At 51.3% G+C, this 71,865-nt stretch overlaps 2 protein-coding genes across 6 annotated transcripts; one reads left to right on the top strand and one right to left on the bottom strand.

The window, feature by feature from the left end:
• Positions 1 to 18,066: 18,066 nt before the first annotated feature.
• On the top strand, positions 18,067 to 49,774 carry kifc1 (kinesin family member C1). Of its 5 annotated transcripts, none has more exons than XM_041213590.1 (18): positions 18,067 to 18,263; positions 20,140 to 20,263; positions 23,158 to 23,280; positions 23,967 to 24,066; positions 26,173 to 26,247; positions 26,758 to 26,814; positions 27,310 to 27,526; positions 28,907 to 29,105; positions 32,437 to 32,604; positions 32,937 to 33,065; positions 37,807 to 37,923; positions 39,139 to 39,312; positions 40,333 to 40,500; positions 41,049 to 41,187; positions 42,324 to 42,463; positions 43,399 to 43,472; positions 47,966 to 48,041; positions 48,805 to 49,774. In XM_041213590.1, the coding sequence occupies exons 2-18, from the start codon at positions 20,165 to 20,167 to the stop codon at positions 48,847 to 48,849; spliced, it is 2,100 nt and encodes a 699-aa protein (XP_041069524.1). In that variant the 5' UTR covers positions 18,067 to 18,263; positions 20,140 to 20,164; the 3' UTR covers positions 48,850 to 49,774. The 5 variants fall into 5 exon arrangements, with proteins under 5 accessions (XP_041069524.1, XP_041069523.1, XP_041069525.1 ...); XM_041213589.1 differs by having other exon boundaries at positions 23,143 to 23,280; positions 27,313 to 27,526; XM_041213591.1 differs by having other exon boundaries at positions 23,143 to 23,280; positions 28,907 to 28,991.
• A 3,493-nt stretch (positions 49,775 to 53,267) lies between these two features.
• On the bottom strand, positions 53,268 to 70,448 carry c19h11orf98 (chromosome 19 C11orf98 homolog). Its single transcript, XM_041213174.1, has 4 exons — positions 70,369 to 70,448; positions 57,602 to 57,726; positions 55,497 to 55,594; positions 53,268 to 53,637 (listed from the first exon to the last, which is right to left on the bottom strand). The coding sequence occupies exons 1-4, from the start codon at positions 70,402 to 70,404 to the stop codon at positions 53,504 to 53,506; spliced, it is 393 nt and encodes a 130-aa protein (XP_041069108.1). The 5' UTR covers positions 70,405 to 70,448; the 3' UTR covers positions 53,268 to 53,503.
• Between the last annotated feature and the right edge of the window lie 1,417 nt (positions 70,449 to 71,865).

Here is a 71,865-nt window from a genome sequence, read left to right as displayed (position 1 = left end):
TTTTAATGAAATCCATCCACTGGCGGGATAAGAGGGCTCAGTGGGGTTGTCAATCTGGTCTGTGAGTATTTAATGCAGAAATTGTTTTAAACTTGCCTGTGTGAGCTGTAGCAGTTCAGAACAAATTCCAGCAGCTTTCTCTGTACTATGAACCTTCAGCTCAGCTCTCTGCAGTCAGGAATCTGTATCGGGCCTGCAGCTTTCCAGAGGCCTCCCTTTAGCCTGGGGGTATGGGTTCTGACATGTCCACTGGAGGCAGCTCCTCTGAGGAGGAAGGGAGGGATAGAATAAGGAAGAGGCCAGGACTGGACAATCAGCCTCCAGGGGAGCCACCTTTGGGAGGCCAGGCGCAGACACAAGGGGCGCAGGGCCAAGAGGTTGTCCAAGGTGGAAGGGGCAGCAGAAGATGCCACTATCCTGCTGCCAGGGTTTACAGGCGGCAAAGCAGCTACCTCAATATGTCTGAGGTACAGTGCCAAAGGAGGCTCCAATTGTCAAGGGAGACAGTCAACTACTTCTGTCAGATGATTGGCCCTGAGATCTCCCCTAACTGTGTGGGTGGACACCCCATGCCAGCGGCTCTGAGGGTCACAGCTGCCCTCAACTTCTATGTTTCTGGCTCCTTCCAGGGCTCGCTGGATGATCTTTGCAGTGTCTCCCAATCAGCTGTCCACACTTGTGTCAAGCAGGTCACAGATGCTCTGTTCAGACAGGTATCCAGATTCATCCACTTCCACTGTGACCAGGCAAGCCACACACAGCGAGCCAGAGGCTTTGCGGCCATTGCTGGCTTCCCCCGTGTCCAGGGTGCTATAGACTGTACACATGTGGCCATCAAGGCACCAGCAGGTGAGCCCGGTGCCTTCGTCAACAGGAAGGGCTTCCACTCCATGAACGTGCAGATAGTGTGTGACCACAGGATGCTGATTCTGCAAGTCTGTGCAAGGTACCCAGGCAACTCCCACGACGCCTACATCCTCAGACACTCCCAGGTGCCGGGGCTCTTCAGTGCTCCAGCCCGGCTGGATGGATGGCTGCTGGGTGACAAGGGCTATCCCCTCAGAAGGTGGCTCATGACCCCTCTCCGCCATCCAAGAACTGAAGCTGAGCAGCGGTACAATAGGAGCCAGGGCCCCACAAGGGCTGTGGTGGAGAGAGCCATCGGTCTTCTCAAGATGCACTTCTGATGCCTGGACCACTTAGGTGTGCACTCCAGTACCCCCCAGATCGTGTCTTGGTGATAGTGGTTGCATGCTGCCCTCTCCACAATCTTGCGCTGGAAAGGGGGGACACAGTGGACGATGAAGACATTGACACTGGATGCGGCTGCACACGATGAGTCCAGCACTGAGTCTGAGGATGAGGAGGCACAGGGCAATGATGAGGGACTGAACCCTGACCCGGGACTACACCAAGGAGACAGGGCCACCCGGGAGACTTTAATCCAATGAACCTTCAGTTAGCTGCACACAAATGGGTCTGCAGGACCAGCCTTGCCTGGTGCTTCCATACGTGGCACATATCTTCCACTTCATCAGCTGCAACTAAGGGCTTTGGACATAAACTTCAATGTCCACTCAAACACTCATGACATGTCTGTAAAACATACAAATGCAGCACAAGGGAGACACCCCCAGTCATGGTAACACATCTGGATTTAATTTTATCCACCATATGGGCCCAACTAAATGAATCCCAAACGTTTTTGCAACTCTAAAAAATAATAATTCCTTAATCTCGGGCCAACACAAAGGCACCAGTGAGAAACCCGTGGTGTGCCTAAGGTGCATATATTTACGTTTCCTGATACTACGTCTTGGTGCCGCCCCATCGCTCGGAGTGGTATCTGAGCCAGCCTGCTGACCCTGCTGTCCTGTTGGCCTCGATGACCTTGGCGGTTGTCCTCTGGCTCGTGGAGCCAGTGCTGGCCCCATCTGGGAGGGAGCTGCCAGTTCCACAGCTGGCACCTCCCCAGTCATTGCAGCCTCACCCGGTGAAGCGGTCACTGGGAGAGGGGAGGAGGAGCTGGTGCCCTCACCCGGAGTGCCGGGAGAGGAACCTGCAGATACGACAGGCAGCTGCTCTGCTGACGTGAGGTCGCCCCAGACTTCCCTGCTCACCGCAGATGGATGGGCACCGAGCTGGGACACTTGGTGCCCAGACCATCTCCCACATTGGCAATGACCAGCTGTGGCCACTGGCGCTTTGAGGGCTTGCGGGTCCGAGCGTAACCCCAGGAGAAGCTACTTGTTCTCCTGGAGGCCCCTCTCCTCAAGAGTCGCCACTCGCTCCATGGAGGAAGCGTGACGCTCTGCTATGAGGCTCATGGCATCACTCATGCTCCGCGTGGACTCCTCCACCATGGACACCAAGCGAAGCACAGCCTCATGTATGACTCCCAGATATTCCCGCACACCCGGCCGCATTTCCTGCAGCTGCTGCGTCGCGGACAACTCCGGAGGGACATCATCACACCCTGACTCAGCATGTGCCTGGTCCCCTGCAGTCCTCCGACTGCTGGCACCATCGGCACTCTGTCTCTGCCAGCTCTTCCAGTGACTGTGAAGTGCCCTCACCGCTGTGCCCCGGGACACTAGCCGATGTTGCAATGCCCACCGAGGTGTTAGTATCTGCGCTGGTGCCTGCCTCACAGAAATGGTGTGACGCAGGTGAGATTTGAGGGCCCTCAGGTGTGAGAGGGGGCATCTGGCATTGATCCTGGCGGACAGGTTCTGGTGATGCTGAAAATAACAAGGACAGTGGATCAGTTAGTGTCCACACAGTGACACACTTCATCCCTTTCCCCCTGGCTCACAATGCGCTCAACCTTCCAGAACCTATGGAGACGAATATTGGTAGGATGACAAATAGTGAGGAGGATACCCTGACATTACAGGCGGATTCAGATGGGCTAGGCAGATGGGCTAAGGAATACCAAATGGAATGTTATGTGGATAAGTGGGATGTGATGCACCCGGGCAGGAGAAACAAGGTACGGGAATACACGAGGAATGGTAGGACCGTGGGAAGTAAAGAGGATCAGAGGGACCTTGCTGGGCATGTCAACAGGCCCATTAAGGTAGCGGGACAGGTACATAAGGTGTTTAAGAAGGTAAATGTCATACTTGCCTTAATTAGCCGAGGAATCAAATATAGGAACAGGGAGGACATGTTCCAAGTGCAGAAAACACTGCCTAGGTCACAGCTATAGTTCTGTGTGCAGTTGTGAAATGCGCTTCACGGGAGGGATGTGATTGGAATGGAGAGAGTGCAGAGGTCACTGACCAGGGTGCTGGCTGGCCTGGAGAGTTGACTTATGAGGAGACATAGCATAGACTGGGGTTATTTCCCCTGGAGCAGAGGAGATTGAGGGGGGACATTATTGAGGTTTATAACATTATGAGGGACATAGATAGGGTCAACAGAAAGGAACTTTTCCCCTTGGTGGAGGGATGAGTAACCAGGGGGCATAGATTTAAGGTAAGGGGCATGAGGTTGACAGGTGATGTGATGAACAACTTTTGCACACAGAAGGTGTTGGGAATGTGGAACACACTGCCTGGATGGGGTGGTGGACGCAGAAACCCTCCTAACATGTAATACATATTTGGATGTGCAGTTACTATGCCATGGCATACAATGCCTTGGGGATAATGCTGGGAAATGGGATAAGGTGACTTTGGAAGATGCTTGACATGCACATCTTGGAAGGGCTGAGGGCCCTTTGTCTATGACCCACACGTCTGACTCTATCAGTCTGTGAATGAGCAAAGTTGCAACAATAATGATTCAAACAATCATCAGTGCTTTGGATGGTGGGAAGACAGATCGGATGTCACTGTTGGCCTCAAATATCTGGCCGTCCACCTCAGCCTCACTGACACCAGGACATGGCGCCTCTCAAGATCCAGGGTCTCCTGCTCGAAGCAGCTTAACATCATGACCTGGGCCTGGCCGCCTCCAGTCCTCGCACGTTCAGATGCATTGTGAGCATTCTTCTCCTGAAAAAAAGAGAAGACCGTTCATTGCAGTAATTTGCACATGTACTCTGCACGCGTTCACCGCACCCCAACCACTGTGGCGTGCAGTGCCTCCTCACCCTGCTACTGCTGATCAGTCACACAAAGATAGTACACCTGCTCCCAACCACCCCCAACGGCTGCCTTGGACACATCCTGCATCCATCACTTTCAGAAACACACGGTCTTAACTCCCATGGCAAGGAGGCGTAACTAGGTGTGGTGCCAAGGGCACCAGATGGCTCTTGGCCACGAGACCTTGAGGCTCCCCTTCCACAATCTCATCACTGTGAATAGGACTTGTGTTGGAGTTCTGAGTATGCACCGAGCTGCATCTCCTGCAGGTTGCCCCCAGACTAGTCATGTGCGACTAAGACCAATGCATGGTGTGGGGGAGAACTCATCTCCTCATGACCCACTCAGGCTGATCTAAGCATGGGCACTATCTGCTTGCCCACCCAGCATATGAGAAATGCCCAACATGATTCAATTTAGTCAGGACAGTAAGAATTGGTGGATGGTGCCCTCAAAGGCTAAGGCTACCTGCTGGGTTAAATGCCCAATGCCAACATGGTACTCACCCTTCCAGAACGCAACAGGTTGTTGAAGCGCTTATGACACTGGAACCAGGTGCACCGCACCACATCGCAAGAGCTCACTACCTCCGCCACCTCCTCCCAGGCACATTTGGGCAGGTGAGGGGACCTCCTTCTCCCATCCTGGGGGACCAACACCTCCCGCCGTGTGGCCAGCTCTTCGAGGAGGGCAGCAAGGCAGTCATCAGAAAAGTGAGGGGCTTATTGGCCCCCTGTTGGCCTACCCTGCAGCCTGGCCCTGTCCCTGTGACAGAGCCTGCAGCCTAGCCCTGTCCCTGGGGGAGACCCTGCAGCCTGGCCCTGCTCCTGTGACAGACCCTGCAACCTGGCCCTGCTCCTGTGACAGACCCTGCAGCCTGGCCCTGTCCCTGGGACAGACCCTGCAGCCTGGCCCTGCTCCTGTGACAGAACCTGCAGCCTGGCCCTGTCCCTGGGACAGACCCTTCAGCCTGGCCCTGTCCCTGGGACAGACCCTGCAGCCTGGCCCTGTCCCTGGGACAGACCCTGCAGCCTGGCCCTGTCCCTGGGACAGACCCTGCAGCCTGGCCCTGCTCCCTCCAGTGTGCCCAGCTCAGCCGACCCCCCTGTGGTGTGACCTGGACCGGGCAGCCTGCATACTTCCGCTATTCATGGGAGTCGGGAAATGCGCTGGGCGGCCTTCATTGGCCCACCCGCACAAAATGGCGGCGCGGCCCCGATCAGGTCCGACCCTGCTCACCCCTGCTCCACCCGCCCGCCAGGCGGCAAATTCTGGCCTTAATTCCCTTACTGATTAAAAATCCCACCACAACCTCCCCATTACCCCTCCCCCCACCCGACCCCCGTTACCCCTCCCCCCACCCGACCCCCGTTACCCCTCCCCCCACCCGACCCCATCCCCCCACCCGACCCCCATTACCCCTCCCCCCACCCGACCCCCGTTACCCCTCCCCCCACCCGACCCCCGTTACCCCTCCCCCCACCCGACCCCATCCCCCCACCCGACCCCCGTTACCCCTCCCCCCACCCGACCCCATCCCCCCACCCGACCCCCGTTACCCCTCCCCCCACCCGACTGCATCCCCCCACCCGACCCCCGTTACCCCTCCCCCCACCCGACCCCCGTTACCCCTCCCCCCACCCGACCCCATCCCCCCACCCGACCCCCGTTACCCCTCCCCCACCCGACCCCCGTTACCCCTCCCCCCACCCGACTCCATCCCCCCACCCGACCCCCGTTACCCCTCCCCCCACCCGACCCCATCCCCCCACCCGACCCCCGTTACCCCTCCCCCCACCCGACCCCATCCCACCACCCGACCCCCGTTACCCCTCCCCCACCTGACCCCGTTACCCCTCCCCCCACCCGACTCCATCCCCCCACCCGACCCCCGTTACCCCTCCCCCCCCCCACACACCCCCATCCTCCCTCCCCCACACACACCCCCCCATCCTCCCCCCCCCCACACACCCCCCCATCCTCCCCCCACACACACACCCCCCCATCCTCCCTCCCCCACACACACCCCCCCATCCTCCCCCCCCCCCACACACACACCCCCATCCTCCCTCCCCCACACACACCCCCCATCCTCCCCCCACACACACACCCCCCCATCCTCCCTCCCCCACACACACCCCCCCATCCTCCCCCCCCCCACACACACCCCCCCATCCTCCCCCCACACACACACCCCCCCATCCTCCTCCCCCACACACACCCCCCCATCCTCCCCCCCCCCCACACACACACCCCCATCCTCCCTCCCCCACACACACCCCCCATCCTCCCCCCCCCACACACACCCCCCCATCCTCCCCCCACACACACACCCCCCCATCCTCCCTCCCCCACACACACCCCCCCATCCTCCCTCCCCCACACACACCCCCATCCTCCCCCCACACACCCCCCCATCCTCCCTCCCCCCCCACACACCCCCATCCTCCCTCCCCCACACACCCCCCCCCATCCTCCCTCCCCCACACACACCCCCCCATCCTCCCTCCCCCCACACACACCCCCATCCTCCCTCCCCCCACACACCCCCCCATCCTCCCCCCCCACACACACCCCCCCATCCTCCCCCCCCCCCACACACACCCCCCCATCCTCCCTCCCCCCACACACCCCCCCATCCTCCCCCCACACACACCCCCCCATCCTCCCCCCCCCACACACACACCCCCCCATCCTCCCCCCCCACACACACACCCCCCCATCCTCCCCACACACACACACCCCCCCATCCTCCCTCCCCCCACACACACCCCCCCATCCTCCCCCCCACACACACCCCCCCATCCTCCCCCCACACACACCCCCCCATCCTCCCCCCCCACACACACACCCCCCCATCCTCCCTCCCCCCACACACACCCCCCATCCTCCCTCCCCCACACACACCCCCCATCCTCCCTCCCCCCCACACACACCCCCCCATCCTCCCTCCCCCCACACACCCCCCCCATCCTCCCTCCCCCCCACACACCCCCCCATCCTCCCCCCCCACACACCCCCCCATCCTCCCCCCCCACACACACACACCCCCCCATCCTCCCCCCCCACACACACACCCCCCCATCCTCCCTCCCCCCCACACACCCCCCCATCCTCCCCCCACACACACACCCCCCATCCTCCCCCCACACACACACACCCCCCCATCCTCCCTCCCCCCCACACACACACCCCCATCCTCCCTCCCCCCACACACACACCCCCATCCTCCCCCCACACACACACACACCCCCATCCTCCCCCCCCCCACACACACACCCCCATCCTCCCCCCCCACACACACACCCATCCTCCCTCCCCCCACACACACACCCCCCCATCCTCCCCCACACACACCCCCCCATCCTCCCCCACACACACCCCCCCATCCTCCCCCCACACACCCCCCCATCCTCCCCCCCCACACACCCCCCCATCCTCCCTCCCCCCCCACACACCCCCCCATCCTCCCCCCCCCCCCACACACCCCCCCATCCTCCCCCCACACACACCCCCATCCTCCCTCCCCCCACACACACCCCCCCCATCCTCCCCCCACACACACACACACCCCCATCCTCCCTCCCCCCCCCACACACCCCCCCATCCTCCCCCCCCCCACACACACACCCCCCCATTCCTCCCCCCACACACCCCCCCATCCTCCCCCCCACACACACCCCCCCATCCTCCCCCCCCCACACACACCCCCCCATCCTCCCTCCCCCCACACACACCCCCCCATCCTCCCTCCCCCCCACACACACCCCCCCATCCTCCCTCCCCCCACACACCCCCCCATCCTCCCCCCCCCACACACCCCCCCATCCTCCCCCCACACACACCCCCCATCCTCCCCCCCCCACACACACCCCCCCATCCTCCCTCCCCCCACACACACCCCCCCATCCTCCCTCCCCCCCACACACACCCCCCCATCCTCCCTCCCCCACACACCCCCCCATCCTCCCTCCCCCCACACACACCCCCCCATCCTCCCTCCCCCCCCACACACCCCCCCATCCTCCCTCCCCCACACACACCCCCCCATCCTCCCTCCCCCACACACACCCCCCCATCCTCCCCCCCCCCACACACACCCCCCCATCCTCCCCCCACACACACCCCCCCATCCTCCCTCCCCCCCCACACACACACCCCCCCATCCTCCCCCACCACACACACCCCCCCATCCTCCCTCCCCCCACACACACCCCCCATCCTCCCTCCCACCCACACACACCCCCCCATCCTCCCCCCCACACACCCCCCCATCCTCCCCCCCACACACACCCCCCCATCCTCCCTCCCACCCACACACACCCCCCCATCCTCCCTCCCCCCCCACACACACCCCCCCATCCTCCCTCCCCCCACACACCCCCCCATCCTCCCTCCACACACACACCCCCCCATCCTCCCCCACACACACCCCCCCATCCTCCCTCCCCCCACACACCCCCATCCTCCCTCCCCCCCCACACACACCCCCATCCTCCCTCCCCCCACACACCCCCCCCCCATCCTCCCCCCACCCACACACCCCCCCATCCTCCCCCCCCCCCACACACACCCCCCATCCTCCCTCCCCCCCACACACACCCCCCATCCTCCCCCCCCCACACACACCCCCCCATCCTCCCCCCCCACACACACCCCCATCCTCCCTCCCCCCCCACACACACCCCCCATCCTCCCTTCCCCCCACACACACCCCCCATCCTCCCTCCCCCCCACACACACCCCCCATCCTCCCTCCCCCCACACACACACCCCCATCCTCCCTCCCCCCACACACACCCCCCCATCCTCCCCCCCCCACACACACCCCCCATCCTCCCCCCACACACACCCCCATCCTCCCCCCCACACACCCCCCCATCCTCCCTCCCACCCACACACACCCCCCCATCCTCCCTCCCCCCCACACACACCCCCCCATCCTCCCCCCACACACCCCCCCATCCTCCCTCCCCCCACACACACACCCCCCCATCCTCCCTCCCCCCACACACACCCCCATCCTCCCTCCCCCCACACACACCCCCCCATCCTCCCCCCCCCCACACACACCCCCCCATCCTCCCTCCCCACACACACCCCCCATCCTCCCCCCACACACCCCCCCATCCTCCCCCCCCCCACACACACCCCCCCATCCTCCCTCCCCACACACACCCCCCCATCCTCCCCCACACACACCCCCCCATCCTCCCTCCCTCCCCACACACACACCCCCCCATCCTCCCTCCCCCCCCACACACACACCCCCCCATCCTCCCTCCCCCCCCACACACCCCCCATCCTCCTCCCCCCCCCACACCCCCCCCATCCTCCCTCCCCCACACACACACCCCCCCATCCTCCCCCCCCACACACACACACCCCATCCTCCCTCCCCCCCACACACACCCCCCATCCTCCCTCCCCCACACACCCCCCCATCCTCCCCCCACACACACCCCCCCATCCTCCCCCCACACACACACCCCCCATCCTCCCTCCCCCCACACACACCCCCCCATCCTCCCCCCACACACACACCCCCCATCCTCCCTCCCCCCACACACACCCCCCCATCCTCCCCCCACACACACACCCCCCATCCTCCCTCCCCCCCCACACACACCCCCCATCCTCCCTCCCCCCCCACACACACCCCCATCCTCCCCCCCCCCCCACACACCCCCCCCATCCTCCCCCCCACACACACCCCCCCATCCTCCCCCCCACACACACCCCCCCATCCTCCCTCCCCCCACACACCCGCCCATCCTCCCTCCCCCCCACACACACCCCCCCATCCTCCCCCCACACACCCCCCCATCCTCCCTCCCCCCACACACCCCCCCATCCTCCCTCCCCCCACACACACACCCCCATCCTCCCTCCCCCCACACACCCCCCCATCCTCCCTCCCCCCACACACACACACCCCCCCATCCTCCCTCCACACACACCCCCCCATCCTCCCCCCCCCCACACACACACCCCCCCATCCTCCCCCCACACACACACCCCCCCATCCTCCCCCCCCCCACACACACCCCCCCATCCTCCCTCCACACACACCCCCCCATCCTCCCCCCCACACACACCCCCCCATCCTCCCCCCCACACACACCCCCCCCATCCTCCCTCCCCCACACACACCCCCCCATCCTCCCTCCCCCCACACACACACCCCCCATCCTCCCTCCCCCACACACACCCCCCCATCCTCCCTCCCCCCCCACACACCCCCCGATCCTCCCCCCCCCACACACCCCCCCATCCTCCCTCCCCCCCACACACACACCCCCCCATCCTCCCCCCCCACACACACCCCCCCATCCTCCCCCCACACACACCCCCCCATCCTCCCCCCCCACACACACACCCCCCCATCCTCCCTCCCCCCCCACACACCCCCCCATCCTCCCTCCCCCACACACACCCCCCCATCCTCCCTCCCCCCCCACACACCCCCCCATCCTCCCCCCCCACACACCCCCCCATCCTCCCTCCCCCCCACACACACACCCCCCCATCCTCCCCCCCCACACACACCCCCCCATCCTCCCCCCACACACACACCCCCATCCTCCCTCCCCCCACAGCCCTCAATTCCCGCTCCCCACACCCCCCAATTCCCCCTCCCTCACACACCCCCAATTCCCCCTCCCTCACACCCCCCCAATTCCCCCTCCCTCACACCCCCCAATTCCCCCTCCCTCACACACCCCCAATTCCCCCTCCCTCACACCCCCCCAATTCCCCCTCCCTCACACCCCCCCAATTCCCCCTCCCCCCAATTCTCCCACACCCCAAATTCTCCTCCCCCTACACCCCCCCTTCCCCCTACACACCCATTCTGCCTCCCCATACCCCCATTTTTTCTCCCTCCAATGCCCTCTAGCCCCACATCACCCCAATTTTCTTCCCCACCCATTTTCTCTCCCCTCCCAATTTTCTCTACCCCCACACACCCTCAATTTTCTCTCCCATCTACACCCCTCAATTTCTCTCCCCAACACCCCCTTTTTCTCTCCACCCACCCCTTTTTCTTTCTCCCATGCACCCCCAATTTTCTCTCCCCCTAAATCTTCTCTCCCCCTCCCCCATTTTCTCCCTCCCCTGCCCTAATTTCCACACTCCCCTCCCCACCCCACCCCCATTTTCCCCCACCTCTCCCCTCCTCCGTTTTCTCCCTCCCCAATTTTCCTCTCCCCTCCTCAATTTTCCCCATCCCCCATTTTTTTCCCTCTCCCCATCCCTGGTTTTCTCTCTCCCCCACATCTCCCTAATTTTCTCCCCCACCCACAACCCTCCAAATTTCTCCCTCACTCATACCCACCCACACCCCCACCCCCAATTTTCACTCCCCCAACAAGCCCCCATTTTCACTCCTTCCCAATTTACTGTCCCTGTAAATTTTCTCCCCCAGCCCAATTTTCTTTCCCACCCACTGTCCCCCAATTCCCCCTCTCCCCTATTTCCCCGCTCTCCCCCTCCCCTCCCCGATTTCACACCCTTTGCCCCTCCCCCAATGTCCACCACCCCCATTCCCCCCCACCCCAGCCCATTCCCCCCACTTCCCTCGTCCCCCACTTCCCCCTCCCACATTTTCTCCCCTCTCCTCCCCCATTTCCCCCCACCCCACTTTCCCTCCATCCCCTACTTTCCCCCTCCTCTCCTTCATTCCCCCTCCCCCATTTCCCCCTCCTCTAGCCCATTTCCCCCCTTCCGCCTACCACATTTCCCCCTTCCCCCATCCCGCCCCCTCCCACTCCCCCATTCCCCCCCTCCCGCTCCCCCAATCCCCCCTCCTGCTCCCCCATTCCCCGATTCCCCCCCCCACTCCCCCATTTCCCCCCCCTTCCGCTCCCCCATTCCACCCCCCCCTTCCGCTACCCCCTTGGGGGTGAGGGGATGGGGTGAGGTTGGGGGTGAGGGTGGGGTAGGGGGATGGTGGGCTGGGGGTTGGGTTGAGGGTGGGGTGAGAGTGGGGGGGGTGGGGGGATGAGAGTGGGGGTGGGGTGGGGATGAGGGTGGGGTGTGGGTGTGGTGTAGGGGTTGGGAGTGAGGGTGAGGTTGGGTGGGTGGGATGGGGGTGTGGTATGGGGAGTGGCAGGGCTGGGGGTGTTGTGGGTGGGGGTGAGGGGGGGGATGGGGGGGGTGAGGGAAGGGGGTGGGGCTTGGGGATGGGGGGATTGGGGTGGGGAGATGGGGTAGTGGTGGAGGGTTGGGTTGGGGGTAGGGATGGTTAAGGTGAGGGTGAGGTAGGGCAGATAGTCTCACCTCTTGACTCCCTTCACTCTCCCCTTCAGTCCCTTCCCACCTACATCCGTGATTCCTCTCACACCTTACGTCACATCGGCAATTTCCAGTTCCCTGGCCCGACACGCCTCCTCTTCACCATGGACGTCCGATCCCTCTACACCTCCATCCCCCACCAGGATGATCTGAGGGCCCTTAGCTTCTTCCTCGAACAGAGGCCCGAACAATCCCCATCCACACCACTCTCCTCCGTCTGGCTAAACTTGTTCTCACGCTGAACAATTTCTCCTTCAACTCCTCTCACTTCCTCCAAATAAAAGGTGTGGCTATGGGTACCCGCATGGGCCCCAGCTATGCCTGTCTCTTTATGGGGTATGTGGAACATTCCTTGTTCCAGTCCTACTCCGGCCCCCTCCCACAACTCTTTCTCCGGTACATCGATGATTACTTCGGTGCCGCTTCATGCTCTCGTCAGGACTTGGAAAAATTTATTAATTTTGCTTCCAATCTCCACCCCTCCATCATTTTCACGTGGTCCATCTCTGACACTTCCCTTCCCTTCCTTGACCTCTCTGTCTCAATCTCTGGTGATAGACTGTCCACCAATATCCATTACAAACCCACCGACTCCCACAGCTACCTCGACTACAGCTCCTCACACCCCGCTTCCTGTAAGGACTCCATCCCATTCTCTCAGTTCCTTCGCCTCCGTCGCATCTGTTCCGATGATGCTACCTTCAAAAACAGTTCTCTGACATGTCCTCCTTCTTCCTTAACCGAGGTTTTCCACCCACGGTCGTTGACAGGGCCCTCAACCGTGTCCGGCCCATCTCCTGCGCATCCGCCCTCACGCCTTCTCCTCCCTCCCAGAAACATGATAGGGTCCCCCTTGTCCTCACTTATCACCCCACCAGCCTCCGCATTCAAAGGATCATCCTCCACCATTTCCGCCAACTCCAGCATGATGCCACCACCAAACACATCTCCCCTTCACCCCCCCACCACCCCCCCCCCCCCGCCCCCAGCGGCATTCCGTAGGGATTGTTCCCTCCATGACACCCTGGTCCACTCCTCCATCACCCCCTACTCCTCAACCCCTTCCTACGGCACCTTCCCATGCAAACACAGAATATGCAACACCTGCCCCTTCACTTCCTCTCTCCTCACTGACCAAGGGCCCAAACACTCCTTTCAAGTGAAGCAACATTTCACTTGCATTTCCCCCAACTTAGTCTACTGCATTCGTTGCTCCCAATGTGGTCTCCTCTACATTGGAGAGACCAAACGTAAACTGGGCGACCGCTTTGCAGAACACCTGCGGTCTGTCCGCAAGAATGACCCAAGCCTCCCTGTCGCTTGCCATTTTAACACTCCACCCTGCTCTCTTGCCCACATGTCTATCCTTGGCTTGCTGCATTGTTCCAGTGAAGCCCAACGCAAACTGGAGGAACAACACCTCATCTTCCGACTAGGCACTTTACAGCCTTCCGGACTGAATATTGAATTCAACAACTTGAGATCATGAACTCTCTCCTCCATCCCCACCCCCTTTCCGTTTCTTTGCTCTCCTTTTTGTTTTTTCCAATAATTTATATAGATTTTTCTTTTCCCACCTATTTCCATTATTTTTAAATGTATTCCACCCATGGTTTATTTCACCCCACCCCCACTAGAGCTATTTGTACCTCACTTGTCCTGCTCTCCACTCTTAATTAGCACATTCCTTTAGGTAATATCCCTACCAATGGGGGTGTTGGGGTGAGTGTGGTGGGGAATGATGGAGGTGAGGGTGATGGGTTTGGGATGGGTGGGGGGGAATGGGGGTGTTGGGGTGAGGTGGGGTGGGGGGAATGGGGGGGTGAATGTGATGGGTTTGGGGGTTGGGGGGGAAGGGGGTGTTGGGGTGAGGTGGGGTTGGGGTATGGGGGGGGTGAGGGTGATGGGGGGTTGGGTTTGGGATGGGGGTGTTGGGGTGAGGGTGGGGCAATGGGGGTGGGGTGGGGGTGTTAGGGGTGAGGGTGATGGGGGATTGGGGGGGTGAGAGTGATGTGGGGTGGGTTTTGGGCGTTGGGATGGGTGGGGGGAATGGGGGTGTTAGGGGTGAGGGTGGTGGGAGATTGGGGGAGTGAGAGTGATGTGGGGTGGGTTGGGATGGGTGGGGGGGATGGGGGTGTTAGGGGTGAGGGTGGTGGGGGATTAGGGGGGTGAGAGTGATGTGGGGTGGGTTGGGATGGGTGGGGGGAATGGGGGTGTTAGGGGTGAGGGTGGTGGGGGATTGGGGGGGTGAGAGTGATGTGGGGTGGGTTTGGGAGTTGGGATGGGTGGGGGGGATGGGGGTGTTAGGGGTGAGGGTGGTGGGGGATTAGGGGGGTGAGAGTGATGTGGGGTGGGTTTGGGATGGGTGGGGGGGATGGGGGTGTTAGGGGTGAGGGTGGTGGGGGATTAGGGGGGTGAGAGTGATGTGGGGTGGGTTGGGATGGGTGGGGGGGATGGGGGTGTTAGGGGTGAGGGTGGTGGGGGATTAGGGGGGTGAGAGTGATGTGGGGTGGGTTGGGATGGGTGGGGGGAATGGGGGTGTTAGGGGTGAGGGTGGTGGGGGATTAGGGGGGTGAGAGTGATGTGGGGTGGGTTTGGGATGGGTGGGGGGGATGGGGGTGTTAGGGGTGAGGGTGGTGGGAGATTGGGGGAGTGAGAGTGATGTGGGGTGGGTTTGGGATGGGTGGGGGGAATGGGGGTGTTAGGGGTGAGGGTGGTGGGGGATTAGGGGGGTGAGAGTGATGTGGGGTGGGTTGGGATGGGTGGGGGGGGATGGGGGTGTTAGGGGTGAGGGTGGTGGGGGATTAGGGGGGTGAGAGTGATGTGGGGTGGGTTGGGATGGGTGGGGGGAATGGGGGTGTTAGGGGTGAGGGTGGTGGGGGATTAGGGGAGTGAGAGTGATGTGGGGTGGGTTGGGATGGGTGGGGGGAATGGGGGTGTTAGGGGTGAGGGTGGTGGGGGATTAGGGGGGTGAGAGTGATGTGGGGTGGGTTGGGATGGGTGGGGGGGATGGGGGTGTTAGGGGTGAGGGTGGTGGGGGATTGGGGGGGTGAGAGTGATGTGGGGTGGGTTTTGGGCGTTGGGATGGGTGGGGGGGATGGGGGTGTTAGGGGTGAGGGTGGTGGGGGATTGGGGGGGTGAGAGTGATGTGGGGTGGGTTTTGGGCGTTGGGATGGGTGGGGGGGATGGGGGTGTTAGGGGTGAGGGTGGTGGGGGATTGGGGGAGTGAGAGTGATGTGGGGTGGGTTTGGGATGGGTGGGGGGAATGGGGGTGTTAGGGGTGAGGGTGGTGGGGGATTGGGGGGGTGAGAGTGATGTGGGGTGGGTTGGGATGGGTGGGGGTGTTGGGGTGAGGGTGGGGGGGGAATGGGGGGGTGAGGGTTTGGGGGTTGTGATGGGTAGGGGGGGTGGAGGTGGGGTGGGGGGGTCCCGGTCATGGTCCAGGGGATGGGGGGCCCTGGTCCCGGTCTGGGGGGGTTGGGTCCCGGTCTCGGTCCGGGGATTGGGGGGGGGTCCCGGTCCAGGGGATAGGGGGTCCTGGTCTCAGTGACGGGGGATGGTGGGGGGGGGCGGTCCCGGGGGTATGGGGGATGGGTCCTGGGAGGGGGGGGGGGGGGGGCGCCCCGGTCCTGGGGGGATGGGGGTCCCAGTGATGGGGGATGGGGGGGTGTGTCCCGGAGTGGGGGGGGCGGTCCCGGTGGGGGGGGGGGGGGGGGGGGCGGTCCCGGGTGTGGGCATGGGTGGGGCGTCCCGGGTGGGTGGGGGGAGGTCCCCGTCTGGGGGGGTGGCGGTCCTGGGTCGGGGGGTGTGTCCCGGTGTGGGGGGGGCGGTTTGCGGACCTGGTGGGGGGGGGGGGCGGTCCCGGTGTGTGGTTGGGGGGGGGGGGTGCAGTCCCGGTGGGGGGGGGGGGGGGGCGCGCGGTGGGGGGTCTCGGTGGGGGCCCGGGGGGGCTGGGGGGTCCAGGGGTGGGGTCGGTCCCGGGGGGTTGGGGGGGGTTCTCGGTGGGCGTTCCCGGGGGTGGTGTGTCTCGGGGGGGGGGGGGGGGTGTCTCGGGTGGCGGGGCGGTCCCGGGGGGGGTGGTGTCTCGGGGGGCGGAGCGGTCCCGGGGGGGGGGGGTGGTGTCTCGGGGGGCGGGGCGGTCCCGGGGTTGGTGTGTCTCGGGGGGGGGGGGGGGGGGGGTGTCTCGGGGGGCGGGGCGGTCCCGGGGGTGGGGTGGTGTCTCGGGGGGCGGGGCGGTCCCGGGGGGGGGTGGTGTCTCGGGGGGGGGGGGGGTGGTGTCTCGGGGGGCGGGGCGGTCCCGGGGGTGGTGTGTCTCGGGGGGGGGGGGGGGTGGTGTATCGGGGGGCGGGGCGGTCCCGGGGGTGGTGTGTCTCGGGGGGCGGGGCGGTCCCGGGGGGGGGGGGGGTGGTGTCTCGGGGGGCGGGGCGGTCCTGGGGGGCGGGGCGGTCCCGGGGGTGGTGTGTCTCGGGGGGGGGGTGGTGTCTCGGGGGGCGGGGTGGTCCCGGGGGGGGGTGGTGTCTCGGGGGGGGGGGTGGTGTATCGGGGGGCGGGGCGGTCCCGGGGGGGGGTGGTGTCTCGGGGGGCGGGGCGGTCCCGGGGTTGGTGTGTCTCGGGGGGGGGGGGTGTCTCGGCGGGCGGGGCGGTCCCGGGGGTGGTGTGTCTCGGGGGGGGGGGTGGTGTCTCGGGGGGCGGGGCGGTCCCGGGGGGGGGGTGGTGTATCGGGGGGCGGGGGGTGGTGTCTCGGGGGGCGGAGCGGTCCCGGGGGGGGGTGGTGTCTCGGGGGGGGGGGGGGTGGTGTCTCGGGTGGCGGGGCGGTCCCAGGGGTGGTGTGTCTCGGGGGGGGGGGGGTGGTGTCTCGGGGGGGGGGGGTGGTGTATCGGGGGGCGGGGCGGTCCCGGGGTTGGTGTGTCTCGGGGGGGGGTGGTGTCTCGGGGGGCGGGGCGGTCCCGGGGGTGGTGTGTCTCGGGGGGGGTGGTGTCTCGGGGGGCGGGGCGGTCCCGGGGGGGGGTGGTGTCTCGGGGGGCGGGGCGGTCCTGGGGGGCGGGGCGGTCCCGGGGGTGGTGTGTCTCGGGGGGGGGGGTGGTGTCTCGGGGGGCGGGGCGGTCCCGGGGGTGGTGTGTCTCGGGGGGGGGGGGTGGTGTCTCGGGGGGCGGGGCGGTCCTGGGGGGCGGGGCGGTCCCGGGGGTGGTGTGTCTCGGGGGGGGGGGCGGTCCCGGGGGGGGGGGTGGTGTCTCGGGGTGGGGGGGGGGTGGTGTCTCGGGGGGGGGGGGGGGTGGTGTCTCGGGGGGCGGGGCGGTCCTGGGGGGGGGGTGGTGTCTCGGGGTGGGGGGGTGGTGTCTCGGGGGGCGGAGCGGTCCCGGGGGGGGGGTGGTGTCTCGGGTGGCGGGGCGGTCCTGGGGGGCGGGGCGGTCCCGGGGGTGGTGTGTCTCGGGGGGGGGGGCGGTCCCGGGGGGGGGGGGTGGTGTCTCGGGGGCGGGGCGGTCCTGGGGGGGGGGTGGTGTCTCGGGGGGCGGGGCGGTCCTGGGGGGCGGGGCGGTCCCGCTGCTGATTTTCGCTCCCAGGAGCCGGTTTGATTTTCGGCCCCAACCGTCAGCGGTTTGAATTCTAACAGTCGGCGGAGCCGCGCTGGCCAATGGGGTGGAGATCCTGGCGCACGTGACCAGCTGCAGCCAATGGGAACAGAGTGCGCCATATTTAAAGAAGCTGCCGGACGCTGGGCGGTTTGGATAATTTTTTTTGTTAGTTTGTTGTTATTTTTATTATTGTTATTTTCATTTCTTAAATCGATAAATAATCCCGGCTCCCGGGGGAACAGGAGCAGGTTCGCTGGAGCGGCGGCGGCGGCGGCGGCTCCTCAGTTTGGAGCTTTAGGAGGTAAAGTCTGTGAGGGAGAGAGAGAGGAGGGTTCAAACCGGGGGGGAGGCTGAGTGGGGGGAGGAGGGGAGGCTGAGTGGGGGGAGGGGAGGCTGAGTGGGGGGAGGAGGGGAGGCTGAGTGGGGGGGGGAGGGGAGGCTGAGTGGGGGGGGGAGGGGAGGCTGAGTGGGGGGGGAGGGGAGGCTGAGTGGGGGGGGGGAGGGGAGGCTGAGTGGGGGGGAGGGGAGGCTGAGTGGGGGGGGAGGGGAGGCTGAGTGGGGGGGGAGGGGAGGCTGAGTGGGGGGGGGAGGGGGGTGGGAGGCTGAGTGGGGGGGGGAGGGGAGGCTGAGTGGGGGGGGGGAGGGGAGGCTGAGTGGGGGGGGGAGGGGAGGCTGAGTGGGGGGGGGGGGGGGAGGCTGAGTGGGGGGGGGAGGGGAGGCTGAGTGTGGGGGGAGGGGGGGGGGAGGCTGAGTGTGGGGGGGAGGGGAGGCTGAGTGGGGGGGGGAGGGGAGGCTGAGTGGGGGGGGGAGGGGAGGCTGAGTGGGGGGAGGGGAGGGGAGGCTGAGTGGGGGGGGGAGGGGAGGCTGAGTGGGGGGGGGAGGGGAGGCTGAGTGGGGGGGGGAGGGGAGGCTGAGTGGGGGGGGGAGGGGAGGCTGAGTGGGGGGGGGAGGGGAGGCTGAGTGGGGGGGGGGAGGGGAGGCTGAGTGGGGGGGGGAGGAGGGGAGGCTGAGTGGGGGGGGGAGGGGAGGCTGAGTGGGGGGGGGGAGGGGAGGCTGAGTGGGGGGGGGAGGGGAGGCTGAGTGGGGGGAGGGGAGGCTGAGTGGGGGGAGGGGAGGCTGAGTGGGGGGGGGAGGGGAGGCTGAGTGGGGTGGGGGGAGAGTGGGGTGGGGGGAGAGTGGGGTGGGGGGAGAGTGGGGGGGGAGGGGAGGCTGAGTGGGGTGGGGGGAGAGTGGGGGGGGGAGGGGAGGCTGAGTGGGGTGGGGGGAGAGTGGGGGGGGAGGGGAGGCTGAGTGGGGTGGGGGGAGAGTGGGGTGGGGGGAGAGTGGGGTGGGGGGCTGAGTGGGGTGGGGGGCTGAGTGGGGTGGGGGGCTGAGTGGGGTGGGAGGCTGAGTGGGGTGGGAGGCTGAGTGGGGTGGGAGGCTGAGTGGGGTGGGAGGCTGAGTGGGGTGGGAGGGGGGAGAGTGGTGGGGGGGAGGGGGGAGAGGCTGGGGGGAGGCTGAGGGAGGGGAAGGCTGGGGGGGGCAGTGGGGTAAGGCTGGGGGAGGGAGTGGGGGCTGAGGTGGGAGGGGGAGGGAGGCAGAGGCAGGGGGAGGCGGGAGAGAGGCTGAGGGGCCGGGGGAGAGGGAGGGAGGCTGAGGGGGGGGGAGGCTGGAGGCTGTGGAGGGGGAGGGAGAAGGGGAAGGCTGGGGGCGGAGAGGGGGAAGGAGGGGGAGGCTGGGGGAGGGAGGAGAGGCTGAGGCGGGAGTGGGGGAGGCGGCGGAGGGAGGGAGGAAGCTGTGGCTGGGGGGGGGGGCGGAGGGAGGGCAAGGAAAGCGGGGGAGTTAAAGGGGGAGAGGGAGGTCAAGGTAGGGGGGAAGGGCCAAGCGTGGAGGTGGGTTGAGGATGGCAGGGGGTCCGAGGGTGGGGGAGGTCGAGTGGGAAGAGTTTTCTAGCCCAAAGAACTATGGAGGCTCAGTAATTGGGTATGTTCAAGACTCCTAAATACAAATGACATAAAGGGACATGGGGATAGTGCAGCAAAATGGTGTTGAGGTAAGTGATCAATCATGTTCTAGCTGAATGGTTGAGCAGGCTCAAAGGAACGAATGGCCTATTCTTGCCGCTCTTTCCTAATTTCCATTGTATAAATATACCACGTGGGTGAAAGTGGCACTGACATTGTTCTTGCTTTTGGCAGCATTCCCCTGAACAGGAGCGAGCTCATGGCTGCAGCTGGTCAGAACTTACCAGGGTTGCAACAGCCCCTGGGTGTTACGCAGTCCATGGCCAAAAAACGCAAAGTGACAGATGACAATACAGAGGTGAGTCGCTCAGTCAGAGGGAGAAATCTTTTTTCTGATCTTAGATAACGTGCAGGCCTGCTGCTCTGTGTATTGTATATCAAAGGACCAACATGACATCAGACAAGATTTAAAAAGCCCTGTGAGGAAACTGTGCAGCGAGACAAGGCTGAGATGATGCTGGAGAAGATGGCTTTTCTGCACAGTGGAGATGAATAGAGGAAACATGTAAAATAGCGATGGGTGTGCAAGTGCTACAGTTACAATACCTGATCTTAATCCTCTCCACAGTTGATGTATGGAGTAGGTCTTCTGAGCTGATCAGTATTTCAAAGCTTCTAATCTTGGAGGTTTTAACTGTGTAAACACCTCTGCCTCCTTATGACCTTTAAAAGGCGTTTTGTTCAAAGTTTTAGTCCCCCTTCCTTTGCCACAGCATCTATTTATTTCTGATCACACCTCTGAAGTGCTTTGAGACATCTGCCTACATTACAGGTATGATGTTAAATGCAATTGGGTGTTTGAATGTGGAGTGTATGAAGCTACATGATGTGACCAGGAATCCCCAGACAAGTGATCTAATCCACTAATGCAGAGGAAATGTAAAGCTGAAGGGAACCTTGTGTTTGGGTCGTGAACTAATTTTTCCAATTTATCCCGAAGATTTCATTGTCTTCATTGTATCAGACAAGAGCTGTCAATGCTGTGATAGACACAGAAGTCCTCCATGAAGAAATAAGCTGTCAACCCTGCAAAGGCCTCGTTACTAACACCTGGGGACTAGTGCCAAAATTGGGAGAGCTGTCTTGAAGACTAGTCAAGCCTGACATATGATTCTGTGAGGATGACTCTTAAGGATAATGTCCCAGACAACACCATCACCATCCCTGGGTATGTCCTATCCCATTGGCAGGACAGACCCAGCAGAGGTGGCAAGACTGGCTTGGTAGCACCACTACTGACCAAGCTGGCAAAGTCCTACAGGACATAGCTGTTGGACTGGGTCTGTGGCAGGTGGTGAGGGAACCAACAAGATGGAAAAACATACTTGACCTCATCCTCACCAACCTGCCTGCTGCAGATGCATCTGTCTCTAACAGTATTGATAGGAGCAACCACCATACAGTTGTTGTGGAGATAAAGTCCCCCCTTCACATTGCGGATACCCTCCATCGTGTTGTGTGGCACTACCTCGGTGCTAAATTGGATAGATTTCAAACATATCTAACAACTTAAAACTGAACATCTAAGAGGCGCTGTGGGCCATCACAGCCTCAGAATTGTACTCGAACACAATCTGTAACCTCATGGCCCGGAATATCTCCCAATCTATCATTACCATCAAGCTAGGGGATCAGTCCTGGTTCAATGAAGAATGCAGGAGGGCATGTCAGGAGCATCACCAGGCATATCTAAAAATGACCTGTCAAACCTGATGAAGCTATAACACAGGACCACTTGCGTGCCAAACAGCATTGCAACAAATGATAGGCAGAGCTAAGTGATCCCACAACCAACAGATCAGATCTAAGCTCTGCAGTCCTGCCACAGCAGGTGAGAGGCTAGGAATCCTGAGTAATTCACCTCCTGACTCTCCAAAGCCTGTCCACTATCTACAAAACACAAGTCAGGAGTGTAATGGAATACACCCCACTTGCCTGGATGAGTGCAGCTCCCACAACACTGAAGAAGCTCAACACCATCCAGGACAAAGCAGCCCCGCTTGATTGGCACCACATCCACAAACATTCACTCCCTCCACCACCGACGCACAGTAGCACAGTGTGTACCATCTACAAGATGCACTGCAGGAACTCACCAAGGCTCCTTCGACAGCACCTTCCAAACCCACAACTACTACCATCTAGAAAGACAAGGACAGCAGATAGATGGGAGCAGCACCACCTGGAAGTTCCCCTCCAAGTCACTCAGCATCCTGACTTGGAAATATATTGCCGTTCCCTCACTGTTGCTGGGTCAAAATCCTGGAACTCCCTCCCTAACAGCACTGTGGGTGTACCTACACCACACGGACAAAATCCTGGAACTCCCTCCCTAACAGCACTGTGGGTATACCTACACCACACGGACAAAATCCTGGAACTCCCTCCCTAACAGCACTGTGGGTGTACCAACACCACATGGACAAAATCCTGGAACTCCCTCCCTAACAGCACTGTGGGTGTACCTACACCACATGGACTATAAAAATATATATTTTTTAAATTCTGAGTGACGAAGAAAAAGAATCACTCTTATTTACCAGTTAGCTTTGTAGTTGCAAAATAATTTCTTCTGCTCAGACTTTAACTATACGTTTGCTTTCTTGTTGTTTATCTAGCAGTGACAGACTTGTCAGTCTAGATGGAGGATATGGGATGAGCCCTAGAGTGAGTCTATGTTCATTCCTGACTAAGTGACAAATTCACTTAAATCTCAGCAAGTGAAAGCACTTGATGGAGGACACGACTCGCCTGTGAATAGTCTGCGGATTTAAAAATAGTGAACAAAACCACAAAAGTAACACTGCTGGGTATGCAATTCATGAAGGACTGAACCTCTGCTCAAATTACCCTGTACAGTTAACACTGCATGTTAACAACACTTGGATAAACCACTCGCTGTGTGTGATATGGTTAACTTAAGGTGGAACTCTCAAACACCATTCTCATTAAAATATACAAAATAGATCCTCCACCCACTTTTTTTTTCCCTCCCTACCATCACCTTACAAAAGACCCTCCATTTTTAGTGTTTTTTTTTTTGTTTGATTATCTTGGTCTTTTCAGAACCACTCAGTGTTTCCAGACCCTGGTCCCAAGTTAGCAGATCCACTTGTGATAGTTTAAATGTAACACGCGGGTGCCGGTGACACTGAAACAGTTGCTCGCTTTTGACAGCGCTCCCCTCTGAAGGATCGGACGATGAATATCAACGAGACTGTGGTTAACGATAACAAGAACCCATCGCAGCGCTCACGCCTTCCACAGCCTTCAGTGAAGAGAATGAAACTGAATACAACAGTGGACAACACAGATGTGAGTCCTTCAAAGTGGCTCTGTAGTCATAGACTTGGGGTATACTGTGATTGGTGGGGGGAAGCTGTGATAAATGCCTCAAAAACATGACAAGTATCAAAAACCCTGAATTCATTGCAGCAATTTCTCCAGACGTCGTTGATCCTGAAACTCTCTGCACCACAGATTGTCCAGCCTGTAACTAAAATTGGTGTCTTAACTCCATTAATGCTCTGCAAGCCCATCTCATAAAGGGCCAAAAGTTTGCTTTTATACAGCACCTTTCACTTCTGAATCAGAAGTTTGTAGGTTCAAGCACCGCGCTGCATTCTTGAACTGCAATTTAAACTGACATTTGAGTGCAATGCTGAGGTGATGGCCATCTTTCAGATGACATGTTAAACCAAGACTCCTGCATGTGGATGTAAAAGATTCCACTGCACTATTCATACAACAGTAGAAGCATTCTTGAGGATGGCACTACCTGAATAAACGGGTTGAAAGTTAAACTGCTTGTTTTAAATAAAGCTTGTCACTGGAATGGACTTTTGAATCAAAGATTGCTTTGAGTACTGCAGCTGGTTGATTTTGGGGGCATGTCTGAGCTGATTTTCCTAAGTTTTGAGTTGCTAGTGCTGAGTGACAATAAAGCCAGTTGAGAGTTCCTTTTAGTGATAATGAAGTGTAATTTTTCTTACCTGATGTAGCTTGCCATAGTTGTGAAGAAGTTTGGTTGCAGCACTGCACCCACCAGCAGCAAAGTGGTTTCAAACAGGCCCTCGATTGGGGTAAGGAGCCAGTGTGGAGGTATGTGATCTGAGCCTTGTTTCAGATTTGACGATCGATGCAGGGTTTTTCATCCTCTTTGCATGTCCTTTTACAGTCTAATTTAGTTGTGTGCTGTTGGCTTACCAAATGCCTACTGTTGATGATAGCATAGAGCATGCCACATGTGCCAAGGAGTGCTGTTTGCCCTGGGCTGTTCCCAAAACATAGCATTTTTCTTACAGAAAGGGCAGTTAGTGTGTTCATTATTCAGCTGCTGACTGCAAAGGCTAGGGAGCAGATTTCTTGTTGTAATCCTGGTCTGCTCATGGCTAGATTCATGAGCTTACCTTCTGTTCCTCACGCCTCAGTATGACAACATTCACAATGCCACAGCCCATATGGTCACCCATAATATTCCTCCTCCTCTCCCTCACATCACCCACCCAAATTTTTGATGGATGAAATGATGCAATGACTCACGCTCGTCTAGGGGACCCCTTTGAATCTGGCCTTGACTCTGGGTATCTGTTCCAATCTATACAGGTCCACAGCAGAATGTATTCCAACATTAGATGATTATTTTGTTTGATGTAACTACTGTTATGATCCCCAGCCGAGATTACCACTGGACAAGCCTGATCCCAGAGTGAAACCTAGAGATTCCAAAGTGATAGATCCTAACTTTTAATTGTTTGTTTATCCATGTGGAGAGTAGCTACGGGACAGTCACTGGAGTCAGCTAATGAACTTTTAACAAAATAATTAAAACATTTTTTCAACAAGAAAAGATTAACTATATTGCATTACTTCTTCGCCCACAACTATACCTTTACAGGTATATATAGATTTGTAAGGATAACATGAGCTGCAAAAGCTATTTTATACTCTAATGTTCATAGCAAGTACAGTCCATGTAAACCAATAGGCATCCTGTGGTCAGACACACCACACTGTGAACCCAAGTGACAGATGCCACGTCAAACAGATGCTATGGATCTCTCAACAGTTTTCCCCCCCCACCCCCGACGCTTGTTACACCATGAGCCAATCAGTGCCACCGAATCTGTCTTTCACGCAATGGTTTACAATCCACAGTCCAAGATTTCGTCTTGGAATCTTCTCCCAAACCAATGCTTTCTCTCGGACACCTTCCGCAAGGGTTCACCCCAGGGTTTCGAACTCTCCTTCCTTTGTTCCTCCCTGGGTTGCCACATGTATTCAAGCTGTCTTCCATGCACTGTCTATCTCACCGACTTACCCATCAACAGTACCACTGCTTTACATGCCCATAGCAAAGAGTTATAGACCTTCAGTTGTCTCTTTGGACCATCTTGCCTCTTGCAAACTGTTCTCGCTTTAAATCTGCTTTCTGCAGCTTTTGTCTCTTTAAATCTGAAGCTTTTGCAGCCTTTCCCCCTGCCCCTCACTTATAACTTCACTTAACTGGACCTTTTCTCAGGTTTATGTCCTTCCTTTGACTAGAAGATCTGCATTGGACATTCCCCTGTTTCTGTTTTATGCCTTTGGCCTTGGGACCTTTTGGGAAATCTGCAGCTCCCTCTCTTAGTGTCCAGTCTCTCTGGGGACTTGGTTTCAAATTTAACTTAAAATTGCTGTTTGTGCGTCTGTGGGACCCTGCCTCTCTGGACCCTTGTTGCTAGACAACAGCCCAATTCTTCCACCCTTGTTTGTTTACCTTAGCCGCAACAGTCGTAAAAGCCTCATTGGACATGCAAGCACCTTTTAAAAGTGAAACTAAAACTCCATCTGACCTTTCTTAACACTCAGGTTCAGAAATAGAAATCAAACTTAAACTTTAAAGCTAAAACTCACTCCCAACACCTGAAAATACCAATATAACTTATTTAAACTATCTCTATTTCCTAACACTATGAATAGGTTATGGGGTGGGGAACTGAAGCTGAGTATGTGTAGATCTGGGCTAGCGTGGATGAGCTTTGTGATACTTGAGCTGGAGTGTTTGCTGAAAGTTAATGTGATCACAAACAAAGATCACTGTGACCAGGTGACATGCTTATGACATGTATACCAGTGAGCCAGGTCTGCTGGGCTTTGCAGCTTTACAATGAATGGATTCCTCTCTACAGGCTTCTGTATATAACAGCACCGTATCCTTTTCTACAGCTAGATTGGCGAGACCTGTTCAAGGGGTGGTAACTAGAACTCGGGCTGTGAACTGTGCAGCCACTGTAACTGGAGGTAAGTGTGATTCTTGCCTTGAGTTTTCCTTCTGGGGAGGAAGGAAATAATCAGCATAAAGCCGTGGACATGGAATTAAACCTCAATGCAACCAGACCATGTGCATTATAAAATGATTTAAACTACTGTATGGCTGATGCATAGTGTGTTCTAACCTACAGTATATTAGGATGGAATTCAGTCTCAATGGGGCTCTCTCCCTTCTGGAAGAGTGAAGGTGCTCTAACACTTGGGTTAGTGACTGGACCATGCTGAGCACTGGTGGCTGCTTGGTATTATAGCCTTAAGTGATTTGGACGGGAGAGAGTTAAAAGGGACAAACTAATTACCGGGGAGCTTGGAAGTCATTTTGAGGTCCTGCAGCTATAATTAACAATTTTTATCTATTCAAACTGCAGGATGGTAATGAGTTTTCTGAGCTGAGTGTGGAACTTGTCTCTCTACAGACCTGCTGCATGCTTTTCCTGCTAAGGAACAATTCATTCCTCTTACGTATTCTTTCTTTGATAGCTATGGGGAAGAAGCCAAGAGTAGCAGTCACTGCACCATCCTCTGCCCAGACAGCAGGTAAAGTACTTGATATCTAATGCTCTCAATACAGGGTTGACCTCTTGGGAGGGGGACTGCTCCTAATGTTAATTCAAAAGCATATTTGGGGTCAATTAATATTGGAATAAGATATTAACTCTAGTCATGTTTGGAAAGGTTAGGGAGCAAACTGCACTATAGCCTAAGGGACTGGTAAGCTTCTGTCCACCTGTGGTTCCGTAGAGCATATTTTGATGTAGTGTAGTGAAGAAATGTGTTGCCCAGAGCTGTAGGTTGGGGTATTTTACTCAAATTCTAATTTTTATTCAAATCTAATAAACTCCAGTTCCACCTTCATGTTTCATGGCCCATGAGCCTCATTTATGTCAAGTTATTTGACTTTATTCCAGCAAATTGTATCTTACACTTTGTAGATTTGTTTTGTAATTTCACATCCAGGTCACAAATACACTTTTTGTTGCTGATATGTTGCATTTGAAAAAGCAGTGAACCGTTTTTTTGTCCACCTTCCAGCAGTTGGCTCCAAGAAGCGCCCAGCTTGGGATTTGAAAGGGCACCTTAGTGACATGAAGGTGCAGCTGGGTAACATGAAGACACAGATGTCTGAGTACACAAGCAAGCTAGAGGTCTCTGAGCTGCAGAGCAGGCAGCTTCAAGAGGGCATGGATCTGAGAGTCAAACAATTGGATGCTGCCAGCTTGCAGATCAAAGAACTGCAAAGCAACCTAAAGTTAGTATTGTATTGTATCATTGGGCTATTTGCACCAGTAATAAATAGCAGGAATAAGCCTGCAGCAAAAACACTTAGAACAAAATCCTCTGTATTTCACAATGATTTCACACCATCATGAGGGAGAAAAGTTGTACATGTTAGCTACCTTCAACTACCTTTGGTACTTTTCTAGCTTAACTTGCTATTTTTGTGCCAGCCCCCTTAGTGATTTGGATGGGGTGGTGGTGGTAGAGGGAAGCTGTTGTCCATGTTGACCCAAATAATTAAATCAAATAGTCAATTGGTAGTACAGAGCTTGAGTATTGCTGAACAAAAGACATGCTGTCGAGGCTTTTCATTTTGTATTCATTAGGGCAGATGCAAAAAATGCCAAATTTCAAAGGAAACAACAATATTTACTGCATGAGAAAAGTGGAGGGGCGGGTGTGGTGCTGATTGGATAGCAAGTCAGCTCTGGTTGGCGAATGCAGCAGGGGAAGTATTGTGTCCCCGCCATGCTTTGTTTTATTTCAAAAAAGCTGCTCTTTTGCCTGCAGAGGACAGGTCTCTGCATGTGAATAAATGTAGCTTCTAGCAAATGTAAGTGAGCTCCATTGTGCACCTGACTGATAATCTTAAATTGGTGTAATTCTGAGCACACTTGGGATGTTCAGCAAATGTACCGCCTTCAACATTCAATCCCTCCACCACCAACACAGTGGCAGCAGATGCATGGGAGCACCACCAACTGCAAGTCCCCCCCCAAGCCACGCACCATACTGACTTGGAACTATATTGCCATTCCTTCACTTTTGCAAAAACCTGGGACTCTCCCCCAAAAAGCATTGTGGGTGAACCGCTGCAGTCCATGTGTTGTAGGTACAAGATGGTTCACTGGCACCTTCTCCAGGGAAATTAGGGATGGACAATAAATGCTGGCCTAGGCAGACACCCAATCTAGCAGCTATGTCCTTTAGGACTCGGTCAGCTCAGTCAGTGGTGCTACCGAGCCACTCTTGGTGATGGCTGTTGAAGTCCCCCACCCAATTCTTTCTTCTTTGCACTTGCCACGCTCTGTGCTTCTTCCAAATAGTGTTCAACATGGCATACTGATTCCTCAGTTGATGGGGAAAGTGATAATCAGCAGCAGGTTCCCTTGTCCAGGTTTGACCTGATGCCATGAGATTTCATGAGGTCTAAAATTGATGTTGAGGACTCCCAGCGCAACTCCCAACTGTGTAAACCACTATGCTGCCATCTTTGGTGGGACAAGGCATACCCAGGGATGGTGATGGTGGTGACTACTGCATTAAAGGTGCTGTATAAATGCAAGTTGTTGTGAATGTGTCCAGTCCTGTCCCAGCCCAGAAACCTTGACTATTCACCATTTCTACTTAGGACAATGGAATTGCTGCTGAAGGACAGAGAAGTGGAGCTGGAGAAGTGCCGAGATGAGAATACTGCCATGCAGGGAGTGTTGGAGGTACAGGAAACTGAAGTAGAACGCTTAACTGCTCAGGTCAAAGAACTAAAGAGCAGCAGGAGTGTGCTCCAAAGCAACTATCAGACCCTCTCCAGTTTGGCTGAGGATACTGAGGTAGTGTCACATTTTTGGATGTTTGACCATTTTTCCCCTTCCCAGAAAAGGATCTAAGTGCGCTTTGAAGGGTACGTCTCAGGAATGTCAAGTTAGAAAGTAGGTGGAGGCAGGCTCAATGAAAACATTCAAAAGGGAATGTTTTATGGAAAGGAAGAATGTTCAGGGTTACGGGGAGAAAGTGGGAGAATAGCCGCAGTCGAATTGCTCCTACAGAGAGCCAGCGCAGACATGATGGGCCAAATAGCCCCTTGCACTGTAATAATTCTGATTCTGATTTAACAAGCAGGTCAGTGATCTGATCTTACTCCAGTCCACAGTTTTACTATCTCGGGACATACCATTCGGATACTGGTCAGCTCTATACCAGAGAGGCACTGCACTGCCATACCTGAAGCAGCCCTCAGGTGGAGTTGCCTTTTCACGTGATGAAAGCTGTAGCTGATAATGAAGAATTGGAGGGACATGGTACCCAGAAGATTAGGTTTCAGGTGTGTTAAGAACTTCTCTGGGTGTTCTGGCAATGCAGAAGGATCAGGGAGGTGAGTTGAGATATTATGGGAATGATTTTCATGGGTCAGTATTAGTAGGCTTTGCAGCCTGAATTAGAATTTGCAATCTTGCAGTCTTACGTGCAGTGGATTTGGTTAGTGTCATCTTAATCCTAATCTTGGATGACATGCTAGGAGGGACATATCATTATGATCCAATGGATGATGCAAGCTGACTAAACTAATCCTACATGCTTAAGAGTAGACGGTGGCGGAGTGGTAATGTCACTGGTTTTGTAATCCAGAGGCCCAGTCTAAAGCTCTGGGGACAAACCCCACTTTGGCAGCTGGTGGAATTTAAATTCTATTAATAAAATCTGAATTGAAATCGAGTCTAGTAATGGTGACCATGAAACTATCATTGATTGTAGTAAAAATCCATCTGGTTCACTGATGTCTTTTAGGGAAGGAAAGCTTTCCTTATCCGGTCTGGCCTACATGTGACTCCAGACCCACAGCAATGTGGCTGACTCTTAACTGCCCTCTGAAATGGCCTAGCAAGCCACTCCGTTCAAGGGCAATTAGGGATGCGTAACAAATGCTGGCCTTGCCAGCCACACCCACATCCCATGAAAGAATACAATAAAAAAATCCTGTTTACTAGGAGCAAAGTAAGATATCATCTTTCTTCCTCATTAGGATATAAGAGGGGGGAAAAGCATCCATGGCTAAGCAAGGAAGTTAAAGATAACTTAAAGGCAAAAACTAAGGCATGCCAAATTGCAAAGGCAGGCTGGAAGATTGGGAAACTTTTAAAGATCAACAAAGGGTTACTAAAAAAAAATTAAGAGAGCAAAGGTAAATTATGAAAGAAAACCAGTGCAAAATGTAAAAACTGATAGCAAAAGCTTCTACAAGCATATAAAAGGAAAGAGTAGCTAAGGAGAATGTTGGTCCCTTGGAGGACGAGACTGGGGAGTTAATAGTGGGAATGCAGAAATGGCAGTGACACTTAATCAACATTTTGCCTCAGTTTTTACAGTGGAGGACACTAGTACCACCTCAATAGTAACAGGTAGTGCAGAGGGTATAGAGAAGGAGGAACTTAGAACAATTACCATCACTAGAGAAGAAGTACTGAGCAACTATTGGGATTAAAGGGTGACTAGCTCCCAGGACCTGATGGCTACATCCCAGGGTCTTAAAGGAAGTGGCAGCGGAGATAGTGGGTGCATTTGCTATAATATTCCAAAATTCCCTGGATTCTGGAAAGGTTCCAGTGGATTGGAAAAATGGTAATATAACACCCTTATTCAAAAAGGGGGGGAGGCAGAAAGTAGGAAACTATAGACCAGTTAGTTTAACGTCTGTCTTTGGGAAATTGTTGGAATCCATTATTAAGGAAGTAGTAATGGAGCATTTGGAAAGTCAAAATGCAATCCATCAGAGTCAGCATGGCTTTATGAAGAGTAAATTGTGTTTGACTAATTTGCTAGAGTTCTTTGAAGATGTGACAAGCAAAGTGGATAATGGGGATCCTGTAGATGTAGTATATCTGGACTTCCAGAAGGTCTTTGATAAGGTGTCACACAAAAGATTAATACACAAGATAAGATCACACGGAGTTAGGGGTAATATATTAGCTTGGATAGAGGATTGGCTAACCAACAGAAAGCAGAGAGTCGGGATAAATGGGTCGTCTTTGGATGGCAAGCTGTAACTAGTGGGGTGCCACAGTGTTCGGTCCTTGGGCCCCAACTATTTACAATCTATATTAATGACTGGAATTCAGGGATAGAAGGTACTATAGCTAAGTTTGCAGATGACACCAAAATAGGTGGGAAAGTAAGTTGCAATGAAGAAATAAGAAATTTACAAATGGATATGGACAGGTTAGGTGAATAGGCCAAAATTTGGCGGATGGAGTTTAACGTGGATAAGTGTGAGGTTACCCATTTTGGTCGGAAGAATAAAAAGGCGACTTATTTTAATGGAGATAAACTTCTGAAAGCTTCAGTGCAGAGGGATCTGGGTGTCCTCGTGCATGAATCGCTGAAAGCTAGTCTGCAGGTACAGCCGATAAGAAGGAAGGCAAATGGAATTTTGGCATTTATTGCTAAAGGAATAGAGTATAAAAATAGGGAAGTGTTGTTGCAACTGTACAAGGCATTGGTGAGACTGCACCTGGAGCACTGTGCACAGTTTTGATCCCTTTACTTGAGGAAGGATGTAGTTGCACTGGAGGCGGTTCAGAGGAGGTTCACTAGATTGATTCCAGAGATGTGGGGCTTGTCTTATGAGGAGAGCTTGAGCAGTTTAGGCCTATACTCGCTAGAGTTTGGGAGGATGAGAGGAAATCTAATTGAGGTATATAAGATGTTAAAAGGGATAGATAAAGTGGACGTGGAGCAGATGTTTCCCCTTCTGGGGTATTCTAGAACGAGAGGCCATAGTTTTAGGCTAAGGGGTGGTAGATTTAAATCAGAGATGAGGAGGAATTACTTTCCTCAAAGGGTTGTGAATCAGTGGAATTCACTACCTCAGAGTGCAGTGGATGCCGGGACGCTGAATAAATTTAAGGAGGAGAGAGACAGATTTTTATTTAGTAACGGGCTGAAAGGTTATGGGGAGAGACGGGAAGTTTGAGTTGAGGCTGAAATGAGATCAGCCATAATCATAATGAATGGCGGGCAGGCTCAAGGGACTGAATTGCCTACTCCTGCTCCTAGTTATGTTATGTAAATGTTTTGGGTTGACTGTGTACTGTGTTTATGAACATACCCCTTTCAGATGGTGTCTAAAATAATAGCACAAACTGGCCATGTTTTCACTTTGTCTAGAACAAGCTGAAGTTGAAAGAGATGGAGCTCTCACAAAAGCTTGCATACGTAGAAGAGCAACATTCAACAATCACATCCCTACGTGAAGTGATCGTGGATCGGGAGGAAAGGCTGCACCATACAGAACAGGAGAGGCGCAGGCTGCACAACACTGTGCAAGAGCTCAAGGTACATGAGGGCCAAGTCAGCCATTGCCAGGAGCCTGTGCAGGCACCCTTCTATTTTCCAGATAATCAGAATGTAAATTTGAAACTTGCAACCTCGCAAAATGGGGCTGGGGTCATTGAAGACAAGTGGAATGGACAGTATGTGGCAAATACAGTCCAGTGTTGAAGTGGGCAGTAGGTGGCAAATGTAGTTCAGTGTGGAGGTGGAACAGTATAGGTGTCCATGAAGAGCTTTCTCCTGTTGTAGCTCTGTCTCCACAAGCAGTAGATGGTTTGAGGAATTCTTTTCCTTTTCCCCATGTGTAACCAATAATTTGTTCCTCTTCCCTGCAGGGTAACATCCGTGTGATCTGCCGCGTACGGCCAGTTCTGGATTCTGAGAAGGAAGGTAGCAGTGAAATTGAACATGTCCAGTTCTCAGCCAGTGATGAGAAGGTGATCGCCCTGACTAAAAGGGAGGAGGTAAGATTGTCCTGTTTTAAATATCTGATCCTTCAAACTGGTGACTTCCACCCCAACTAAACCCACTGCAACAATGCTGCTACAGGCTAGATTCAGGAACAGGGCAAGGATGTTCTATTCTTTCCACAAAGCAGATAATGGAAGAGTTGTCCAACTGATTTTACTGGACCTATGAAAAGGGGTGGCTGTGCTGTCCACTTACTCCTGAGTGTTAAGTGGTAGGGCAGGCCACTCTCACTGCTTGCTTTCTGTTTCCAGGATCTGGGTGTTCTTGTGCACGAACTGCAAAAGGTTATCATGCAGATGCAGCTAGTAATTAAAATGGCAAATGGAATTTTGGCCTATATTGCAAGGAGGGTTGGAGTTTAAAAATAGGAGAAATTTTGTTATAACTGTACAGGGTGTTGGTGAGGCCACACCTGGAGCACTATGCACAGTTTTGGTCCCCTTATTTAAGAAAGGATATAATGGCATTGGAGGCACTTCAAAAGAGATTCAGTAGGCTGATTCCTGGGATGAAGGGGTTGACTTATCAAGAACGGCTAAACAGGTTAGGTCTTTATTCACAGAGTTTAGAAGAATGAGGGGTGGTCTTATTGAAACGTACAAGATTCTGAGGAGGCTTGACAGGGTAGATGTTGAGATGTTTCCACTAGTGGGGGTATCTCTAACTAGGAGACATACTTACAGAATAAGGGGACACTCATTTAAAACTGAGATGCAAAGGAATTTCTTCCAAGGGTAGTGAATGTTTGGAATTCTCTAGAATCTCAGAATTTCACAGCGCAGAAGAGGCCCTTCGGTACATCAAGTCTGCACCAACATGTAAGAAACACCTGACCTACCTACCTAATCCCATTTACCAGCACTTGGCCCACAGCCTTGAATGTTATGACGTGCCAAGTGCTTATCCAGGTACTTTTTAAAGGATGCGAGGCAATCCGCCTCCATCACCCTCCCAGGCAGCGCATTCCAGACCGTCACCACCCTCTGGGTAAAAAAGTTTTTCCTCACATCCCCCCCCCCCCCCCCCAAACCTCCTGCCCCTCACCTTGAACTTATGTCCCCTCGTGACTGACCCTTCAACTAAGGGGAACAGCTGATCCTTATCCACCGTGTACACCTTGATCAGGTCACCCCTCAGTCTTCTCTGCTCCACCGAAAACAACCCAAGTCTATCCAACCTGTCTTCATAACTTAAATGTTTCATCCCAAGCAACATCCTGGTGAATCTCCCCTGCACCCCCTCCAGTTCAATCACATCTTTCCTATAATGTGGCAACCAGAACTGCACACAGCACTCCAGCTGTGGCCTCACCAAGGTTCAATACAACTCCAACATGACCTCCCTACTTTTGTAATCTATGCCTCGATTGATAAAGGCAAGTGTCCCATGTGCCTTTTGCACCACCCCACTAACATGCCCCTCTGCCTTCAGAGATCTATGGACACACACACCAAGGTCCCTTTGTTCCTCAGAACTTCCTCGTGTCATGCCGTTCATTGAATACTTCCTTGTCAAATTACTCCTTCCAAAGTGTATCACCTCACACTTTCAGGGTTAAATTCCATCTGCCGTTTATCTGCCCATTTGACCATCCCGTCTATATCTTCCTGTAGTCTAAGACACTCAACCTCACTGTTAACCACCCAGCCAATCTTTGTCATCCGCAAACTTACTAATCCTACCCCCCACATAGTCATCTATGTCATTTATATAAATGACAAATAATAGGGGACTGAGCACAGATCCCTGTGGTATGGCACTGAACATTGGCTTCCAGTCACTAAAGCATCCTTCTATCATCACCCTCTGTCTCCTACAAGTAAGCCAATTTGGAATCCACCTTATCAAATTACTCTGTATCCCATGTGCATTTGCCTTCTTTATAAGTCTCCCATGTGGGACCTTGTCAAAGGCTATGCTGAAATCCATATAAACTACATCAACTGCACTATCCTAATCTACACATCTGGTCACCTCTGCAAAACATTCAATCAAATTTGTTAGGCATGACCTCCCTCTGACAAAGCCATGCTGACTATCCCTGATCAAACTTCACCTCTCCAAGTGGAGATAGATTCTCTCCTTCAGAATTTTCTCCAATAGTTTCCCTACCACTGATGTGAGACTCACTGGTCTGTAGTTCCCTGGCTTATCTCTACAACCCTTCTTAAATAGCAGAACCACATTAGCTGTTCTCTAGTCCTCTGGCGCATACCCTGTGGCCAGAGAGGAATTAAAAATTTGGGTCAGAGCTCCTGCGATCTCCTCCCTTGCCTCCCTCAGCAGTCTGGGACACAAATCATCCGCACCTGGAGATTTGTCCACTTTTAAGCCTGCCAACACCTCCAATACCTTGTCACTCCCTATATCAATTTGCTTAACAACCTCGCAGTCTCTCTCCCAGAGTTTGATAACTTCATCCTCATTCTCTTGGGTGAAGACAGATGTAAAATATTCATTCAACACTCTAGCGATGTTCTCTGGCTCCACCCACAGATTGCCCCTTTGGTCCCTTATGGGCCCTACTCTTTCCCTGGTTATCCTCTTCCCATTGATATAATTATAGAATATCTTGGGATTTTCCCTACTTTTTCCAGCCAGAGCTTTCTCATATTCCCTCTTGCTCTCCTAATTGCTTTCTTAAGCTCCACCCTGCACTTTCTGTACTCCATTAATGCCTCTGCTGATTTGCTTCCCTTGTACCTGCTAAAAGCCGCTCTTTTCCTTCTCATCGTAACCTGAATATCTCTGGTCATCCATGGTTCTCTGGGCTTGTTACTCCTTCTATCACCATAGAGGGAACATGTTGCGCTTGTACCCTCCCCATTTCCTTTTTGAATGCCCCCCCACCGGTCCTCTGTAGATTTCCCCACAAGTAGCTGTTCCTAGCCTACCTTGGCCAGATCCTGCCAAATTTTACTAAAATCCGCTCTCCCCAATCCAAAACATTTTTTTTGCAACTTTTCTATTTCTTTGTTCATAACAAACTTCAACTGTACCATGTTGTGGTCGCTATCACTAAAATACTCCCCCACTATCACCTCAGCCACCTGTCTGGCTTCATTCCCCAGAATTAGGTCCACCACAGTGCTGTCCCTTGTTGGACCCTCTACATATTGATCGAAAAAGTTCTCCTGTACACATTTCAAGAAATCCGTGCATCCAAGCCCTTAACACTATATCTATCCCAATTAATGTTGAGAAAGTTGAAATCACTTAACATAACCCTCCACAAATTGTGCACATATTTGCTTCTCAATTTCCTGCTGACTATCTGGGGGTCTATAATAAACACCTAATAATGTGGTTGCCCCTTTTTTATTCATAAGCTGTACCCACAAAGCTTCATTCGATGCCCCCTCCAATATATCATCTCTCCTTACTGCAGTAACTGACTCCTTAACTAATAACGCAACACCTCCTCCTCTTTTACCCCCTCCCCTGTCTCGCCTGAAGATTCTATATCCCGGAATGTTGAGCTGCCGAACCTGCCCCTTCCTCAACCACGTCTCATTGATGGCTACTATATCACAATTCCAGATCTCGATCCTTACCCTTAACTCATCCGTTTTACCTGTAATACTCCTGGCATTAAAGTAGAGGCCATCCAGCCTTGCCTTACTCCCTTGAAACTTAATGCAGCTGTACTCCTTCTGATTGTTTTACTGTATTATGATGTGTCCCTATCTGCTAACATTGTGTCCCCTCACCCTGCTGAATTAGTTTAAACTCCTCCCAACAGCATGGGCAAACCCACCCACAAGGATGTCAGTCCCACTATGGTTCAGATGTAGACCGTCCTGCTTGTACAGGTCCCACCTTCCCCAGAAACAGTCCCAGTGATCCAGGAATATAAAACCCTCCCTCCTGCACCAACTCTTAAGCCATGTATTCATCTGCGCTATTCTCCTATTTCTGAGCTCGCTAGCACATGGCACTGGGAGTAATCCAGAGACTACAACCCGAGAGGTCTTGCTTTTTAGTCTACTGCCTAACTCCCTGAATTCTTGATGCAAGACCTCATCCCTCTTTCTAGCTATTTCATTGGTACCAACATGTACCATGACTTCTGCCTTATCACCCTCCCCCTTCAGGATGCCCTGCAGCCGTTCAATGACATCCCGGACCCTGGCAACAGGGAGGCAACACACCATCCTGGAGTCACGTTGATGGCCACAGTAGCGCCTATCTGTTCCCCTGACTATAGAATCCCTTATTACTATTGTTCTTCCTCCCTTCCTCCCCTCCTGTACAGTCAGGCTGCTTGTAGTGCCAGAAGCTGACTCTGTCCACACTCCCTGGAGGAGCCAGTGCCCTCATCGGCCTCCAAAATGGAATACCTATTTGAGTTGTGGGGACTGAAAGTGTTTAAAGAGGAGGTGGATATATTTTTGAAATATCGAGGAGCTGAGGGCTATGCGGCGCTGGCATGAAAGAGGACTTTAGGCCTGGGGTAGATCAGCCACGATCTTATTGAATGGAGGGGCCTAATGACCTACTCCTCCTATTTCTTATGTTTTAATACTCTTAGCGGTTACTGGATGGTGAGAGATACCATCATGTGACAGGAATTATTTCCGAAATGGAATGCAGTAGGGGGGGATTTTGATCTATTGCGGTTGCAAATCTGCCTTTCCATGCATGCTATACCGGCTCGGTAGGAAATCGTGAATGTTTACCTCTTTAGTTTGTTTACAAACTTGACTTTTCTCCCTTCTGTGTCCCTGTCTACAGTCTCACATTGGTCGCGATCGGAAAGGCGAGGTGAAATATGACTTCAGTTTTGATCGTGTATTCCAGCCACTGGCAAAGCAGAAAGATGTATTTGAAGATATCTCTCAGCTGGTCCAGGTAATGAGGTGGGGGAAGGGTGTAAGTTAGCCCAGGTAATGGTGGGTACAGGGGAGTCCAGATAGTGAGTGAGAATTGTTTGGGGCTGGAGGGTGGGGGGGAAGAGAGGGGGGCAGGTAGCCTTGTACATGAGGCTTCCTCAGTTCTGCGTGTGTAGGCAGTTTCAGTAAATGTTGCTGAGAAGCTACTCATTGCCTCAGCCATTCTAATCTGAATAATTCTTCAGATGTCAGTACTTAACCGAAACAAGTCTGACTACCTAACTGGTGTGAAACTTTAACTTTTGTATTCAGTTTTTGATGGATGCATTTTTGTGTTCATTGGACCCTTTCCACCTACAGTGCTACAACAAGCACAGGAGGAGGCTATACAGCCCCTTGAGCCTGTTACACATTTCAATTAGATCATGGCTGACCTGTACTTCACCCCCAGTTACCTGCACTTGGCACTAAATCTGGGGAGGCAGTGTCAAAGTGGTCTTGTCACTGGTCTTGTATTCCAGAGATCCAGGGTAATGCTCTGGGGACCCGGGTTCAAATCCCACCACGGCAGATGTTGGAATTTGAATTCAATAAATCTCTGGAATTAAAAGTCTGATGACAACGAAGCTATTGCCAATTGTCATAAAAACTCATCTGGTTCACTAATGTCCTTTAGGGAATGTGGTTGACTCTGAACAAGGATAATCAGGGATGGGCAATAAATGCTGGCCTAGCCAGTGACTCCCACATCCCATGAATAAATAATAAAAAAAGAATTTTCAATTCAACTCAGTCTTAACCTCCAGCATTTTAGAGGCAGAGTTCTAGGTGTCCTTGGTGTGAAGAAGTTTTCTCCTAAGTGGCCCTGTGATTTGTTTCTTTGTATCTACTGTATTGAATCTTGTAACAGCACCAATTTGTGGATTAAACTGTACAGAATGAGGCACAGTGTTTGATGACCGGCCTGTGCTAAGTTATGCATTAGAGATACTACCATTGACCTCTGGTGTGGCTCTCTCTGGATCCCTGCCTGGAGTACCTGTGGTACTGCTTGGTCAGATTTGAGTCCGTGTTTCTACCACTCATTGCTAATGGATAGTGCCCATTGCACCTCTGGTTCTATATGCAAGCAATTAGTGCTTTAGAGAAGGGCAGGGCAAAAAATTGGGGGATCAAAATCAAAGAGGGCATTCAACATGAGTAACTCGGCCTGTCTTTCTTCCCCTCTTTCCAGTCTGCCTTGGACGGATACAATGTGTGCATCTTTGCTTATGGGCAAACAGGCAGTGGGAAGACCTTTACTATGGAAGGTCCCGATGACATGACATCTGAAACTAAGGGGATGATTCCTCGAGCTGTTGATCAGATCTTCTCAACGGCACAGGAACTGAAGACCATGGGATGGACAGTGAGTTACTGCAGGAGTGTATACATCATATTGCATTGGGAGTGCAAAGCTGCAGCTAACCCTTGCCTAGTATCTTATACGGTATTAGGACCCTGTGGGAGGAAAAGAGACTGGTGAACTACCTGTACTTACTTTAACATGCTTCCCTTCAATCACCCGATACTGTTGGTGACCAGGGATTATCTCTGAGAATGAGAGTGAGATTGGCATCTCTGATGCAGAAGCAATTCATATAAAGTATAGTGCAGTGGGATAGGTATGTTCAGAGCAGAGCTTGTGTAGGCCTGGTCTCTAATTTTTGTAGATGCCTGCTGCCTCCTGGAATCACACCCAAGGGGTCATTTGTATGTGACTTTAGACACTAATGGTCTCTGTCCAAATATTTTGTTTTTCTTCTTTGCTGGCACAGAGTCCATTCGTAGCATCTGTATATTGGCCAACTTGACGGGAATTGGTGAACTCCAGATGTAGCCTTGCGTTTGACTTCCTTCTTGCAATATTACAGTTGTTGGAAGAAAGAACTTGCATTTCTGTAACTCCTTATGTGACCTCCAGGTGTCTCAAAGTGCTTGAACTAATGTAGGAAAGTACTTTTTTAATTTGTTATGGCACTGTGCCTTGGACATGGGGAAGAGTTTGCTCTGACTTGTTTGCTGTACCGTCCCTTAATCCAGCACACGTGGCTATAAATTCAGGGTGTAAAGCCAGGACTTGCAACGTGTATGTGCAGTTTTGTGAAGTGAGGTGGGCGGGTGTGGTATTTGTACTAATTTTAGAATTTGCAATCATTTAGTCAGTGAAGTGCTTAAAAGGCACAGAAAACTTAGCTTAGAGTTTCCTGATGATTCTGCTTCATGAAACATGACCTAGTTCCAACAGGCTCTGATTCAGCAGTGCAAGGGTTAACTTTTAAGCTTATTATGGCTATTGATTCATGCTTTATTTTCTGATCAACTGAATACATTGTGTCAATTCATTCCATCAGCTGTTAATCTGTGAACACTATTTGTGTTGTTTCAGTATAAGTTCACTGCAAGCTTCTTGGAGATCTACAATGAGACACTTCGTGACCTGCTTGTGATGAAACCAGAAAAAAATGTTGAGTATGAGATCAAACGCCTCAACAATAAAAGTGAACAGCTGCATGTCACAAACCTCAAATATGTCACCGTCGCTACAGAGGATCAGGTGTGTTCTTGTTGTGTATTTGATTTTATGATTTGACCCCCTTCACAGAAGAAATATCTGCTTTTGGGCTGTTTATATGATGCATGATTAATTCAACCCAGCAGTGACTACTCGCTGTATCCTTGAGCAGGACCAGGTTATTGGTTTGACATTAAAAGCTGTAAAGAAAAATGTACATTTTTTACCATGAAACTGAGCAGGGCTGCTTGTACTCTGTGCCCACCTCAGGCAGATCACCTGTCACTAAGTTTTCATTCTTCAGCTTTTACATTTAGATTTCTCCTGGTTCAATAACAACTTGAAAACCAATGGAGTTGGATCACAGATGATCTCACTGAATGGCGGAACAGGCTTGAGGCTCAGTGGTCCCCTTTCAATGTTCCAGGAGGCCTTTTGGCTCCATTTAAATTTCATCAAGTTGGAATTGCTGTGTTTAGCACCTTCCGTTTGGAAGAGAAATTTGAGACAGGAAGCAGAGTTAAAGTTCAGATGTGCTGAGTTACTTGCAGCTAAATGTGTCTTCTCTGATCCTGTGCCCCTCAACGCAGGTTCACAATTTGATTGCTGTTGCTAAAGCCAATCGCTCAGTAGCAAAAACGGCAGCGAATGATCGTTCCTCACGGAGCCACAGTGTCTTCCAGCTGATGATTGAAGGGAGCAACTCTAACCGTGAACTCCAGTGTGCATGTGAGTACCTGTCCCATCGTTTACCTTGTAACTAAAATTCCTCATGCCTGGAACCATTCTGGTAAATCTTTGCACTCTCCTCAAGGACCCTCGCATCCTTCCGAAAGTGTAATGATCAGAACTGGACACACTACCTCCAATTTTAGCCTAGGTAGGGCTTTATAAAGGTTCAGCAAACTTCCCTCCTTTTGTACACAATACTTCTACCTCTGAAGCCCAGGATGCCGTATGCTTTGTTAGCTCGTCTCTCAATATATCCTGGCACCTTCAAAGATCGATGCAGCAGGTGCCTTTGTCCCTGTAACTCTTCAAAACTGTGCCATTAAGTCTCTATTTCCTGACCCTATCCTTTCTGCCAATCTGCACCACCACACTCGTTTCTCTGTATTAAATTCCATCTGCCACTTCTTTGCCTATTCTGCTAACCTACACCCTGTTGCCGTGATTGGTATCCCTGTTTGTTACCCCTCTGTTCATCCAAAAAATCAATTTCATTAATCAAACACTTACACAAGCATTACCTGTTTGTACCTAATAGGGAGTACCTCACCTCTTATTTACATATTGGCAGATGATTTTTGGTTTCCCTTTTATGTTAATTGCCATTCTGTTCTCATTTTCTCTCTTTGCCAGGCTTATTTTCCTCTTCACATCCCCTTTCAAATTATTCTATTTGGCCTGATTCTGCACCTTTTGTTGTTTTTGGGGGTTTTTTGCTTCATATTCTCTATCTCCCTAGTCCTCCAAAGAACCCTGGTTTTGGTTACCTTTTCTCCCTTGTTGGAATGTAACCTAGCCTGTGCCCTGAAACATCTTCCTAATGATCACCCACTGTTCCACTAGTTTTTCTTAGTCTTGGTTCCTTTTGGCCCTAGCTAGATCTCCTCTTATCCCCCTGAAGTTAGACCTCTTCCAACTTCACAGTTTGAGAAACAGCACTGTAATTTCAAAAATGCTATGGTGGCTTTTGCTGCCCCCTTCAAGAGGCACATAGTTATTAATCCATTTATGACTGAGATTGTGACATTGTCTTGTTGTCCTCTCCTTTACAGATTCTAAACCAGCCTCCCCATAGCAAGCTTTAATATTTTTCAGTCCTGTGCTGTAACCTTCTGCTAATGCTTGTTTTTTCTTAGCAACCTTAAGTCTGGTGGACCTGGCAGGCAGTGAGCGCCTGGACAAATCCCACTCAAAGGGTGATCGTTTACGAGAGGCACAGGCAATCAACACCAGCCTTTCCTGCCTTGGGCATGTCATCATGTCACTGTCAAACAAGGTAAGATGCAGCATAGGAGTTGAAACAGGGCAACCTCTCCGTTTTAGTCAGGTTAAAATTGAAGCGAATGTTTATGATCCTTTGTTCTTCCTCCCTATGTGTCCCCTCAGTCCCAGTGGAGATCTTGAGTATTCCTTTTGTACCCCACACACCAATAATTCAAATAGGTCATTGTATGTGTTTATCTATTTTCTCCACGTATGGATTTTCAATGGTGGGTCAGTAAACATGGCTACTTTGTATCAACTCACCAGTGGCTTTAAATACTGTGCTGTCACAGTGTTCCTACCTGGATCAAAACCCTGGAACTCTCTCCCTAACAGCGCTGTGGATGTACCTACACCACACGGGACAAAATCCTGGAACTCCCTCCCTAACAGCGCTGTGGGTGTACCTACACCACACGGGACAAAATCCTGGAACTCCCTCCCTAACAGCGCTGTGGGTGTACCTACACCACACGGGACAAAATCCTGGAACTCCCTCCCTAACAGCACTGTGGGTGTACCTACACCACATGGACAAAATCCTGGAACTCCCTCCCTAACAGCACTGTGGGTGTACCTACACCACATGGACAAAATCCTGGAACTCCCTCCCTAACAGCACTGTGGGTGTACCTACACCACATGGACAAAATCCTGGAACTCCCTCCCTAACAGCACTGTGGGTGTACCTACACCACATGGACTTCAGCGGTTCAGGAAGGCAGCTCACCACCACCTTCTCAAGGACAATTAGGGATGGGCAATAAATGTTGGTCTAGCCAGCGATGTCTACATCCCATGAATGAATTTTTAAAACAACTCCCTCAGTACTGCACCAGACTGTTAGCCTGGATTTTGATACTCAAATCTCTGGAGTGGGCCAGGGCTAAATCGGCTGAGGTTATTTTCTGAAATCTCTCATCACTAAAGAGTTCTTGTATTTTCTAGGAATCCCACATCCCTTATCGGAACAGCAAACTGACCTACCTGCTTCAGAATAGCCTCGGAGGCAATTCAAAGACGTAAGCTGTAACAGCACTATTCAATAAAGGTGGGAGACGGAAGGCAGGAAACTATAGGCCAGTTAGGTCTGTCATTGGGAAAATGTTAGAATCCAATATGAAGGAAGTAGTAAATAATTAGAAAATAATAAGAGGGAAGGTGGGATCTGTACAAGCGGGACAGTCTACATCTGAACCATAGTGGGACTGACATCCTTGTGGGCGGGTTTGCCCATGCTGTTGGGAGGAGTTTAATCTAATTCGGCAGGGTGAGGGGACACAGAATGTTAGCAGAATAGGGACACAGCATAATACAGTAAAACAATCAGAGGGAGTACAGCTGCATTAAGTTTCAAGGGAGTAAGGCAAGGCTGGATGGCATCTACTTTAATGCCAGGAGTATTACAGGTAAAACGGATGAGTTAAGGGTGAGGATTGACACGTGGAATTGTGAGAAAGTAGCCATCGCTGAGACGTGGTTAAGGTAGGGGCAGGATTGGCAGCTCAACATTCCGGCTTATAGAATCTTCAGGCGAGACAAGGGGGTAAGAGAGGAGGAGGCGGCATTGCGTTATTAGTTAAGGAGTCAGTTACTGCAGTAAGGAGAGATGATATCTTGGAGGGGGCATCGAATGAAGCTTTGTGGGTAGAGCTTAGGCATAAAAAAGGGGCAGCCACATTATTAGGTGTTTGTTATACACTCCCAGATGGTCAGCGGGAAACTGAGGAGCAAATATGTGCACAATTTGTGGAGGTGTGTAAAAACAATAATAATAGGGTAATTATAATTAACTTTCCCAACATTAATTGAGGTAGACATAGTGTTGAGGGCTTGGATGGAATGGTTTCTTGAAATGTGTACAGGAGAAGTTTTTAGGTCAATATGTAGAGGGTCCAACAAGGGATGGCACAGTGCTAGACCTAATTCTGGGGAATGAAGCCGGACAGGTGGCTGAGGTGGTGGTGGGGGAGCATTTTAGTGATAGCGACCACAACATGGTACAATTTAAGCTTGTTATGGACAAAGAAATAGACAAGTTGCAAACAAATGTTTTGGACTGGGGGAGAGTGGATTTTAGTAAAATAAGTCAGAATCTGGCCAAGGTAGACAGGGAACAGCTACTTGTGGGGAAATCTACAGAAGAGCAATTGGGGGGGTTCAAAAAGGAAATGGGGAGAGTACAAGCTCAGCATGTTCTTTCTTTGGTGATAGGAAGGAGTAACAAGCCCAGAGAACCATAGATGACCAGAGATATTCAGGATACGATGAGAAGGAAAAGAGAGGCTTTTAGCAGGTACAAGGGAAGCAAATCAGCGGGGGCATTAGTGGAGTACAGAACGTGCAGGGTGGAGCTTGAGAAAGCAATTAGGAGAGCAAAGAGGGGATATGAGAAAGCTCTGGCTGATAAAATAGGGAAAATCCCCAAGATATTCTATAAGTATATCAATGGGAAGAGGATAACCAGGGAAAGAGTAGGGCCCATAAGGGACCAAGGGGGCAATCTATGGGTGGAGCCAGAGGACATCGCTAGAGTGTTGAATGAATATTTCACGTCCGTCTTCACCCAAGAGAATGAGGATGAAGGTATCGAACTCAGGGAGAGAGACTGCAAGGTTGTTAAGTAAATTGATATAGGGAGTGACAAGGTATTGGAGGTGTTGGCAGGCTTAAAAGTGGACAAATCTCCAGGTCTGGATGATTTGTGTCCCAGACTGCTGAGGGAGGCAAGGGAGGAGATTGCAGGGGCTCTGACACAAATTTTTAATTCCTCTCTGGCCACGGGGGATGTGCCAGAGGACTGGAGAACAGCTAATGTGGTTCTGCTAGTTAAGAGGGGTTGTAGAAATAAGCCAGGGAACTAGAGGCCAGTGAGTCTCACATCAGTGGTCAGGAAACCATTGGAGAAAATTCTGAAGGAGAGAATCTATCTCCACTTGGAAAGGGCAGGGTTTGATCAGGGATAGTCAGCATGGCTTTGTCAGAGGGAGGTCATTCCTAACAAATTTGATTGAATTTTTTGAGGAGGTGACCAGGTGTGTAGATGAGGGTAGTGCAGTTGATGCAGTTTATATGGATTTCAGCATAGCCTTTGACAAGGTCCCACATGGGAGACTTACAAAGAAGGCAAATGTACATGGGATACAGGGTGATTTGATAAGGTGGATTCAAAATTGGCTTTGTTGTAGGAGACAGAGGGTGATGACAGAAGGATGCTTTAGTGACTGGAAGCCAGTGTCCAGTGCCGTACCACAGGGATCTGTGCTGGGTCCCCTATTATTTGTCATTTATATAAATGACATAGATGACTATGTGGGGAGTAGGATTAGTAAGTTTGCGGATGACACAAAGATTGGCCGGGTGGTTAACAGTGAAGTTGTGTCCTGGGCTACAGGAAGATATAGACAGGATGGTCAAATGGGCAGATAAGTGGCAGGTGGAATTTAACCCTGAAAAGTGTGAGGTGATACACTTTGGAAAGAGTAATTTGACAAGGAAGTATTCAATGAACGGCATGACACTAGGAAGTTCTGAGGAACAAAGGGACCTTGGTGTGTGTGTCCATAGATCTCTGAAGGCTGAGGGGCATGTTAGTGGGATGGTGAAAAAGGCATATGGGACACTTGCCTTTAACAATCGAGGCATAGAATACAAAAGTAGGGAGGTCATGTTGGAGTTGTATTGAACCTTGGTGAGGCCACAGCTGGAGTGCTGTGTGCAGTTCTGGTCGCCACATTATAGGAAGGATGTGATTGTACTGGAGGGGGTGTAGAGGAGATTCACCAGGATGTTGTCTGGGATGAAACATTTAAGTTATGAAGAGAGGTTGGATAGACTTGGGTTGTTTTCATTGAAGCAGAGAAGACTGGGAGGGGTGACCTGATCGAGGTGTACAAGATTATGAGGGGCATGGACAGGGTGGATTGGGAGCAGCTGTTCCCCTTAGTTGAAGGGTCAGTCACAAGGGGGCATAAGTTCAAGGTGAGGGGCAGGAGGTTTAGGGGGATGTGAGGAAAAACTTTTTTACCCATATGGTGGTGACGGTCTGGAATGCACTGCCTGGGAGGGTGGTGGAGGCGGGTTGCCACACATCCTTTAAAAAGTACCTGGATGAGCACTTGGCACGTCATAGCATTCAAGGCTATGGGCCAAGTGCTGGTAAATGGAATTAGGTGGGTAGGTCAGGTGGTTCTCACGTGTCGTGCAGACTCAATGGGCTGAAGAGCCTCTTCTTAACTCTGTGATACTGTGAATACAATCGGGCAGAGTCAACAGGGAGAGGGACAAATTTATCAGTGTTCTTTGAGGATGTAACAAGCAGGATGGATAAAGGGGAACCAGTAGACGTAATGTATTTGGATTTCCAAAAGACATTCAAGAAGGTGCTACATAAAAGGCTACTACACAAGCTAAGAGCTCATGGTGTTGGGGGTGATTATCAGCAGGAATAGAGGATTGACTAACTATGGGTCATTTTCAGGATGGCAAACTGTGACTAGTGAAGTGCCTCTGGGCTCAGTGCTGGGGTCTCAACTATTTATGATCTATATTAATGACTCAGGTGAAGGGAATCAACTCTGTTGTAGCCAAATTTGCTGCTGATGCAGAGGTAGGTAGGAAAGCAAGTTGTGAGGAGGATACAAAGAATCTGCAAAGGGAGATAGGTTGTGAGTGGGCAAAAATTTGGCAGATAGAGTATAAAGTTTGAGGTTATCCATTTTGGCAGGAAGAATAAAACAGTATTATTTAAATGGAGAGAGACTGCAGAATGTTGTGGTACCGAGGGATCTGGGTGTCCTGGTACAAGAATCACAAAAAGTTAGTATGTAAACACAGCAAATAATTAGGAAGGCAAATACAATGTTAGCCTTTATTGCAAGTGGGATAAATATAGAAGTCGAAGTTTTGCAACAAATATACAGGACATTGGTGAGACTGCAGCTACAGTACTGCGTACGGTTTTGGTCTCATTATGGAAGGATATACTTGCATTGGAAACAGTTGAGAGAAGGTTCACTCGGCTGATTCCTGGGATGAAGGGGTTTGTCTATGAGGAAAGGTTGGTCTGTACTTATCAGAGTTTAGAAGAATTAGAGGTGATCTTACTGAAATGTACAAGATTCTGAGGAGGCTTGACAGGATAGATGCTGAGAATGTTTGCACTCGGGATAATCTAGAAATTAGAGCACAGTTTAAAAACAGCGTCTCCCTTTTAAGACAGATGAGAAATTTATTCTAAGCGTTGTTGGTGTTTGGAATTCTCTCCCCATGTGAGCAGTGGAGGCTGGGTCATTGAATATATTCAAGACTGAGTTAGATAGAATTTTGACTGCTAATGGAGTTGACAGTTATGGGGAACAGGCAGGAAAGTGGAGCTCAGACTACATCAGGTCTTATAGAATGGGAGCAGGCTTGATGGGCTGAATGGCTTACTCTTGTGATCTCTACTCTGAACAATGCTATTCCGCTTATCTGCCTTGTGGGTTGCTTTTGATTCGAAACCTTTTCTTTGCAGGCTGATGTTTGTGAATGTCTCTCCTTTGGAGGAGAACTTCAGTGAGTCACTCAATTCCTTGCGCTTTGCCAGTAAGGTATGTTGAGAATTCACTGGTTTAATATTTCACATTGCAGAAACTGGTAGCTAATGTTTTCTATATAGAAGGACACCGAGATTAATGCAAGAGTTCAGTAGGGACAAAGCTCACAGGAGGGCCATTCATGAGCTGGCTGTCTGTACCGGAAGAATTAATTCCATAACTGATGAATCTCTTGTTTTGCTATCATCCTTTGTGCAATATCGGAATAACCTGTTCTTTTTTACCTTTATCCTTGAGGCCAGAAAAACTTGACTTCCAAAGGACCATGGTTAATGCTTGGGTTTACTTTCACCTAGCAATGCATGCCCACAGCTCTACCGAACTGGCATGGATCAATAAATATGTACTTGTCACTTGAGGTTTGACACAGTACAGGCTGTTTGCATAACCCAATACTAGCTATTGTGTCATACTATGAGCCCATACTCAGACCCTCTCCGAGCAGGTGACCCAAACAAGGACCAACCTGTAAACTAGCTTGTGATAGCAGGAATGCCACAGGTTAGATGGTGGGAACTGGATCTAGTGTTCTTTCTGATTCAGTGACCTGTCTATCCTTTGGGAGAATTGGGATCTAACTCTGCTGTCTTTTCCCCTGGTGTTTGTCCTGCCTTGGGATCACTGACATTGTTTCTCAGCACACAATTACACTGGGAATTATTTCCTCAGTAAATACCGGTAGTTCAGTTGTGTGGGGTGGGAGAATCACTTTTTGATGCTAACTCTTGAGCTTGCTAAACTGGATGTTCTCTTTCAGGTGAATGAATGTGTGATTGGGACGGCACAGTTGAATCGGAAATAGTTAACCACAGCTGTATGGTCTCAGCCAAAAACTGTAAATAATGTCATTCCAAGTACTCATCAAATCTGCCTTTTTTAAAATGCACAACTTCAAATGTAAGATGCAGAATCAGTCACCAGATTAAACGTGTTGCAAATGTAGCTCTAAAAAGTTGCAAATTTGGTATAAACCTGCTTTTCTATATATTTGGAAATATAGTGTAGGATATCTCTTTTTAGTGGATGAGAAGGGCTGAATCCTTATTGGTGGTCTGATTACAGTAACTGTGTTCCAGAGGAGGTGACACTTGTTTATGGTCCTTTAGCAGTATCTATACCTGCTCAGGTGTCCTCTCCCCAGTGTTTTATCTGCCCACCTGAATGGACTTGAGGCACCTTTGGACCAATCCAGTTGACCTATATTTTGGAGGGCACTATGTGGGAGTTGGTGCTTCTCATTTATAGAGGGTGAATTTATTTTTAACCAAAAAAAAAATGACGGTGATTTTAAACGTGTATTGTTGCCTGTAATCTTGCTGAAGATGGCCATAGTTGAATGTTGTGTTCAGCCAAGTGTGTTTAGCTTCAGTCCATCTTTTGAGATCCTGCTGTGTACATTCAATGATTGATTTTAACATGTTTTGCTCTTTCTTTCTTTGTATTTGTAAACAGTAAATTTTTTTTTTTAAAGGCTGCAATATTTATTCATGTTTGTTCTTCAGCTATCACACTCGGTATTGAAACAAGTTCCTCCATAGTATGCTGCATTGGTACAGTGCTTTGTGCTATGGATGACCCTCAATGTATGGCATGAAATGTCACTGAAAAAAATTGTGCTGCAAGAAGAAACAAATTTTAACTATTTCAAGACTGTGTAAACATTGTGTTCAACAAGTTACATTTTCAGAAGATGCTAATAAAGTTATATTGTCCCATCAGCAAACTTATTTGGATTGTCCCAGGATCATTTTTAGATCATCGCCCCAAGCCACAGCCTGTTTCTGGGCTAGGCAAATAAACAGCCAGGGTGGAGGATAGACCAAGTCAGAGGCTGGGAATTCTGTGGTGAGTAACTCACCTCCTGTCACCCCAAAGCCTGTCCATCAGCTACAAGGCACAGACACAAGTCTGGAGTGTGATGGAATGCTCTCCACTTGCTTGAATGTGTACAGCTCCAATAACACTCAAAGATCAATACAATCAGTAACCCATCCACTATCTCAAACATTAACTCCTTCCACCAGCACTTCATAGTAACAGCAAAATATACCATACATTACAGAAACTTGCCATGGTTCTTCCAAACCTGTGATCTTGTCACCCCAGAAGGACAAGGACAGCAAATGCATGGGAACACCACCCACACCATCCTGACTTGGAAATATATCACTGTTCCTTCACTGTCGCTGGGTCAAAATCCTGGAACTCCCCTCCTAACAGCACATGGACAGCAGCGGTTCAAGAAAGCAGCTCACCAAGGGCAATTAGGGATGGGCAATAAATGCTGGCCTTGCTGGTGACACCCATATCCCATGAAATCATTTATAAAAGTCCAGGGTGCATGGGATCCAAGGGGAGGGTTGGTCTTCCTGCTTGTCCCTGGAAAAGTATATAACATGATGTCCACTAGTATGTCAGATTCTCCAAACCTGGACCTTATAGGATATTTATTGTACAATTGACCGATAACTCAGTATAGGTTTAATTGTAAGCAACTGTCAGATTGATTACACCTTTTCATTTTTAGTCGTTCCCTCCTTGTAGGTGAGGTTTCTGTCCTGTCTCACTGGGGTGACCCATATCATCCCTAATGATACAATTAATTAGAATGACCACATTCCATTGTCTCCCCAAAAAATTAAGTGATAGGGCAGCAATTATTCAGCCACATTCATAGATGGATTTGTCAACAGTGCTATTAAGTAACATTTACTCAGCAGAAGACTGGCCCTGAATTGGACCATTCCTTCAAGCCTAAGAGTTATGTAAATGTGTGCGTTATTTTAAAAGATAAAGACAGAAGAATTATGAAACGTGTTCACCTTTGAGGTAACACCGTAATATACTGTGGGGAAACAAAAACAACCTGTTCATCAATGCCCAGTTTGGATTCTGCCAGGACCATTCAACTCTAATCATGATGACAGTCTTGGTCCAAACATGGAAAAAGTGGAATTGCAGAGTTAAGATGAGAGTGACTGCCCTTGACACTAAGGCAACATTTGACTAAGTATGGTATCAAGGAGCACTTTTTAAAAAAAAAAAATAATAATAATTATATTCATTTGTGGGATGTGGGCATTGCTGGCTAGGCCAACAACCCCTAGTTACCCTTGAGAAGGTAGTGGTGAGCTGCTGCCTTGAACCACTGCAGTCCATGTGGTGTAGGTACACCTACAGCGCTGTTAGGGAGAAGGTTCCAGGATTTTAACCCAGTGACAGTGAGGGAACGGTGATATATCTCCAAGTCAGGATGGTAAGTTCCCATCTATCTGCTGCCCTTGTCCTTCCAGGCGATGGAGGTTGCAAGTTTGGAAGCTGCTGTTGAAGGAACCTTGGTGAATTGCTGTAGTGCATCTTGTGGATGGTACAGTGTGTCAGTGGTGGAGGGAGTGGATGTTTAAGGTGGTGGATGGGGTGTCAGTCGAGCAGGCTGCTTTGTCCTGCAAGGTATCGCACTTGATTGTTGGAGCTGCACTCATTCAGGAAAGTGAAGAGGGTTCTATTACACTCCTGACTTGTGCTTTATAGATGGTGGACAGGTTTTGGGGAATGAGGTGAGTTACTCTGAAGAATTCCCAGCCTCTAACACCTGCTCTTGCAGCCACAGTGGCTGGTCCAGTTCAGTTTCTGGTCTGTTAACCCCCACCCCTCCACCACCACAGGATGTTGATTGTGAGGGATTCAGCATTAGTAATGCCATTGAATGTCATGTGGAGATGCTTAGATTGAAGTCAATGGGACCCGGAGCAAAAACTGTCCACAGGTTGGAGTCATTTCTAGTACAAAGTAAAATGGTTGTGGTTGTTGGAAGTCAGTCATCTCAGTCCCAGGACATTGTTCCTTAAGGTAGTGTCCTAGACTGAGCTATCTTCAGCTGCTTCATCAATGACCTGCCATAAGGTCAGAACAGGGATATTCACTGATAAATGGAACTGTTCAGTACCATTTGTAATTTGTCAAATATTAAAGCAGTCTGTGCTGTATGCAGTAAGACCTGAGGTGTTAAGTGACAAGTAACATTCACACCACACTAGTGCCAGTGAATGACTCTCCAATGGGAGAGAATACAACTACCTCCCCTTAAAATTCAGTGACATTACCTCTGTAGGGGGCATGGGTGACCAGAAACCTAACTGAACCAACCACAAAGCTGGATACAAGAACAGGTCAGAGGCTAGGTAATGTGTAGCAACTGCTTGACAAACCTGGCTCTCCAAGCCAGGAGTAATGGAATACTTTCAACTTACCTGGAAGATTCAATACCATCCAAGACATTTACATTATCTACCACCTTGAACACTCACTCCCTTCACCACCATTGCACCATGGCTGCAGTAACTCATTGAAGCTCCTTTGACAGCGTCCCACACCATCCGAATTTGCAAAAGTACCATTGGGTCAAACTGTCTACCAAGCAGCACTGGGAGTACATTCCTCACAATAATGACAACAGTTGAAGGTAACAGCTCACCAACACCATCTCCAAGGGTGGCCTTGCCAGCAATGACCACATCCAGGGCCAAATAAAGGCACTCCTATCTGCTGCTCTCTGTAGAACTGGGTGAGTCTACACTCGCCACTGAGCCACCTTTGATTTGTAGCACATCCAAGTGACCACCTATGTAATTATACCTGAAGTGAGTAAGATGCAAAGCAACATTCCTTCCAGGAACCTCAGTAATATTGCTGAAAAAGAGACATGCTGACAAAGCTATTTGTCCAACTAGATTTTACACCGTACTCAACCAGCCCGTGCTAGCAAAACCCAAAACAAAATATCCATTTGAGAACTGATTCTATCATTGGTCAGCACTTGCTGAACAATCCCGAGTGCACCAATAACTACACTAAGAAATCAATTTAAGATAATCAGTAGAGCTTGTAAAATGGCCCATTTATGCTTGCTAGAAGTGACAAACGTAACCAAAAGGAAAATGTTGAAGCCTTGCACAGTTTTTTAAATTGCTTGGGGAGCCTATACTTCTCTGTTGCTTACTCCATGGGCAATGCCTTGGCCAATCAGAGTCGACTTGCCAACCAATCAGCACCTTTTTCTCCTGTAGTATAAATCATGATCTTTTGAAATTTGGTATTCTTGAGTTTGTCCTGATGAGTGCAAGATGAAAAGCTTCGGCAACATGTCTCTCTTATCAGAAATATTCAAGTTCTGTACTAGCATGTAACTTCAACAATAATGGGGTAGCAATGATAACTTAGTGTTATCAATTAATCATCTCTTTATTTCCAGTTAAAATAACTGGTAGTCCATGTGCACTCAGTCAGACAAATGGTAACTTGACAAATTCAGAAGAGCAAAGACAAGGAAATCTCTATGGAGCCAGGCAATAGTCACACTACAACAGTAGATCTTGAAGGATCCTTTTGGATCGCCACCCCCAAACTCTGTCTGAGCCCTGGGCTTCAAAACTGCCTTCAAAGCCCCCTCTTTCTTTTCAACCAGACTGCTCCAGCATTTCTTCATCTTTCATTTCCACATTCACCCCCTTTCCTCCTGTCCTCGTCTTGCTGCCTCCTTTCTCCATCTCCATGCTGTCGGTTGGCTTTATCCTCGGTGGGGCAGGTTCAACTAGAGACACAAAAGAGAAAGCAAGTTTTGTCGTCCTGTTCAAAATGCTCACCTGTAAATGACTCCAAATGGAGGAATGGATGTGGAGCCAGAGAGAGAGAGAGAGAGAGAGAGTGGGAGTGAAGAGTTGGGTGAGGCTGACGCTGAATGAAAGGATTTCTGAAGCGTACCAGGTGGCAAGATCAGGAAAGGGTGAAGAGGTCAAGGCCAGGAGCACCAGAGTGGAATACGACAGTTGAACACTCTCCCCAAAGTAGGGCACTGGAGGAGGAGAGGGAGTACGTAGGGTGTGAGGTGAGACAACCTGAGTGAATGGTTGGGGGCATGGAGACTGGACACAGGATGAAGGCAGCTGGATTGATCTAGCAGGATAATAATGACTTTCTGACTACCTGAGGAATTTCAGTTACCAGAGAGAGATTACTGGAAAGCCACAATTAGCAACCTGCATTTACAGATGGGCAACAAATGCTGGTCCAGCAACACTTACATCACACCAAAGAATAAAAAACACAAAAAGAGAATGTGGTAAAAAATGATTTCAATCGGTAGTACAGGATCAGCCATCACCACACCCCCTCCATTTGCTTGAAGGACTACAGGCAAATACAATGGACGCTGGAAAACACACAGCTCATCAGGCAGCACCTCAGAATCACAGAATGGTTACAGCTCAGAAGGAGGCCATTTGGCCCATTGTTTCTGTGCTGGCTTTCCGAAGGAGCAGTTCACCTAGTGCCATTTCTCTCCCCATGGCCCTGCACATTCTTCCTTTTCAGATTAACTCCTGAGTGCCTCAACTGAACCTCCATCACACTCAGGTATTGCATTTCAGATTCCAACCACTCAGTGAAAAGGTTTCTTCTCATATCTCCATTGCTTCTTTTGCCAATTACCTTCAATCTGTGCCCTCTGCTTCTCGATCCTTCCACCAATGCGAACAGTTTCTCCCGATCTACTTTGTTCAGTCCCTTCATGATTTTGAATATTTCTATCAAATCTCCTCTTCTCCAAGGAAAACAGTCCCAACTTCTCCAGTCTATCTATGTAACTGAAATTCCTCATCTCTGAAACCATTTTTGTGAATCTTTTCTGTACTCTCTCCAACGCCATCACATCCTTCCTGAAGTGGTACCCACAACTAGACACAATACTCCAGTTGAAGCCGAACCAGTTTTCTGTACAAGTTTAACATAGCTTCCTTGCTCTTATAATCCATGCCCCTGTTATAAAGCCTAGGATACCACAGAAACATAGGACTTCGGAGCAGGGAAAGGCCTTTCAGCCCTTCAAGCCTGCTCCACCATACTCTCAGGCAGTAAATCCCAGATCCTAACCAATAAGATCATGGCTGATCTGGTTGTCTCAACTCCGCTTTCCTGCCTGCCCCATAACCCTTGACTCCCTTGTCAATCAACAATGTGTCTAACTCAGCCTTGGATATATTCAATGACCCAGCCTCCAGTGCTCTCTGGGGAAGAGAATTCTACAGACTAACAACCCTCAGAGAAAAAAAATTCTCATCTCCACTTTAAACCATATGTTTTATTAACACACCTGTCCTGCCACCTTGAATGATTTATGCACATAAGACACCCAGATCCTTCTGCTCCTGCACCCCAAAGACAGGGAGTTAATTTTCCAGATCGATGACCAATCGTCTTCCAGTTCTTAAACCCGTGAATGCTTAACTGTCTCTCCCGAGAAGCTCCCTGACGTGCTGAATGTTTATAGCATTATCTGTTTTTATTTCCAGCGAGATGCAAGTTTGTGTGAAAATATTTCTGCCACCTACAGAAGAAAGGGATACCGGAGGACTGAGAGGTGGAAAGGGACCCACAGGGATATTATAACCATACCATCCATGACAGATCGCTCCCTCTGACTGTGCTGAATCTGTTTCAGTAACTTCCTCTTCTTCTTCCCCGAGAGTGTGATATTCGCCCTCTTACTCGAGCTACAAACAATGAGAAACAGTATCACTGAGCAGTGAATATTCGCAACGGCGGGGCACGCACAGAACTGAAACGTGGCTCTGCGTGCCATTAGCTAACACAAACATCTCACCTTACGAGTGGAATCAGACAGAATAATCATCTCCAAAGAAGGGGGTATTAGTGTCAACCACGGCTCCGTAGTTAGCACTCCCTCCTCGGAGTCACCAAGTTCCAGTTTAAGTCTCACTCCAGGACTAGAGCACAAAAATCAAGGCTGACACTTCTAGTGCAGTACTGAGGGAGTGCTGCACTGTTGGAGGTGCCACCTTTCGGATGACCGAGACTCTGTGAGGCCCCTCAGGTGCACGTGAAAGAGTCCATGGCACTATTTCGAAGAACAGCAGGAGAGTTAACCCCCACTGCCCTGGCCAATATTTATCTGTCTATTAACATCCCAAAACTAAAAACCCAGATTACCTGGCCATTAAAATAAAAGCTAAATACTGCATATGCCAGAAATCTGAAGGGTCGTCGACCTGAAACATTAACTCTGTTTCTCTCCACAGATGCTGCCTGACCTGCTGAGTATTTCTATCTGGTCATCAGCACATTGCTCTTGGTGGAGCTTGCTGTGTGCAAATTGGCTTCTGTGTTACCTACATTACAACAGTGACTACACTTCAAATGTACTTGATTGGCGGTAAGGCACTTTGAAACTGCCAGTGAAAAGAGCTGTATAATTAATTTTAATTTGCTTAAAGATCTAGGTATTAAGCAGCGGATAATGAGGAAGGCAGAGAGGTCTAGGGAGGGAATCCCAGAGCTCAGGACCCGGGCAGCTAAAGGCAAAGTGACCAAGAGAAGAGTGATTAAAATCAGAAAACTGGAGGCCAGCTAAGGAGGACCGCAGGTGTCTGTGGGGGTTGGAGGAGGTTGCAGATATAGCGAAGGGTAGGGCAAAGAAGGATTTGAAAACAAGGATGTAAATTTTAAAAATCAAGACATCGCCAGGCCAGGAGCCAGTGTCTGTCTGCGAGCACAGGGCTGTTCAGGTGAACCGGACTTGGTGCATGTTGGGTTACTGGCAGCTAGTTTTAAGAATGCTCTCCCTATCCCTCTGGAAGGCAAGGGCACTGAGATTTCAGCCAGTAACACCACAGTTATTGCTCCAAGACCCCCTCACAAACCCTTAAATTTAACTCCAATCAGTTACTAAGACCGGGGGCAGGAGGACGAGGGGGGGTTGGTGTTAGTCAGGGGAGCACAAACCTGTAAAATAACCCCATCTCTCCCTGGGGCAAGGGCAAGAATCCCTCCACCCCCCCCCATGGACAACACATAGCCACCTCGTGGTCAGACAGATGAATGCAAACCCCCCCCCCGCACAATTAGCTAAAACCCGTTTCCATTATTCTGTCACTTGTAGTGTGTTGGCGGAGTTTCACTGTGAAAATCTGCCTGGCCCAGCATCAGCTGAGAGCCGGTACTCTGATGACATTGCAAATGTGTCTCTCAGGCAAGCCAGCTTTCCTTCAACACCTTTCACCATCCCCTGGAGTAGAGCTCTATGAAACGAGGTACAACCCACCAGTCTCAGGCAGCATCATGCCTAATGGGCAAGGGAACATCTCCAAGAACTGGAAATATCTCTTCACCGACCTCAGCAGGCAACCAAGTGTTTCCATGGGACTCGGCCTCAGCTTATTTAAAGTAATAGGACCGTATGTCCATAAAGGGATAGGCCGGCTCACACTCCTTACCTACAGAATTGTGTTACAGATGATCCCGGGCCCTGGAAATCATCAAATCCTCCCGATTGACCTTCAGCACCTCCACGGGAGATCTGAGAGCACCCACTGTGATCACTACTCGGCCAAAAACCACTGATTGACCACTGCCCACACACTGCAGAACAAACCGAGACATATGTGACTCATGGCGCACTCTCCATTAAAGAGGGCACTGAACAGGTCACTGGGCAAATCAGGGATGTCAGGTCCGACTGAGATCTAGACAAACTTTCTCACCATCTCTTCTTCAGGTGATGGGCGGTGATCAGTCCCTCATCAATCACCGCGCCCACAATCAGCCGCTTTTTCCTTTTCTCTTTCCTCAAAACTCTCCGTCTCTTAAACAAATTTCTCTGTAATTCCTGCAATCAGAAAGGAGGAGAGGCAGACAGGTGAAACATAGTGAAACATGAACAAAGTTAATGATTCAAAGATAAAAAGCTTTCAGTGCTTTAATATTCAGTGCTTTATTCTCTAAGATCACTCACTCCCCGAAACTTTTAATATCCCACCCAGTCTGATCCCACTCACTCCCCAAACCCTTTAATATCCCACCCAGTCTGATCCCACTCACTCCACAAACGCTTTAATATCCCACCCAGTCTAATCCCACTCACTCCCCAAACCCTTTAATATCCCACCCAGTCTAATCCCACTCACTCCCCAAACCCTTTAATATCCCACCCAGTCTGTCACACTCACTCCCCAAACCCTTTAATATCCCTCCCAGTCTGATCCCACTCACTCCCCAAACCCTTTAATATCCCACCCAGTCTGTCACACTCACTCCCCAAACCCTTTAATATCCCACCCAGTCTGATCCCACTCACTCCCCAAACCCTTTAATATCCCACCCAGTCTGATCCCACTCACTCCCCAAACCCTTTAATATCCCACCCAGTCTGATCACACTCACTCCCGAAACCCTTTAATATCCCACCCAGTCTGTCACACTCACTCCCGAAACCCTTTAATATCCCACCCAGTCTGTCACACTCACTCCCCAAAACCTTTAATATCCCACCCAGTCTGATACCACTCACTCCCCAAACCCTTTAATATCCCACCCAGTCTGTCACACTCACTCCCCAAACCCTTTAATATCCCACCCAGTCTGAACCCACTCACTCCCCGAACCCTTTAATATCCCACCCAGTCTGTCACACTCACTCCCCAAACCCTTTAATATCCCACCCAGTCTGTCACACTCACTCCCCAAAACCTTTAATATCCCACCCAGTCTGTCACACTCACTCCCCAAACCCTTTAATATCCCACCCAGTCTGATCCCACTCACTCCCCAAACCCTTTAATATCCCACCCAGTCTGTCACACTCACTCCCCAAACCCTTTAATATCCCACCCAGTCTGAACCCACTCAGTCCCCAAACCCTTTAATATCCCAACCAGTCTGTCACACTCACTCCCCAAACGCTTTAATATCCCACCCAGTCTGTCACACTCACTCCCCAAACGCTTTAATATCCCACCCAGTCTGTCACACTCACTCCCCAAACCATTTAATATCCCACCCAGTCTGATCACACTCACTCCCCAAACCCTTTAATATCCCACCCAGTCTGTCACACTCACTCCCCAAACCCTTTAATATCCCACCCAGTCTGTCAAACTCACTCCCCAAACCCTTTAATATCCCACCCACTCTGATCACACTCACTCCCCAAACCCTTTAATATCCCACACAGTCTGATCCCACTCACTCCCCAAACCCTTTAATATCCCACCCAGTCTCTCACTCACTCCTCAAACCATTTAATATCCCACCCAGTCTGTCACACTCACTCCCCAAACCCTTTAATATCCCACCCAGTCTGTCACACTCAGTCCCCAAACCCTTTAATATCCCACCCAGTCTGATCCCACTCACTCCCCAAACCCTTTAATATCCCACCCAGTCTGATCCCACTCACTCCCCAAACCCTTTAATATCCCACCCAGTCTGTTACACTCACTCCCCAAACCCTTTAATATGCCACCCAGTCTGATCACACTCACTCCCCAAACCCTTTAATATCCCACCCAGTCTGATCCCACTCACTCCCCAAACCCTTTAATATCCCACCCAGTCTGTCACACTCACTCCCCAAACCCTTTAATATCCCACCCAGTCTGATCCCACTCACTCCCCAAACCCTTTAATATCCCACCCAGTCTGATCCCACTCACTCCCCAAACCCTTTAATATCCCACCCAGTCTGTCACACTCACTCCCCAAACCCTTTAATATCCCACCCAGTCTGTCACACTCACTCCCCAAACCCTTTAATATCCCACCCAGTCTGTCACACTCACTCCCCAAACCCTTTAATATCCCACCCAGTCTGTCACACTCACTCCCCAAACCCTTTAATATCCCACCCAGTCTGTCACACTCACTCCCCAAACACTTTAATATCCCACCCAGTCTGATCCCACTCACTCCCCAAACCCTTTAATATCCCACCCAGTCTGATCACACTCACTCCCCAAACCCTTTAATATCCCACCCAGTCTGATCCCACTCACTCCCCAAAACCTTTAATATCCCACCCAGTCTGATCCCACTCACTCCCCAAAGCCTTTAATATCCCACCCAGTCTGTCACACTCACTCCCCAAAACCTTTAATATCCCACCTAGTCTGATCACACTCACTCCCGAAACCCTTTAATATCCCACCCAGTCTGTCACACTCACTCCCCAAACCCTTTAATATCGCACCCAGTCTGATCCCACTCACTCCCCAAACCCTTTAATATCCCACCCAATCTGTCACACTCACTCCCCCAACCCTTTAATATCCCACCCAGTCTGATCCCACTCACTCCCCAAACCCTTTAATATCCCACCCAGTCTGTCACACTCACTCCCCAAACCCTTTAATATCCCACCCAGTCTGATCCCACTCACTCCCCAAACCCTTTAATATCCCACCAGTCTGTCACACTCACTCCCCAAACGCTTTAATATCCCACCCAGTCTGTCACACTCACTCCCCAAACGCTTTAATATCCCACCCAGTCTGATCCCACTCACTCCCCAAACCCTTTAATATCCCACCCAGTCTGTCACACTCACTCCCCAAACCCTTTAATATCTCACCCAGTCTGTCACACTCACTCCCCAAACCCTTTAATATCCCACCCAGTCTGTCACACTCACTCCCCAAACCCTTTAATATCCCACCCAGTCTGTCACACTCACTCCCCAAACCCTTTAATATCCCACCCAGTCTGATCACACTCACTCCCCAAACGCTTTAATATCCCACCCAGTCTGATCCCACTCACTCCCCAAACCCTTTAATATCCCACCCAGTCTGTCACACTCAGTCCCCAAACCCTTTAATATCCCACCCAGTCTGATCCCACTCACTCCCCAAACCCTTTAATATCCCACCCAGTCTGATCCCACTCACTCCCCAAACCCTTTAATATCCCACCCAGTCTGTTACACTCACTCCCCAAACCCTTTAATATCCCACCCAGTCTGATCACACTCACTCCCCAAACCCTTTAATATCCCACCCAGTCTGATCCCACTCACTCCCCAAACCCTTTAATATCCCACCCAGTCTGTCACACTCACTCCCCAAACCCTTTAATATCCCACCCAGTCTGATCCCACTCACTCCCCAAACCCTTTAATATCCCACCCAGTCTGATCCAACTCACTCCCCAAACCCTTTAATATCCCACACAGTCTGATCCCACTCACTCCCCAAACCCTTTAATATCCCACCCAGTCTGTTACACTCACTCCCCAAACCCTTTAATATCCCACCCAGTCTGATCACACTCACTCCCCAAACCCTTTAATATCCCACCCAGTCTGATCCCACTCACTCCCCAAACCCTTTAATATCCCACCCAGTCTGTCACACTCACTCCCGAAACCCTTTAATATCCCACCCAGTCTGTCACACTCACTCCCCAAATCCTTTAATATCCCACCCAGTCTGATCACACTCACTCCCGAAACCCTTCAATATCCCACCCAGTCTGTCACACTCACTCCCGAAACCCTTTAATATCCCACCCAGTCTGATCCCACTCACTCCCCAAACCCTTTAATATCCCACCCAGTCTGTCACACTCACTCCCCAAACCCTTTAATATCCCACCCATTCTGATCCCACTCACTCCCCAAACCCTTTAATATCCCACCCAGTCTGTCACACTCAGTCCCCAAACCCTTTAATATCCCACCCAGTCTGTCACACTCACTCCGCAAACCCATTAATGTCCCACCCAGTCTAATCCCACTCACTCCCCAAACCCTTTAATATCCCACCCAGTCTGATCCCACTCACTCCCCAAACCCTTTAATATCCCACCCAGTCTAATCCCACTCACTCCCCAAACGCTTTAATATCCCACCCAATCTGTCACAATCACTCCGCAAACCCTTTAATATCCCACCCAGTCTGATCCCACTCACTCCCCAAACCCTTTAATATCCCACCCAGTCTGATCCCACTCATTCCCGAAACTCTTTAATATCCCACCTAGTCTGATCCCACTCACTCACCAAACACGTTAATATCCCACCCAGTCTGTCACACTAACTCCCCAAACCCTTTAATATCCCACCCAGTCTGATCACACTCACTCCCCAAACCCTTTAATATCCCACCCAGTCTGATCACACTCACTCCCCAAAACCTTTAATATCCCACCCAGTCTGTCACACTCACTCCCCAAAACCTTTAATATCCCACCCAGTCTGATCCCACTCACTCCCCAAACCCTTTAATATCCCACCCAGTCTGATCCCACTCATTCCCGAAACTCTTTAATATCCCACCTAGTCTGATCCCACTCACTCCCCAAACCCTTTAATATCCCACCCAGTCTGTCACACTCACTCCCCAAACCCTTTAATATCCCACCAGTCTGATCCCACTCACTCCCCAAACCCTTTAATATCCCACCCAGTCTGATCCCACTCACTCCCCAAACCCTTTAATATCCCACCCAGTCTGATCACACTCACTCCCCAAACCCTTTAATATCCCACCCAGTCTGTCACACTCACTCCCCAAACCCTTTAATATCCCACCCAGTCTGTCACACTCACTCCCCAAACCCTTTAATATCCCACCCAGTCTGTCACACTCACTCCCCAAACCCTTTAATATCCCACCTAGTCTGATCACACTCACTCCCCAAACCCTTTAATATCCCACCCAGTCTGATCCCACTCACTCCCCAAACCCTTTAATATCCCACCCAGTCTGATCACACTCACTCCCCAAACCCTTTAATATCCCACCCAGTCTGTCACACTCACTCCCCAAACTCTTTAATATCACACCCAGTCTGTCACACTCAGTCCCCAAACCCTTTAATATCCCACCCAGTCTGTCACACTCACTCCCTGAGCCCTTTAATATCCCACCAAGTCTGATCCCACACACTCCCCAATCCCTTTAATATCCCACACAGTCTGTTACACTCACTCCCCAAACCCTTTAATATCCCACCCAGTCTGTCACACTCACTCCCCAAACCCTTTAATATCCCACCCAGTCTGATCACACTCACTCCCCAAACCCTTTAATATCCCACCCAGTCTGATCCCACTCACTCCCCAAAATCTTTAATATCCCACCCAGTCTGTCACACTCACTCCCCAAACCCTTTAATATCCCACCCAGTCTGATCACACTCACTCCCCAAACCCTTTAATATCTCACCCAGTCTGTCACACTCACTCCCCAAACCCTTTAATATCCCACCCAGTCTGTCACACTCAGTCCCCAAACCCTTTAATATCCCACCCAGTCTGTTACACTCACTCCCCAAACCCTTTAATATCCCACGCAGTCTGATCACACTCACTCCCCAAACCCTTTAATATCCCACCCAGTCTGATCCCACTCACTCCCCAAACCCTTTAATATCCAACCCAGTCTGTCACACTCAGTCCCCAAACCCTTTAATATCCCACCCAGTCTGATCCCACTCACTCCCCAAACCCTTTAATATCCCACCCAGTCTGTCACACTCACACCCCAAACCCTTTAATATCCCACCCATTCTGATCCCACTCACTCCCCAAACCCTTTAATATCCCACCCAGTCTGTCACACTCACTCCCCAAACCCTTTAATATCACACCCAGTCTGTCACACTCACTCCCCAAACCCTTTAATATCCCACCCAGTCTGTCACACTCACTCCCCAAACCCTTTAATATCCCACCCAGACTGATCCCACTCACTCCCCAAACCCTTTAATATCCCACCCTGTCTGTCACACTCACTCCCTGAGCCCTTTAATATCCCACCCAGTCTGATCCCACACACTCCCCAATCCCTTTAATATCCCACCCAGTCTGTTACACTCACTCCCCAAACCCTTTAATATCCCACCCAGTCTGTCACACTCACTCCCCAAACCCTTTAATATCCCACGCAGTCTGATCACACTCACTCCCCAAACCCTTTAATATCCCACCCAGTCTGATCCCACTCACTCCCCAAACCCTTTAATATCCCACCCAGTCTGTCACACTCACTCCCGAAACCCTTTAATATCCCACCCAATCTGATCCCACTCACTCCCCAAACCCTTTAATATCCAACCCAGTCTGTCACACTCACTCCCCAAACCCTTTAATATCCCACCCAGTCTGATCCCACTCACTCCCCAAACCCTTTACTATCCCACCCAGTCTGTCACACTCACTCCCCAAAACCTTTAATATCCCACCCAGTCTGTCACACTCACTCCCCAAACCCTTTAATATCCCACCCAGTCTGTCACACTCACTCCCCAAAGCCTTTAATATCCCACCCAGTCTGTCACACTCACTCCCCAAACCCTTTAATATCCCACCCAGTCTGATCCCACTCACTCCCCAAACCCTTTAATATCCCACCCAGTCTGTCACACTCAGTCCCCAAACCCTTTAATATCCCACCCAGTCTGTCACACTCACTCCCCGAACCCTTTAATATCCCACCCAGTCTGTCACACTCACTCCCCGAACCCTTTAATATCCCACCCAGTCTGATCCCACTCACTCCCCAAACCCTTTAATATCCCACCCAGTCTGTCACACTCACTCCCCAAACCCTTTAATATCCCACCCTGTCTGTCACACTCACACCCCAAACCCTTTAATATCCCACCCATTCTGATCCCACTCACTCCCCAAACCCTTTACTATCCCACCCAGTCTGTCACACTCACTCCCCAAACCCTTTAATATCCCACCCAGTCTGATCCCACTCACTCCCCAAACCCTTTAATATCCCACCCAGTCTGTCACACTCAGTCCCCAAACCCTTTAATATCCCACCCAGTCTGTCACACTCACTCCCCAAACCCTTTCATATCCCACGCAGTCTGATCACACTCACTCCCCAAACCCTTTAATATCCCACCCAGTCTGTCACACTCAGTCCCCAAACTCTTTAATATCCCACCCAGTCTGATCCCACTCACTCCCCAAACCCTTTAATATCCCACCCAGTCTGATCCCACTCACTCCCGAAACCCTTTAATATCCCACCCAGTCTGTCAAACTCACTCCCCAAACCCTTTAATATCCCACCCAGTCTGATCCCACTCACTCCCCAAACCCTTTAATATCCCACCCAGTCTGATCCCACTCACTCCCCAAACCCTTTAATATCCCACCCAGTCTCTCACACTCACTCCCCAAACCCTTTAATATCCCACCCAGTCTGTCACACTCACTCCCCAAACCCTTTAATATCCCACCCAGTCTGATCCCACTCACTCCCCAAACCCTTTAATATCCCACCCAGTCTCTCACACTCACTCCCCAAACCCTTTAATATCCCACCCAGTCTGTCACACTCACTCCCCAAACCCTTTAATATCCCACCCAGTCTGTCACACTCACTCCCCATACCCTTTAATATCCCACCCAGTCTGATCCCACTCACTCCCCAAACACTTTAATATCCCACCCAGTCTGTCACACTCACTCCCCAAACCCTTTAATATCCCACCCAGTCTGATCCCACTCACTCCCCAAACCCTTTAATATCCCACCCAGTCTGTCACACTCACTCCCCAAACCCTTTAATATCCCACCCAGTCTGTCACACTCACTCCCCAAACCCTTTAATATCCCACCCAGTCTGTCACACTCACTCCCCAAACCCTTTAATATCCCACCCAGTCTGATCCCACTCACTCCCCAAACCCTTTAATATCCCACCCAGTCTGTCACACTCACTCCCCAAAACCTTTAATATCCCACCCAGTCTGTCACACTCACTCCCCAAACCCTTTAATATCCCACCCAGTCTGTCACACTCACTCCCCAAAACCTTTAATATCCCACCCAGTCTGTCACACTCACTCCCCAAACCCTTTAATATCCCACCCAGTCTGTCACACTCACTCCCCAAACCCTTTAATATCCCACCCAGTCTGTCACACTCACTCCCCAAACCCTTTAATATCCCACCCAGTCTGATCCCACTCACTCCCCAAACCCTTTAATATCCCACCCAGTCTGTCACACTCACTCCCCAAACCCTTTAATATCCCACCCAGTCTGTCACACTCACTCCCCAAACCCTTTAATATCCCACCCAGTCTGTCACACTCACTCCCCAAACCCTTTAATATCCCACCCAGTCTGTCACACTCACTCCCCAAACCCTTTAATATCCCACCCAGTCTGATCCCACTCACTCCCCAAAACCTTTAATATCCCACCCAGTCTGTCACACTCACTCCCCAAAACCTTTAATATCCCACCCAGTCTGATCCCACTCACTCCCCAAACCCTTTAATATCCCACCCAGTCTGTCACACTCACTCCCCAAACCCTTTAATATCCCACCCAGTCTGTCACACTCACTCCCCAAACCCTTTAATATCCCACCCAGTCTGATCCCACTCACTCCCCAAACCCTTTAATATCCCACCCAGTCTGATCCCACTCACTCCCCAAACGCTTTAATATCCCACCCAGTCTGTCACACTCACTCCGCAAACCCTTTAATATCCCACCCAGTCTGATCCCACTCACTCCCCAAACCCTTTAATATCCCACCCAGTCTGATCCCACTCATTCCCGAAACTCTTTAATATCCCACCTAGTCTGATCCCACTCACTCACCAAACACGTTAATATCCCACCCAGTCTGATCCCACTCACTCCCCAAACCCTTTAATATCCCACCCAGTCTGATCCCACTCACTCCCCAAACTCTTTAATATCCCACCCAGTCTGTCACAATCACTCTCCAAACCCTTTAATATCCCACCCAGTCTGATCACACTCACTCCCCAAACCCTTTAATATCCCACCCAGTCTGTCACACTCACTCCCCAAACCCTTTAATATCCCACCCAGTCTGTCACACTCACTCCCCAAAACCTTTAATATCCCACCCAGTCTGTCACACTCACTCCCCAAAACCTTTAATATCCCACCCAGTCTGATCCCACTCACTCCCCAAACCCTTTAATATCCCACCCAGTCTGATCCCACTCATTCCCCAAACCCTTTAATATCCCACCCAGTCTGTCACACTCACTCCCCAAACCCTTTAATATCCCACCTAGTCTGATCACACTCACTCCCCAAACCCTTTAATATCCCACCCAGTCTGATCCCACTCACTCCCCAAACCCTTTAATATCCCACCCAGTCTGATCACACTCACTCCCCAAACCCTTTAATATCCCACCCAGTCTGTCACACTCACTCCCCAAACCCTTTAATATCCCACCCAGTCTGTCACACTCACTCCCCAAACCCTTTAATATCCCACCCAGTCTGTCACACTCACTCCCCAAACCCTTTAATATCCCACCTAGTCTGATCACACTCACTCCCCAAACCCTTTAATATCCCACCCAGTCTGATCCCACTCACTCCCCAAACCCTTTAATATCCCACCCAGTCTGATCACACTCACTCCCCAAACCCTTTAATATCCCACCCAGTCTGTCACACTCACTCCCCAAACCCTTTAATATCACACCCAGTCTGTCACACTCACTCCCCAAACCCTTTAATATCCCACCCAGTCTGTCACACTCAGTCCCCAAACCCTTTAATATCCCACCCAGACTGATCCCACTCACTCCCCAAACCCTTTAATATCCCACCCAGTCTGTCACACTCACTCCCTGAGCCCTTTAATATCCCACCCAGTCTGATCCCACACACTCCCCAATCCCTTTAATATCCCACACAGTCTGTTACACTCACTCCCCAAACCCTTTAATATCCCACCCAGTCTGATCCCACTCACTCCCCAAAATCTTTAATATCCCACCCAGTCTGATCACACTCACTCCCGAAACCCTTTAATATCCCACCCAGTCTGTCACACTCACTCCCGAAACCCTTTAATATCCCACACAGTCTGTTACACTCACTCCCCAAACCCTTTAATATCCCACCCAGTCTGTCACACTCACTCCCCAAACCCTTTAATATCCCACGCAGTCTGATCACACTCACTCCCCAAACCCTTTAATATCCCACCCAGTCTGATCCCACTCACTCCCCAAAATCTTTAATATCCCACCCAGTCTGTCACACTCACTCCCCAAACCCTTTAATATCCCACCCAGTCTGATCACACTCACTCCCCAAACCCTTTAATATCTCACCCAGTCTGTCACACTCACTCCCCAAACCCTTTAATATCACACCCAGTCTGTCACACTCAGTCCCCAAACCCCTTAATATCCCACCCAGTCTGTCACACTCAGTCCCCAAACCCTTTAATATCCCACCCAGACTGATCCCACTCACTCCCCAAACCCTTTAATATCCCACCCAGTCTGTCACACTCACTCCCTGAGCCCTTTAATATCCCACCCAGTCTGATCCCACACACTCCCCAATCCCTTTAATATCCCACCCAGTCTGTTACACTCACTCCCCAAACCCTTTAATATCCCACCCAGTCTGTCACACTCACTCCCCAAATCCTTTAATATCCCACGCAGTCTGATCACACTCACTCCCCAAACCCTTTAATATCCCACCCAGTCTGATCCCACTCATTCCCGAAACTCTTTAATATCCCACCTAGTCTGATCCCACTCACTCACCAAACACGTTAATATCCCACCCAGTCTGTCACACTAACTCCCCAAACCCTTTAATATCCCACCCAGTCTGATCCCACTCACTCCCCAAACCCTTTAATATCCCACCCAGTCTGATCCCACTCACTCCCCAAACTCTTTAATATCCCACCCAGTCTGATCCCACTCATTCCCCAAACCCTTTAATATCCCACCCAGTCTGATCCCACTCACTCCCCAAACCCTTTAATATCCCACCCAGTCTGATCCCACTCATTCCCGAAACTCTTTAATATCCCACCTAGTCTGATCCCACTCACTCACCAAACACGTTAATATCCCACCCAGTCTGTCACACTAACTCCCCAAACCCTTTAATATCCCACCCAGACTGATCCCACTCACTCCCCAAACTCTTTAATATCCCACCCAGTCTGATCCCACTCACTCCCCAAACTCTTTAATATCCCACCCAGTCTGATCCCACTCACTCCCCAAACTCTTTAATATCCCACCCAGTCTGTCACAATCACTCTCCAAACCCTTTAATATCCCACCCAGTCTGTCACACTCACTCCCCAAACCCTTTAATATCCCAGCCAGTCTGATCACACTCACTCCCCAAACCCTTTAATATACCACCCAGTCTGATCCCACTCACTCCCCAAACCCTTTAATATCCCACCCAGTCTGTCACACTCACTCCCCAAACCCTTTAATATCCCACCCAGTCTGATCCCACTCACTCCCCAAACCCTTTAATATCCCACCCAGTCTGATCCCACTCACTCCCCAAACCCTTTAATATCCCACCCAGTCTGTCACACTAACTCCCCAAACCCTTTAATATCCCACCCAGACTGATCCCACTCACTCCCCAAACTCTTTAATATCCCACCCAGTCTGATCCCACTCACTCCCCAAACTCTTTAATATCCCACCCAGTCTGATCCCACTCACTCCCCAAACTCTTTAATATCCCACCCAGTCTGTCACAATCACTCTCCAAACCCTTTAATATCCCACCCAGTCTGTCACACTCACTCCCCAAACCCTTTAATATCCCAGCCAGTCTGATCACACTCACTCCCCAAACCCTTTAATATACCACCCAGTCTGATCCCACTCACTCCCCAAACCCTTTAATATCCCACCCAGTCTGATCCCACTCACTCCCCAAACCCTTTAATATCCCACCCAGTCTGATCCCACTCACTCCCCAAACCCTTTAATATCCCACCCAGTCTGTCACACTCACTCCCCAAACCCTTTAATATCCCACCCAGTCTGTCACACTCACTCCCCAAACCCTTTAATACCCCATCCAGTCTGTCACACTCACTCCCCAAACCCTTTAATATCCCACCCAGTCTGTCACACTCACTCCCCAAACCCTTTAATACCCCACCCAGTCTGTCACACTCACTCCCCAAACCCTTTAATACCCCACCCAGTCTGTCACACTCACTCCCCAAACTCTTTAATATCCCACCCAGTCTGTCACAATCACTCTCCAAACCCTTTAATACCCCACCCAGTCTGTCACACTCACTCCCCAAACTCTTTAATATCCCACCCAGTCTGATCCCACTCACTCCCCAAACCCTTTAATATCCCACCCAGTCTCTCACACTCACTCCCCAAACCCTTTAATATCCCACCCAGTCTGTCACACTCACTCCCCAAACCCTTTAATATCCCACCCAGTCTGTCACACTCACTCCCCAAACTCTTTAATATCCCACCCAGTCTGTCACACTCACTCCCCAAACCCTTTAATATCCCACCCAGTCTGTCACACTCACTCCCCAAACCCTTTAATATCCCACCCAGTCTGTCACACTCACTCCCCAAACCCTTTAATATCCCACACAGTCTGTCACACTCAGTCCCAGCTGCTTCTGCTCTGATCTGTGCCTGTGTTAAGGTTTGTAAACCGTCCCCATTAACCGCTTTCCCTCACTGTTTTGGGTCGGTTGATCTTTCCTCCTGGAGCCATCTTCACTCCACGTGTCCCACCCACACCCGGAAGTGGCAGCCATAGCCCCACGTCAATCATCTTCCAGGCAGCCAATGGGATGCGCGCGGGGCGTGGCCTCCATTTAAAGGGCCATGCCCTCAGCTCTCAGTCAGGCGTGTGAGCTTCATGTCAATGTGCTCCCCTGTTCCAGGTGGCGGCTGGGAGTTTTGTCCCTCCTCTAATGATTACCCAGATATAGACACAGGGTAGGAACCGGTAAACAATATTCTGCCCTTGCCCAGAGGCAATGTAACTACCGCAGTCACATCAACAAGCTCAACACTGTCCAGAACAACACCGACCACTTCATCGCCCCTCATTCATTCATTCATCCGCTCCCCACACTCTCTCCAGGCTGTCTTCCTTTTTATTCATTCATAGGATGTGGGCTTCACCGGCTGGGCCCAGCATTTGTTGCCCATCCCTAATTGCCCCTTGAGAAGGTGGTGGTGAGCTTCCTTCTCAAACCGCTGCAGTCCATGTGGTGTAGGTACACCCACAGTGCTGTTAGGGAGGGAGTTCCAGGATTTTGTCCGTGTGGTGTAGGTACACCCACCGTGCTGTTAGGGAGGGAGTTCCAGGATTTTGTCTACGTGGTGTAGGTACACCCACAGCGCTGTTAGGGAGGGAGTTCCAGGATTTTGTCCATGTGGTGTAGGTACACCCACAGCGCTGTTAGGGAGGGAGTTCCGGGATTTTGTCCGTGTGGTGTAGGTACACCCACAGTGCTGTTAGGGAGGGAGTTCCAGGATTTTGTCCGTGTGGTGTAGGTACACCCACAGTGCTGTTAGCGAGGGAGTTCCAGGATTTTGTCCACGTGGTGTAGGTACACCCACAGCGCTGTTAGGGAGGGAGTTCCAGGATTTTGTCTACGTGGTGTAGGTACACCCACAGCGCTGTTAGGGAGGGAGTTCCAGGATTTTGTCCATGTGGTGTAGGTACACCCACAGCACTGTTAGGGAGGGAGTTCCAGGATTTTGTCCGTGTGGTGTAGGTACACCCACAGTGCTGTTAGGGAGGGAGTTCCAGGATTTTGTCCGTGTGGTGTAGGTACACCCACAGTGCTATTAGCGAGGGAGTTCCAGGATTTTGTCTACGTGGTGTAGGTACACCCACAGCGCTGTTAGGGAGGGAGTTATGGATTTTGTCTACGTGGTGTAGGTACACCCACAGCGCTGTTAGGGAGGGAGTTCCAGGATTTTGTCTACGTGGTGTAGGTACACCCACAGCGCTGTTAGGGAGGGAGTTCCAGGATTTTGTCTACGTGGTGTAGGTACACCCACAGCGCTGTTAGGGAGGGAGTTCCAGGATTTTGTCCATGTGGTGTAGGTACACCCACAGCGCTGTTAGGGAGGGAGTTCCGGGATTTTGTCCGTGTGGTGTAGGTACACCCACAGTGCTGTTAGGGAGGGAGTTCCAGGATTTTGTCCGTGTGGTGTA

The sequence above is a fragment of the Carcharodon carcharias genome, chromosome 19 (genome assembly GCF_017639515.1).
Source record: "Carcharodon carcharias isolate sCarCar2 chromosome 19, sCarCar2.pri, whole genome shotgun sequence".
NCBI classification, from domain to species: domain Eukaryota; kingdom Metazoa; phylum Chordata; class Chondrichthyes; order Lamniformes; family Lamnidae; genus Carcharodon; species Carcharodon carcharias.
This window is presented reverse-complemented; position numbering and strand designations above follow the sequence as displayed.

What these genes read in the sequence shown, in the direction of transcription:
- kifc1 (XM_041213588.1), top strand. Translation starts at nt 20,165, where the DNA reads ATGGCTGCAGCTGGTCAGAACTTACCAGGGTTGCAACAGCCCCTGGGT. An exon ending in GGTAAGGAGCCAGTGTGGAG is followed by an intron (nt 24,067 to 26,172) that starts GTATGTGATCTG and finishes CCTTTTCTACAG; the next exon opens with CTAGATTGGCGAGACCTGTT. An exon ending in TGAAGACCATGGGATGGACA is followed by an intron (nt 39,313 to 40,332) that starts GTGAGTTACTGC and finishes GTGTTGTTTCAG; the next exon opens with TATAAGTTCACTGCAAGCTT.
- c19h11orf98 (XM_041213174.1), bottom strand. Translation starts at nt 70,404, where the DNA reads ATGGCTCCAGGAGGAAAGATCAACCGACCCAAAACA. An exon ending in CATCACCTGAAGAAGAGATG is followed by an intron (nt 55,595 to 57,601) that starts GTGAGAAAGTTT and finishes CATTGTTTGTAG; the next exon opens with CTCGAGTAAGAGGGCGAATA. An exon ending in GGAGCGATCTGTCATGGATG is followed by an intron (nt 53,638 to 55,496) that starts GTATGGTTATAA and finishes TTGTGTCTCTAG; the next exon opens with TTGAACCTGCCCCACCGAGG.